This window comes from Ascaphus truei, chromosome 5, assembly GCF_040206685.1.
Source record: "Ascaphus truei isolate aAscTru1 chromosome 5, aAscTru1.hap1, whole genome shotgun sequence".
In the NCBI taxonomy this organism is placed as follows: domain Eukaryota; kingdom Metazoa; phylum Chordata; class Amphibia; order Anura; family Ascaphidae; genus Ascaphus; species Ascaphus truei.
In genome coordinates, this window is record NC_134487.1 from 237338753 (window position 1) to 237396467 (window position 57715).

Sequence of the window (57715 nt, forward strand, 5' to 3'; positions counted from 1 at the left end):
TGTATATACACAAATGGAGCACAACTAAATGGAGGGTATGGGATAAAACTCGGGGGGTGGGGGGAATTTGGAATAAGATGGCAGTGGGCAAGAGAAGAGGAATGTGATAGGATAAGGTGGGCAACCTTTCAGGGCATGTTGCCTGTTCCCACACTCAAAAGTACTTTTAGTCACACCAAATAATCCTCCATTGGGATAAAATGTTGTACGGTACACCAAGTGTGCAGTTAGAAGATAAATGAACCGAGTACTTGACTGTCGGTTAATGTACAGACTTGCATAGGTACCAAACCACAAAGTATCAGAAGTACTGCAGTATAACTGAGCTAGAACATTCACAAATTATTGGCAAGATAAGATTATTTGAATTCCGCAACAAGACTACTGTCGGAGTCAGTTGACATGTATCAATCAAGTTCCACATAAATACACAAAGTGGCTACAATAAGTGTTTCTGGGTCTGTGCTGATTGTCTCAGGAACTGTCAACTGAGGTTGACTATGAATACATTCACTTATCTTGCTAAGCTTTGCTTTGACTACAGTGCTGTGCCAGCCTGGGGTGCTCAGTTAACTGCAGCATCTGGGTTTGCATGTGTTAGCGCATTAGTTATACTGTACTTCTGATACTTAGTAGTCGGTGTCAGTGCAGATTCATTAATTGACACATTCTAATTACACTCATTGGTGTACTGTACAGCCAGTTTCCTCCCAAAAGAGGGAGTATTTGGTGTGACTAAAGGGAAGTACCACAGGCCCTTTGCCCCTTCATGCACATTGCATATGTGGGAATATGCCACAATGTTGCCCCCTTGTCCTATGACATTTCTCTTGTCTGTTATACTTATTTTTCATTTTTTATTTTTTTATTCCCCCCATCCTAGTGTTATCACTTACCCTCCCTTTTCTAGTTCTGGTCATTTATGTAAATGCAGTTTCTATATTCAAGCATGTAAGTGTATAGCATCTGATTTTGCATACAATATACTCTTTTTGGCATTTATTCAGAGTACTGGGAATCCGCCAATCCATTCTTGTGCACCTACTTTGAACCATCCCTATTTCTATTTTTTTTTGGAGTGCTGCCTATACACTAATTTATGTATTCTGTACTGAGTAACTACTTGTAGTGGTGTGATTTAAAAAAAAAAAATCTCCCTTTTCTCCCCCCCAAACCCATAGCAACCATTTGCAAAGTCATGTCGCCCTGTTCTGAAACAGGCTCTGGCACTTATTTTATTTTTTAAATAAATAGCCATGCCCTTTCTCTAGCAGTATCTAGTGACTGGTCACATGATCTTCCCCACAGAGCTTTGCATCTTTGGTCCTTCTTCTGCACTGACAGCCATTTAGTGAACCCTGAGCTGATTCTTCACTGATCAGCAATTTAACTAATTCTCATTGTGTGGATTGTAGTATTGCACATATTTGGGGGGGGGGGGGGGGTGTGTGTGAGATGAACACGGCAGCTTTGCCTGTTTAAGGAAAGGAGTTTTCACCAGCAACCAAGGAAAGGGTTCTTTACAGTAAGGGCAGTTAAAATGTAGAATTTATTACCCATGTAGACTGATGGCAGATACAATAGATTTGTTCAAAAAAGTTGGACATCTTTTTAGAAAGGTATACGGGGATATACCAAATAAGTGTATACATGGGAAGGATCTTGATCCAGGGATTAATTCGATTGCCAACTCTTGGAGTCAGGAAGGAATTTATTTCCCCTTATGAAATATCTTTGGATATCTAGGGTTTTTTGGTTACCTTCCTCTGGATCAGTAAGTATAGATATAGAATAAAGTATCTGTTAACAAAATTTAGCATAGGTTGAACTTGATGGATGGATGTCCGTTTTTTTTTTTTTTTCTTCAACCTCATCTATTCTGTAACTGTTTAAAAGAAGAAAGTTGGACATCCTTTTTTTTTAGAAAGGATTGGTAGGTGGGGATATTCCAAATAAGTAAACATGGGAAGGATGTTGATCCCGAGAGTAATCTGATTGCCAATATTTGGAGTCTGGAAGGAATTTATTTTTCCCCTTATGGGATCATTAGATATTTCACTGGGGTTTGTTTGCCTTCATCAATCAATATGCTGTAAACACAAAGTATCTGTCTAAATTTAGTATAGTATGAACTTGATAGGTGTATGTCTTGTCAAACATTGTCACTTGAAAGGTATTAAAAACATAGCTTTATGATGGTGCATGCTGGGAAGCCCGAGGAGATTGCTGCTTAGCACATGAGCTCCTCAGGATTTAAAGTAAGCATAAAACAACGAAAAAACATTCCAACCTCCCAAACTGCAAGGAACAGCAATCCAACTGATCCAAGATGCCTCCGAAGGTATCGGCAAAGAAAAAAACAAATCTGATCTCTACATTTAAGCATAAAACGGCCACGAAGACGATACGGGCTGCAGAGCAAATCTCAAGCGATGGCTCCGAATCAGACTGAGAAGAAGTCACGAAAAAGGATATTAAAAAAAATGCTCCGCGATCTCAACACCTGGCTCCACAGCCAAGTGAAGGAAATTAAGGAGATCACCTCTAGGCAACAGGACAGATGCCCTAGAAAGGAGGCTAGATGATGCCATTAAGGCCTGCAATAAGAGCGAGAAGAAAACTGATCAACTAAAGACTCAAATGACTGAGATATTGGACCGAACTGAAGATGCAGAAAATGGACAGGAGAAAATGCGCATAAGAGGTGTCCCAGAATCTTTCACAAAACCAGAAGAATTTGTAGCAAAATGGCTAATGGCAATGCTACAACACAGGCAGCCCTCGAACTGAATCGATGCCACAGGGCTCTGCGGCACAGACCAATATCAGGGGAACCCCCCCAGAGATATAATTGAGTATATTATCATGGTAGGATCTCTATATGGACAGGTCTTGACCATCGCAAACATACGCCCCTAACGAAACTAGCTCAAAGTTATTCTCGGATTTCTTTAAAACTCTCAGAAAGGTGGCTAAAGGGTATATGATAATAGCAGGAGATTTCAATTTAGCCCTAAACCCACACCAGGTCGGGAACACCCCAACAGCGCATAAGCGAAGATACCAGGGCCCTTATGTTAGGGATTAAGACAGCCCAATTAGTCGGTAGATGGAGGAAGATGCACCAAGAAAAAGATTATACTTTTTTTTTTTTTCGTCACCCTCATCAATCAATTTTGCACTAGAATAGACAATTTCTTTGTGTCAAGTAGACTAATTCCCAAAATCTCACACTATTGAATTCAGACGCACTCACCTGAATGTAAAGAAACTATGTACTTCTGGAAACAAAACAAATCTATATTACAGATCTCAGAAGTCTGCTCAAGTATAGACTAAGAAATTAAATACTTCTGAGATAATAAAGAAAGTGACCTCCCTGACAACTCCACGGGAGGGTTTTTTTTTTTTTTTTTTTTTTTTAAATATTTTTCCTTTATTGGTGTCGGACAGCAGATTGGTACATGTTACATACATTTATGAGCGACTCAACACAGGAATACAGCTTGATACATGTACAATGTTTGGGGGAGGTTGATGACACACAATAGTCCCTTTTCCAGTTTTCAGTGGTGAAAAAGAGGGGGGATGACGAAGGAGGGGTGGATAGTTGGGAACGACTTTGGACAAAGAGAGGGGAGGGGGGGGGAGGCAAAGATGGGGAGGACTTTGAGGGAAGGGGGGGTCGGTCCTATGGTCCTGTGATTGTGAAGGTCAGGGGGTCTGATCCTGGCCAAGGTTCCCATGTCGAATGGAATTGCGGCATTTTTTGCTTCAGCATTGCCGTTAATCTTTCCATAACCATGATTCCGTTTACCCTAGTGACTACCGTTCTTCTGGATGGGGCTTTGATTTTCTTCCAGGCTGCTGCTATACAGCATCTGGCGGCCGTCAGAATCGCTGCCATGAGCCTGGTTATAGGGGGGGGGAAGGTCATCGACTGGTTTTCCCAGCACATAGGTCAGAGGGTCTAGGGGTACCTCCACCTCCAGGGTCTCGGCCAGCAGGCCCTGGATCCGGGTCCAGAATTTTTGGATCTCCGGACATGTCCACCAAATGTGGGACATGTCCCCCCTTTGACCACATCCCCTCCAGCAATCGTCAGGAGTAGCTGGATAGATCTGGTTCAGTCTACTCGGGGTCAGGTACCAGTGGAATAATATTTTGTAAATATTTTCTTTTGTGATGGAACAAATTGAAGTTTTGGAAGCTGCCTCCCAGATATACTCCCAATCCTCTATGTCTATATTGGTGTTTAGTTCCTGGCTCCACCTTTTCATATATGCGTGGTTAGGGGAGGGTTGGGCCGCCTCTAGTGTTTTATATATCCCAGAGATGAGGCCTCTCTGGTACTCGCCTCTGAGGCAGAGGTTCTCAAATCTGGTGCACGACGGGAATTTTAAGCTAGGGGATAGAGTTCTCAAAAAATGGCGAATCTGTAGGTATTGGAATATAGGAAGATCAGGGGACGTTAGTTTGATTCTCAGTTCTCGGAGGGGCATGACCTCATCGCCTTCCAGCAAGTCCGCAACCACTCTGATGTTTAGGCCTTGAAATTGGCTGAATTGGGGTCGGGAACAACCGGGCGGGAAATCCGGGTTCCCGAATAGAGGGGTCAATTGAGAGGGGGTTGAAGCTAGGCCATATTTCCCTTTGGTTTTCAACCATGTCGACCACGTGCATCTCATTGCTCCAAGGCTGAGTCTCGTGGGCCTCCTTCCCTTGTGGACGTGAGTCCAAAGCAGGGCTGAGAGGGGGGTCGGGGACGCGTGGAATGTCTTTCCAACCAACAATTGGAGGCCGGGGGGTTGTTCCAAACCACCGCCTGTCTCAGTTGTGCTGCCCGATAGTATCGGACCACGTCCGGCGCCCCCAGACCCCCTCTCGTCCTCGACGCCAAGAGTACCGACCGTGGGACCCTGGCTCTCCGTTGTTGCCAGATGAAGCGCAGTATATGGGACTGAATATTCCTTAAATCTGCTAATGGGACGGGGACAGGGAGGGTTTGAAAATAATAGAGCAGGCGGGGGAGGATATTCATTTTGGCGGATATTATCCTGCCAAACCATGATATTTGGTGGGTCTGCCAGGTCTCGAGATCTCTTAAGATCTGACGGAAAAGGGGAGGGTAGTTGGTTTGATATAATGAGCCATATGAGCTCGCTATTTTGACCCCTAAATACTTAATATGGGAACTATTCCATCTATACTTAAATTTCTTTTGTAGGGATGTCCATACGGGGTTCGGCAGTAATATATTGAGAGCCTCTGATTTGTCTGTGTTGACTTTGTAGTCTGAGAGGTGGCCAAATTGGTCTAACAGTTTTTCTAGGTTGGGGAGGGAAGTGAGGGGGTCTGATAGGGTAAGGATGATGTCGTCGGCAAACAGGGATATTTTATACTCCCTGTCTCCGACTAGGATTCCCTTTACGGATGGGTCTGTTCTAATTCTGGCGGCTAGGGGTTCTATAGACAGGGCGAAAAGTAAAGGGGAGAGGGGGCAACCTTGTCTAGTACCGTTGTGGATTTTTATTGGATTGGATCGGCCACCCGGGAGTTTTAATATGGCCGTGGGGTTGGTATAGAGGGCTCGGACTCCTTCTAGGAACGGGCCTGAGAAGCCGAACTGGCGCATTGTCTGGTCAAGGAAAGACCATTTGATCCGGTCAAAGGCCTTCTCCGCGTCGAGGCTGAGTATCAAGGCCTGGGACTTTTTGAGGTGCACGTGGTCTATAATGTCAATAATTTTGCGGGTGTTGTCAGAGGCCTGTCTTCCTGACACAAATCCCACCTGGTCTATATGAATTAGTCTCGGGAGAATAGGGTTCAGTCTGTTTGCTAGAATTTTGCTGAAAAGCTTGAGGTCAGTATTCAGTAGGGAAATGGGGCGGTAGCTGCCACATTGAAGTGGGTCCCTGCCCTCTTTATGTATGATAGCCAAGTTGGCTGCCGACATAGTGCCTGGGATTTGTTCTCCTTGGAGAAATGAGTTAAACATTTCTAGGAGGTAGGGGGACAGGGATTTTGCTAATTTTTTATAGTAACCGTTGGTAAAGCCATCCGGGCCTGGGGTCTTTGCTAATTTGAGTGAGGATATTGCTTTATCTAGCTCTTCTTGGGTTATGCTCTGGTTTAAGAACTCAAGTTCTTCTTGTGAGAGGGAGGGGAGGTTGCATTGGGTTAGATAGTCGGTGGTGCTCTCATCATTGGGGTCTGACTGATTGATGGGGTGGAGGTTGTAGAGGTCGGTATAGAACTCTGCAAATTCCCGGGCAATATCTTTCTCATTATATGAGATTTGACCACTTTTGGTTTTGATTTTTGTTATCTGGGTCTTTGTCTTAATGCCTCTTAGTTTTGAGGCCAAAAGTTTGTCCGCTTTGTTACCCCTATCATAGAACCGCTGTTTGGTCCATTTCAGGGCTCTCTCTACCTCGTCAAGTTGGAGTATTTTTAGGTCGGATCTCGCTTTCTCAAGGGTTCTAAACACCTTTCTCGATTGGGATTGTTTATGCAGTTGCTCTAGCTTTATGATTTTTTCGGTTCTTTCTGGGCTTTCTGTTTTATTTTTTTCCTATAGGAGGCTAGCGATATGAGTTCCCCTCTTATAGTGGCTTTGTGGGCTTCCCAGAGCATTGCTGCTGCCGGGACCGAGCCTTTGTTTAACTGGAAAAAGGTGTGCAGTTTTTGTTTAATTGTCTTGATCACTTGTGGGTCGTTGAGAAGCGAGTCACTGAGTTTCCAGGAATATACTGTTGTTTTGACGAAGGGTAGAGAGAGGGTGAGTATGATAGGGGCATGGTCAGACCAGGTTATTGGGCCTATGTCGGAATGGGAGGATGCCTGGAGTACATTATTGGTGCCCAGAAAGTAATCGATCCGCGAGTAAGACTGATGGGGGGTTGAGTAGAAGGAATAGTCCCTCTGACCCACATGCTGGGTCCGCCAAATGTCTGTCAGCGAATACTCTCTGATAGTGTTCTGGAACTTTTGGGCCTTTTTCTGCAGTTGGCTAGAGTATGGGGTCGCTGTCTGCCCTGATCTATCTTGGTCCGGGTCAAGGACCATATTTGCGTCACCGACGAGGAGGAGGGAGGAAAGCGTCGAGTGGTCAAGGGTACTAAGAAGGTTCTGGAGGAATTGGTTCTGGTTTGCGTTCGGGGCGTAGATGTTGAGAATGGCTATGGGGGAGCCTGACAGTGTGCCTTTGAGGAGTATATATCGTCCCTCTGGGTCTTTGGTTACCTGTGTAAGGGCAAATGGGGTGTTGTTTTTAATCAGAATAGCCACCCCTCTTTTTTTGTTGGGGGAGGATGCAAAGAATGCTTGGGGATATGTATGCTTAAATGTGTTAGGAGGGTCAGCAGTGTTGAAATGGGTTTCTTGGATACATATTATATCTCCTTTGGTTTTTTTAAATTCTTGGAGGGCTAGTTTGCGTTTGCGTGTTGAGTTAAGTCCCTTAACATTCAGGGATATGATCTTTATTGACGCCATTAATGGGGAAGGGGGGGTCTCGGGGTTAAACCCTTGTCCCTGAGGTATTCCCATGTCAGGGTCGGCTTGGGCCTTGTTGTGAGTATGCGGGGGGGGGGTTTCTGTTGTGCCATAGGTAGGTGGTGGGTAGGGGAGGGGGGGGGAAGGGTGGAGTAAGAGGGGAATGGGGGGGGGGGGGCGACACAATAGGGCAAGAAAGAAGGTGGGCTGTCCTGGAGCCCGAAAAAGATTCCTCTTGACATTCTGGTGTCAAGGGGGGGGGGGTACAAAAGACCCCTGGGAGAACTTTCGGGGCGTCACTCACAGATCGGAGCCAGGAAGTCGGGTCCGGCGCCCTCACTAGGTTGCGGGCAGAGAGGGGGGGGGGGGAGGGGGGGGAACTTAACATATACGTAGTCCGCATGAGGTTTACACATTGCTCTCGGGGGAAGTACTTTTCCTAGATTGAATCTCCGCCTAAACTTTATGGTCATTGTCTATACAATCAGTATTGGCACTTATATTCATACATATTGAGACAGGTTGGTCAGACATAGTAGCTTCGCCCTGGGGCTGAGAGGAGAGGGGTGAGGGTAGGTGGGGGGATGAGGGGGGTGAGGGGGGGTAGGGGGTGAGGGGGGGTAGGGGGTGGGGGGGGGGAGAGGGGGGGGTGGGAGGAGAGAGAGGGGGGGGAGGAGGGAGAGAGAGGGGGGAGAGGGGGGAGGGGGGGAGGGGGGAGGGGGAGGTGGGGAGGGAGAGGGGGAGAGGGGGGAGGGGGGGAGGGGGGAGGGGGAGGTGGGGAGGGAGAAGGGGAGGGGGGGGAGGGGGAGGTGGGGAGGGAGAAGGGGGGGTGGGGAGGGAGAAGGGGAGGTGGGGAGGGAGAAGGGGAGGTGGGGAGGGAGAAGGGGGGGTGGGGAGGGGGAGGGGGGGGGGAATTTGTAGGGGGGGGGGAGGGGGAGGTGGGGGGGGAGGGGGAGGTGGGGAGGGAGAAGGGGGGGTGGGGAGGGGGAGGTGGGGAGGGAGAAGGGGAGGTGGGGAGGGAGAAGGGGGGGTGGGGAGGGGGAGGGGGGGGAATTTGTAGGGGGGGGGGAGGGGGTGGAATTTGGAGGGGAGGGGGAGGTGGTGGGGGGGGAGGGGGGAGGGATAGGAGAGGGAGGAGAGGGGGAGAGAGGGGGAGAGAGGGGGAGGGGGGGGGAGAGGGGAGAGAGGGGGAGGGGAGGGGGGGGAACTCGACATATACATCGTCCACCTGTGGTTTACATATTACTCTCGGGGGAGTACTTTTCCCTAGAGTGAATCTTCACCTAAACTTTATGATCATTTTCTATACATTCAGTATTGGCGTATATATTCCTACAGAGTAAAACAGCTTGGTCAGATCTAATATCTTAGCTCTGGGGGGAGAGGGAAGGGATGAGGGTAGGTGGGGGGATGAGGGGGGGGGGAGGGAGGGGTGGGGGTAGGTGGGGGGATGAGGGGGAGGAGGTTGGGAGGGGTGGGGGGGGGAGGGAGAAGGGGGGGGAATAAGAGGGGGGGAGCACAATATTTACATCAGCATAAAATTGAAACATTGCCTTCTGGGGGAGATCTTTTCCCCAGTCATGATATCGCATACCGCTTGTGGGTGTCCTTTATACAGTCAATATTGGAGTATGTCTCAACACGGAGTGAGACAGGTTGGTCAAACACATCCAGCATGGGGAGGGGAGGGGGGAGGGGGGGGAGAGAAGGGGAGGGGGGGGGGAGAGAAGGGGAGGGGGGGGAGAGGAGGGGAGTAGAGGTGGGGGGGGAGGGGAAGGGGGGGAGAGGGGGAGGGGAGGGAGGGGAGAGGGGGTGGGGAGGAAGCTGGGGGGGGGGGGGAAGGGGGAGGAGGGGTGCATTTTATTTACAACATCCTTCATTATTTGGGGGGACACTCCTAAGGGGAGCTCCCTCTTATCTCTGGGCCATGCTTAGAGTATAACATTGTGCCTTAACTAGGCCTGAGCGACTTATACAATGCTAGCATGGTTTTGCTTAGGAAGTAATGGGTTACATTTCTCTTTGCTACCGGGGGGAGTGGAAATTGAGAGAAAAAAAAATAAAAAAAGGGGGGGGGGGGTTGCCAACGTTCGTTCATACAACCTGCTTGTTGTGAGTGGGGGGGGGGGGGGGTCACCCGCAGCAGTCTTTGGGTGCTTGAGTTTGTTCAGAGAGTCCCTGGGTCTCTGGCCTCGGAGCTGGATCTCCTCTGGTTGGGGGTTAGTGGCGGGTTCTCATCTCGCGAGGGCGTGGAGAACGAGAATACGGAGTAGCGCGGATGCTGATCCCCGTCCCTGGAGCTCGGATCCTAGCGGGCGTTGTCCCTTGGTTCCTGCGGCCTCGGGCGGGAACACAGGGGTGAGTAGGTTGGTTACTCTGGTTAACAAGCGGGGGGGGGGGGTGAAGGAGAGGGACCGTAGTGGGGAGGGGGAGAGAGAGGGGAGGGGGAGAGAGGGGGGGGGGTCCGGCAAGAGTCTCTGGAAGGAGAGGTCTGTTAGAGGCGTCCCTGGTTCTCCGGTCCCGGGGGTCGGGCCTCCTCTCGCTGGGGCCCGTGCTGTTATCTTGCTCATAGAGATCGCGAGAGGGCGACCTCTGGTGGACTTGCAGGGAGGCGCAGGTACTGGAGTCTTCCGCCGGTGCCTGGAACTCTGTGGGAGCAGCTGCAAAGAGGTGAGTGGAGGGGGGGGGGATGTACGGGAGAGGGGAGAGTGGGGTGGGGGGGAGGGTGTGGGGGGGGGGGAGGGGAGGGTGTGGGGGGGGGGGGGGGGTGGTTTGCAAGTAGCTGTGTCAGGGCCTGTACGGTCTACGGTGCCTTTCACATCTTGGGGGATTTTGGCGGCAGGCGCCTGCTTCAATCCTCCAGGGCCTCTAGATCTGTGTGGTGTGTCTGTGAGGGAGACTTGCGAGTTCTTGAGTCCCACTAGGCAGCAGGGACATCTTGGTTCACCGGGGCCGTTGACTAGCCAGTCTCTCCGATGCTCGGGGGGTTTCTTGGGGGGCCGTCTCTGGAGCTGCCTCTGTGGGGGGGCGTTTGTTCTTCGGTGGGGGGAGTGGGATCCCTAGAGCTTTTAGGAAGTCCTTTGAGTCCTCAGGTGTGGATACTGTATAATGGCGGCCATTGCGGAGCACCACCAATTTGAAGGGGAACCCCCAGCGGTATTTAACCCCTTGGTCTCTGAGGTAGGTGGTGAGTGGGCGCATCGCGTTTCTCTTGTTGATAGTTAGTTGGGAGAGATCATTAAATAGTTGGATCTGTACGCCGTCCATTGATACTGAACGCAGATCCCTGGCGGCCATCATGATGCGCTCCTTTGCAGAGTATGCGTGCATTCTAAGCACCACATCTCTGTGACGGTTGGGGTCTGCTGACTTTGGGCCTAGGGCTCTGTGAGCTCGGTCAGTGTGTAAATCATGGTCTGATAAGTCGGGGACAAGCTGTAGGAAGAGCCTGCGGAGGTAAGGTTGTAGTTCCTCATGTGTGATGTCCTCAGGGATGTTTTTAAGGCGGATATTCTGCCTTCTTTCCCTGTTTTTAAGATCCTCTAATTTGTTCTGTAAGTCGCGGACCGCATCCCCGCATCTCAGGACTTCCTCGTGGGTCTCAGCTTGCACGTTTGATATTCCCTCCACTTTGCTCTCTAAGTCTTCTGTTCGTTCCGTTAGCGCTCCTATTTCGGCGCGTATGGTCTGGAGGGCTTTTTCGGTGTCTTCTTGGACCCCTCTTCTCATTTTGGTGACGAGAGCGTCAAAAAATTCTTTATTTAGAACGGGGGGGTCCTCATCAGCCGGGCTCTGTCGGCCGCTTGGCGCCTCGTGCTCCGGATCTCCCTCGGCGCCATCTTGCCCATCAGGGCTGATACCAGCCAGGCGCTGTGCCGGGGGGAAAAACTTGGTTACCGGGTACTGATTTTTCTTTTGAGATTTCCCTGTCATCTCAGCAGTGTTAGGGGTTGGTCTGGAGTCTAAATTCGGGGGGTTTGGGGTGGGGGAAAAGCTTATTCTAATAGCTTTATCTGTGAGGGCGCCAGGAGCTCTCTCACTAGCAGACCATCGGCTGTGACGTCACCGGAAGTCTCCCCACGGGAGGGTTTTTAATAAGCTTAACGCATAGGAAAAGAGTTAGTATCAAGAAAACTGCAGAACTACAAAGAAATAACAGAACTCCCACAAAAAAGATGGAATGGAAGCCACGCTAAAACAATTAAAAGATGCCGTGGTAGAGCTTAATAAAAACAACACAAGCGGAACAATCCCTCAATTGGTCAAAAAGAACATTCTATGAAAAATCTAATAAGTCTGACCATGTTAGCGACCAAACTGAGAAATAACCACTCGTCCACAAATATCCAGGCAATTAAGTTAGGATCAGGTGTGATCACCCCAAAACTATGGCACAGGAATTCCAAAGATATTACGCAGATCTATATAACGGCCAAAAAGTACAGCATTGTAAAAAAACCTCCAATGAATTAAACAACTTTTTAACCTTTTCAGTTCTTTCCACATAAAATAAAGGTGAGTGAAAGGAAATCACACGAGCAGGGGTCTTCAACCTTTCAAGGAAGAAGAGCCATTTTATTTAAAAAAAAAAAAAAACCTGTCCAATATTCAGAGAGCCGCAACACATGCATGAATATTACACCCCCACAAACATACATATACAGTACACACAGTAATAGGTATACACTGTATAAGCATTAACTCCTGCACTGTCCCATGCTGGCCTTTCATGCCGGTGCTCGTAATCACAGAGAGGCCCGGTATGGGACAGTGTAGGAGGCAGACCAGCAGCTGGGGAAATGCCTGGCAGCAACAAGAGGTTTGACCACCACCTGCTGGGCCCAGCCTACAGTCACCGGCAGCACAGTGAGGGAGCGAGGCAGCAGCTGGAGAGCGGCAAACTGCAGACGGAGAAGAGCCACATGGAGGTGCTGAAAGAGCCAAAGGTTGCCTACCCCTGCACTAGAGGAACTTCTGTTTGTCATTAAAAATCTTCCGAAGTCCCAGGGCCCGACGGGTTCTCAAACCTCTACTACAAAAAAATTGACAATCTACTAGCCATGCACCTCCTGAGAGTATTCAATTCAATCTTGACAGGATCCTCTTTCCCACCTAACATGTTTAAAGTTTCCATTACTTTAATCCACAAGCAAGGAAAAGATCCTACACATTGCACCAGCTACAGACCAATCTCGCTGATCAACTCAGATCTGAAAATATACTCTAAAATCCTAGTAAACCGAATCAGTAGAATTCTCCCATCACTGGTGCACCCAGACCAAGTGGGATTTATACAAGGTAGGCAAGCCACAGATAATACAAGAAGGATAATAGATTTGATAGACTGGGCTAAAAAAAAAAAAAAGATGCCCACTATGGTACTAGGGCTTGATGCCAAAAAAACATTTGATCGGATAGATTGGTCCTACATGTTTGCAATTTTTGGATCTTTTGGCTTCGTTGAAAAATTTATGACTGCAATTTCGGCCTTTATGTAAATCCTGAGGCAAATGTGATCTGCCAAGGCTTCCCGTCTGATACGTTTAATATCAAAAGCGGCACGAGACAAGGTTGCCCTCTCTCACCCCTACTATTTGCCCTTTGCATGGAACCACTAGCAGCTAACATAAGGCGTAACCCAGATATCTCTGGGATAGAGGTGGACAAAGAAACCCATAAGTTTGCACTGTTTACAGATGATGTGATTCTCACATTGTCCAAACCTCTGATCCCAAATTTGTTCTCTATGCTTTCAACCTTTAAACAAAATATCAGACTTCAAAATTAACAACTCCAAATCCGAAGCACTAAACATTAATCTCCCAAAAGAAGTGGAAAATTTGATAGTGATTAACTTCAACTTTAAATGGCAACCCAAATGTATTAAATATTTGGGAGTAAATATCGCTAATCACTCCAAATCACTTTATCAAGTGAACTACCCTAACCTACTCAAAATCCTTAGAGAGGACATTAGGATATGACCAGGATATAATATCTCCTGGATTGGGAAACTACACTGAATTAAGATGAATTTGCTCTCACGTATTCTATACCCTTTCCAAACGCTGCCAATACCAATAATAAAGAAAGACATCCTCTCTCCAATCACTTTTTGTTTTTTTTAAGCATGTTCTTGTATAGAGCTGCTAGTTTTACGTAGTGCTTTACAGAGACATTTTGCAGGCACAGGTCCTTACGCGCAGGCGCAGGCACTGTGGAGCTTACAATCTATTTTTTGGTGCCTGAAGCATAGGGAGATAAAGTGACTTGCCCAAGGTCACAAGGAGCTGACACCAGGAATTGAACCAGGTTCCCCTGCTTCAAACTCAGTGCTAGTCAGTGTCTTTACTCACTGAGCCACTCCCTCCCTAATTACCAGGTTTATTTGGAATTATAAAAAACCAAGGATAAGCAAAAAGATTATGATAAGACCAAGTATGGCTGGAGGTCTTGCATTGCCATGTTTGCTGTCATATTACAAAGCGGCCCAATTTAGCCAATTCATCCAATGGCACTCAGAACCGGGTCTTAAAAGATGGATTGAAATAGAAAACTCAGTCTGTCATCCAGGGGAACCTAAATCTTCTACTCTGGCTCCCTGGTAAAGCAAGAGAAAAACTGGGTTATATACAACCTACCATGTGTAACTCACTAAAGATCTGGGACGCCACAAAATTTAAATTTGCACTAACATCCAAAAATTCCCTGATGACTCCTATTTTTAACAACCCAGAATTTATCCAAAGGCTAAGAAATAATAATTTCTCAACCTGGACCAAAGCAGGAATCTCAAGATTAAGAGACTTAGGCACAGAAGTATTTAGCTGAAGTCTTAGATGAGGAAACGTGAAACCAGATACTTGGGTTGGTCGCCCTGGAGCGCAATATGCACTGCTCTGAAGGAAAACGCTTACAAAGTACTCGCCAGATGGTATCTCACACCCCAGAAGTTATCCAAATTTATACCAGGTTACTCCCCACTCTGCCCTAAAGGATGTGGAGCCCAAACCAAAATGCTACATACGTGTTGGTCTTGCCCACAAGTAGCCTCCATGTGGAGGAAAATAAGCTGGTTGAGAAGGATACTGGGTCTAGACTTACCATTTGACCCATGGTTATTCCTGCTCAATAGACTGATCCAGGGAATCCCCAGAACTGATCTTGCTCTAATTAGCCATCTTACAACCGCCATTAGATGCGAAATAACCTCGGTGTGGAAACAAGAAGAAGTACCTAAAATTTCTAAAATAAGAAATAGGATCTGGTATGTATTTCAAATGGAAAAACTGACTATTTTATTAAATGATTCAGGTAGAAAATTCCAAAAAACTTGGCAACCCGGGCTAGCCCAATTGGACAGCCAAGGTATAAACCATTCATCAATTATGACATAAGAGAACTACCCACTGACATAGGCTCAATACCGGTAGGAAACAGGTTACACTCTGCTCTAGACGAGAGCCTGCATAGCCTACACATGAACACCCAGTTGTGAAAATACTATCGAATGAGGACAGCACACGACAAAGACTCCCCCAACCCTCCCTATCCACGATGTTATTTGTTTCTTTGAGGAGGTAAGTAGGAATTTAGACCAGGGTAATGCACTTGATGTGGTCTACTTAGATTTTGCAAAGGCTTTTGATACGGTTTCACACAAGAGGTTGGTGTACAAAATAAAGAAAATTGGACTCAGTAATAATATATGCACCTGGATTGAAAACTGGTTAAAGGACAGACAACAGAGGGTTGTCATAAATGGAACTTTTTCAGGTTGGGCTAAAGTCGTGAGTGGAGTACCTCAAGGATCGGTACTGGGACCACTGCTTTTTAACTTGTTTATTAATGACCTTGAGGTTGGGATCGAGAGCAAAGTCTCCATCTTTGCTGATGATACTAAGTTGTGTAACTTAATAGAATCAGAGCAGGATGTAATTTCTCTTCAGAAGGACTTGGAGAGACTGGAAACGTGGGCAGGTAAATGGCAAATGAGGTTTAATACAGATAAATGTAAGGTTATGCATTTGGGATGCAAGAATAAAAAGGCGACTTACAAATTAAATGGAGATATATTGGGGGAATCCTTGATGGAGAAGGATTTAGGAGTGCTTGTAGACAGAGGCTTAGCAATAGTGCCCAATGTCATGCAGTAGCTGCAAAGGCAAACAAGATCTTATCTTGCATCAAACGGGCAATGGATGGAAGGGAAGTAAACATAATTATGCCCCTTTACAAAGCATTAGTAAGACCACACCTTGAATATGGAGTACAATTTTGGGCACCAATCCTAAGAAAAGACATTATGGAACTAGAGAGAGTGCAGAGAAGAGCCACCAAATTAATAAAGGGGATGGACATTCTAACTTATGAGGAGAGGCTAGCTAAATTAGATTTATTTACATTAGAAAAGAGGCGTCTAAGAGGGGATATGATAACTATATACAAATATATTCAGGGACAATACAAGGAGCTTTCAAAAGAACTATTCATCCCACGGGCAGTACAAAGGACTCGGGGCCATCCCTTAAGGTTGGAGGAAAGGAAATTTCACCAGCAAACAAAGGAAAGGGTTCTTTACAGTAAGGGCAGTTAAAATGTGGAATTCATTACCCATGGAGACTGTGATGGCAGATACAATAGATTTGTTCAAAAAAAGGTTGGACATCTTTTTAGATGGGAAAGGTATACAGGGATATACCAAATAAGTATACACGGGAAGGATGTTGATCCAGGGATTAATCCGATTGCCAATTCTTGGAGTCAGGAAGGAATTCATTTTTCCCCTTATGAGATATAATTGGATGATATTTCACTGGGGTTTTTTGTTTGCCTTCCTTTGGATCAATGTACTGTAAGTATGGGAACAGGATAAAGTATCTGCCGTCTAAATTTTGCATATTTTGAACTTGATGGACGCATGTCTTTTTTCAACTTCATCTACTATGTAACTATGTAAGTACTTAAGCATTAGGTGATATCTTTTTTTGTGTGGACTTTTTGTATGTTACAAGGATCAAAGCCATCAAGAGTGTCCTCATTGCAACTGCTGTTCATGTTTTGTGCCACGCCATTAGGCAGCAGAGGTCTTTCATGCATACGTCAAAAATTTAAAGCTGCAGTCTCCTCAAACTATCCTCCCAGTATTGAAACTCGGTATTCCTTCAGAGCTTCTATAACGAACCCTTGGCTCCCAAGATACATGCCAATATTACTTACTGGTTAAAGGGGATTTCAATGGCCATCTAATAGAAAGCCATGACTGGTGTTGCAATTTCTTATTGCCTGAGATTTGGCACCCATTTTGTTCCATGGGCAAAAGACAAACCAAATAACTTTGGCTGCCTGTATCGGGATTGAAGGGGTCCCCAGTGCAAAAAAATGCTGCAGCTCGGCCTCTGGGCCACCAGGTTCCAATACATAGGAAGCAAAAATAGTTTTTGCTTCACCATGAGCTTTTGATATGGTGCTTTATAGTTCAGTGATGTAATTGAAGGATGTGACCACCATATCACCTTCTATTCTAGCCTCATTTGTCAGGCATAGAAAAATGAGGAATCCCCACATTACACCATATGGAGAATCTTTCCACTTTTGATGGAGGGTGAAATATACATAGTTTGCAGTTCAGAAAGTAACTTGATTGACCTGTATGTTATTGATGTGTCTGCTGTTACGGAAATAGCATCACGTTCATCATTTTGTACTCTGCCCTCCCCCCCGCCCCACCTCTCTTCAATCTCCCTAATCACACAGTATTTAGAGATACCCATGAAGTATCCTAGAGGATTAGGAAGGAATATACTGATCTGGGAGGTATGGGGAGGTTAGATGGGTATCAAATATTCCTGGTTATAGCGTTCCAGGGAGGTTCTGTTCAGTCTGATGAGGCTGGCTTAGCTGCTCTTGGCAGCACGGGCTGGGGGTGTATATATAAATATATATAAGGCAGGGGATGCAGAGGTCTGGTCAGTCTTCAGCATCTTTCAGGCTCCACCAGGCAACTGCTTCCGAACTTTACCATGGAAAACAAGAGGGTGTTCTTCAACTTGACTGCAGACGGTATACCCCTTGGCAGGATTGTTATGGAGGTAACGAGCTGTAATCGTTAGTGCGACTTTAGGATGTTAAGGAAAAAGTAATTCAGCATTATGTCCTGCAAAAAAAAAAAAAAAAAAACTAACTTTCAAAAACTTTAGTGCATCATAAATGGAACTGCAGGGTTGTATATTTGTGGTACTGCTAACATTGAAATTAAAATGTAGTACTGTGCAGCAGGATTTTGTATTGATAATGTGGGCTTGTGCTATGATAGGTGTTCTGTGGACCTGGAGTTTGAGATGTCCATTTTTACTTTATTGATGCAGCTCGTTAAGGGAAGTTTGAGGTCACGGTTTATATTCCATAATTAGTACGTTAACGGGAAACATTTAACCCGTTCATTACAAGAGGGGCGTGCAGGACAATAGCGATTTAATGTGTGTTGCACGCTCCTGGTGCTTAAGGGGGGTCAGAGCATTGGGGTTGGTGGGGGGCGGGTTTTCCAAGGGTTTTTTTTTAAAGGAGAATTCAAATGAAGTAAAGAAAAAGGATTTGGTGACACAAGGAAGGAGGGTATACAGGGATATGGTTACCCGGGGATTGATGGTATACAGGGATATGGTTACCCAGGGATTGATGGTACACAGGGATATGGCTACCCAGGGATTGATGGTATGTGGGGAGCTGGTGACATGGAGAGGGAAGGTATATGGGGATCTGTAGAGAGTGTATACAACGATCTTTGTAGAGGAGGGTATCTGTGCTACGTAGGCAGGATATATACAGGTTCTGCTATCCAGAGGCAGGGTTATGTAGAGAGATCTGTTACACACAGGCAGGATATATAGGGGAAATCTGTTATACACAAGGTATCCTGGAGTCTGTGAGATATGCAGGCAGGAGATATATGTGGTGGGTCTGACATGCAGGCAGGGTACTGACTGTCCAACATTGGATACAAGAAATAGGTGCACTTTAGTTCCTCTGTCAATGTGGGGTACAGGAGCATACAAGAGAGTGTGCACCTGTGAACGTACAGTAACGCAGATTTAAATACATGCAAAGATAATTTTACACTTGTATTTCTGAATTTATTTGAATGTACTAATATATACATAAAATAATAGTAGTGATGAATTACCTATAACACACTGATCATTTGACAGATCCGTCATCGATCTTCAAGCTGCTGTAACTAGCTTTAACTAAAAGGGGACAGGCAGTGAAGCGCACTCATACATGGGCAGGAATCGGTGCAGCTGGGTTTAATAGGTACAGGACATATAAAATAGGTACAGTTGGAGGGAATGAGTGGATATAGGGGATTGGTCTGACATACGCAGGCAGGGGGTATAAGGGAGGGTTCTGACAAACAGTCATTGTATACTAAGCTCTTGGAGCAGCTAGTGGTTTATTAAATACAGGGACAGAGGGAATTAATTCCCCAAATCTAACCCTAATCCCCTTGCAGCTATACTGGAGCCACAATAAGCCCCCACACAGCTCCCTGACTCTATCCCCCCCCCCCCTTAACTAACATCCTGCTCTTCCAGGCTGCATCTCACCCCTTCGCTGCCCAAGGGCATTGGTGAGCGGTGCGGACACCTAGGGCAGTGATGGGGTTAAATACTCTTGTCATTGGGGGGGGGGGGGGGGCAGGAGTTGTGTGTGCCTGGAGGAGGAAAGAGATACTCGAATATTGCTGTACAGCGCAACATGTTAATTTACAAAGGAGGATTCCTGTTGTAGATGTGTGCAATGCACATGCTTTGTATATATCGAATGTACAGTTGTGCACTGGAGTGAATTCTGTATGTATAATGCACAAGTGTGTGTTTCATACACAAACAGCACACGTATGTTACACACATATGTGTCTGTGTCTGCTCTGCAGCGGTCTCTCTGCACACTACAGTGTGAGTCTCTCTGCCTGCTCTGGAGCTGCCTCTGCACACTACAGTGTGAGTGTCTCTCTGCCTGCTCTGGAGCGGTCTCCCAGCAGACTGCAGTAATTATCTCTGTCTCCAGATGCTGTTTGGAAGCAGCCAATAGAAGGAGCTGCTGGTGATATCACTTTGCGTGGGAGCTGGGTGTAGAACTGCAGGATGTGAGGAGATACCCTACAAATGATAGCACAGCCAGTGACACGCAGACTGACACAATGTGTCATATACACGCACACCTCACACTAGGGAGACACGCTCACCCCCTCCTAATGCAAACACAGTAGGCACACCTCTCAAAAAGCACTCAGTAACTGGCGAAGTACAATACGCTATTACAGGGGCAATACTGCACTCAAGAAAGGGATTACTGCAATACAATGTTACAGGAGTAATGAAGCACTCATGAGCTTGTTTATTGCAATATGATGTTAGAGAAGCACTAAGTTACACAGGAACTGGTTTATTGTAACAGTATGTTAAAGGTGCAATAAGGCACCCAGGAACTAAAATACATGGCTTTGCCTGGGTTGCAGTACTCTAGACTAGTCATAAAGCCCAGCTTCGCACAGGCCTCCCTCCCACCTTCTCCCTTTCCTTTCTCCTTACCCCCATACATCCCTTCTCTATCTCCCCCCCCCCCACCTTCATCTCTCTCCCTCCCATCACATTTTTGGTTGCCAGGTGGCTTGTCCAAAAATACTAGACAAAATGGTGAAAGGTGCGACGCGCGCGAGAATCGTTGGTGGGGGGAAGAATGTTATTTATAAAGGACTTGACTGTTACGTAATTTTTTCCAAATTTCACTCCAAGTATTCACCAATTTATATTCTGTTTCGTAAAAAATCTGGGGAGGGGTCTTGGCAGGGAGCACCCTTCAGAGGATTTTTTTTTATAGGAAATAGAATATGAAATAGTGCAAATTGGTGCATGCTTGGAGTGAAATTTAGAACAAATGATGTAATGGTCAGATCATTTATAAATAACTGACCTGCAGTCATACAGGCCCATGGCGAGCAATACTGCACCCCTCCTCATCCTCTCACCCTCCCACCCCCTCGTCCTCTCTCATCCCCCCTCCTTCATCCTCTCTCATCCCCTCTCCCTTCATTCTCTCTCTCCCCCCCGTCAACCTCTCTCCTCATCCTCTCTCTCCCCCCTCCCTGCCATTATCACCCCCACAGGACAGCCGGAAAAGACACACAGACACACACCAGCACAAGTACAAATACACACACACACACCAGTACAAGTAGACACACAAAACAGTACAAGTACAAATATATATACATACACACACCAGGCCAAACAGAACAAATAAACAGAGGACACAGCCTCACCTCTCTCTGCTACATGCTTTTCTTCCGCTCTTTGGCCTCGATTCCTGGGTCCAGAGCTAGGTGGCACAACAGTACCCCGCGCTCCTCCTCTGTCTCCGCAGCTCCCGCCTCTGGTCTCCGCCCTCGTACTGACGCGGGTGTCGTGGCGTGCACTGACGGCGCGCGACCAGGTCGCTGGCGTGATTCGCGGGTTATGTGCGGCGCACGCGCATTCTCTGAAAGCTCCACCTCTGTCCCAATCGGCTGTGTAATGGGACGCACCTGCGCGATCCAGCAGCCTATCAAGGAGGGCACTTCTGCTTCCTGGATGCCTCCCATTGGTGGGAGGTCCTTTAAATATGCTGTCTGAACTCTCATTCCTTGCCGAGCATAACTTCTGTTTGTGACGCTGAACCTCACTGCACCTAGCCTGTCTGTCTCTTTCCTTGCTGCCTGACCCTGCCTAATACCTCGGACTTTGCGATACTCTCCTGCACTGACCCTAGCTTTGGATACGACGACTCTGCTCTCTCCTGCACTGACCCTGGCTTTGGATACGACGACTCTGCTCTCTCCAATCCTAACTCCGGCTACGTACCCCAACGATCCGCTACTCTCCACTCCTAGACCCGGCAAGTACCATGTTTATGCTGTCCTCTATAACCCTGACCCGGCTTGCAAGACTATCCTACACTCTAGTGGTTGTGGTCGGCGTTCTATATCAATCCCTACCTCAGCCCTGCGGTCGCGCCTCGTTTGGGGTGAGCTATGCGTTACACTGTCCACCTTATTTTGATACATAAAGTAATACTTATGTAGCGCACCTTCCCCCACCCCCTGGGAGATATGGTGGCTATATGGGGCTCACAGGAGGTCTGAGCCTCCGCTGCTGGGAGCCTGAGGTGTACCTGTTCCGTTGGTTGACAGCGCCTCCACCTGCGCAGGATCCTCACATTGTGGGATAACCCTTTGCAGGACAATAATGAATAATGAATACACAATTGTATAATATAACCAGTTTACTGTACACATATATCTAATGTTAATGTAGAACCACTCAGGCCTCGCAGGGCCGCAACTCCTCACCGTGCCCCAACACTGTGTCCACACTCCAATGATATAGTCCTCACACATAAGGGGCCCTTGGGCACCCAACCAACCCAAATGTGTAGTTCAGCGCTGCCCACTAGAACTGAGGTGTACGTTGGTGCACTTGTTGTGTTGAGGTATCTGCCGGGTGGTTCCACAGCCAGGTACGCTGCAGCTGTAGGATGGGATCCACGGATCCAGAGTGGTGAACCGCGATGCCTCCGCCTCTACGGTGGGTCCTGCGTGGATTGTACCACCTTTGATAGTCTCTGAAGTAACAGGGGTCTGGTCCCAGACCACCTGAGGCCAGGATGCAACCGCTTCCTGGCTTGGTCTCTATCACTGGTACTACAGGGCCAGTGTCCTTATCTACTGGGCCTGTCCCTGCAGCAACCACAAGCTGAAAGGAAAGTCGGGGCCTAGCTGGGGCCTAATTGTGGGTATCTGGCCTAGTACAGGTGCTACAGACACCTGCACACACAACCTACCCCTTCCTTGTCCCAGCTCCGACTGACGTGGTGCAGACTTGCCAAATGTATCTTTTCAGGGAGCAGGGGAATCCGGCCGCGATTGGCTAAGTTTAGCCATTTGATCTCCATCAGAGAGGCTCATGGGACATGTAGTCCCTGTCTATGACCCTTTCCCTATTGGCCCCGCCTGGCACTTCTCCTGCACATGCGTGAAGCTCCTCAATGGCCGCCGCACTCAGGGCATATCTGCGCATGCGCAAAATGGCAGCTCCCTGCACTTGAAGCCTCCACTACCCGATCGCCACTCCGGAACACCGGCACTGCCTCGGGTCTCTCCCCGCACTCACCGATGCGCGTGCACGTGGCGGCTGACACTCATGCACCCCCACAACATTCCCATCACCCACTGCCGCAGCGGAGGTAGGGGGGCAGAGGAGCCATGGGGCAGACCTTGCTACATTCTCCCCCTGGTGAAAAGACCCAACGTCCACGCTTAGGAACAACGTAACACCTAACAATAAAAAAATTATATAATAAAAATGCAGTTTCCCGAGTATAACTTATCACATTGCAATGCTCTACATTAAATTGTATATCTCTGTGAATATCGCAATGACGGACTTAATCTTCCTGCGGGACCACTGCTGAGCCTCACAGTGGGGTGCCCCAATATAATCGTAGGTCATCCGATTGGGAGGATGCCTAATTCTTTGGCTCTGTCTGAGCGGTTCTTTATCTACTCCCTCTGGGGAGCAATAAGCATAGTCCTGAGACTCAGCCTCTCCCATTGAGGGTATAAATGTCTCTGAATTGTCTCTGTGCGGTATGAAGCACGGGCTTCTAGAATCCAGAGGTTGGCTCATTGGAGCCACCCTAGTAGGCGTTGTTCGTCGGGGCCCTTTACCCGTAACTCCCCCAGGAGGTGCTCAGTGATTTTGGGGTCCCCTTTGAGAGGGTCCCTCCATTGGATCCTCTACTGTTTGGTGGACGGTTTCTTCACTGTCCGTATGATTGTTAGTGGTCTCTTTGAGGGTGTTATCGTTGCTTCCCGGTTCTTCCGGCTCACCGTCCAGAGGTGTAGTCGGTAGCTCGTGCTCGTCGTCTTCCACCTGCGGGATAGGGAGATGGTGGTTACAGTGCCAGACACTTACCTGGCCATCCGCGTCTTTTATGCGGTAGATCGAAAGGCCCTGCATCGGCGACTCAACCTCAAATACACCGTTACGCCAACGGTCAGCTAATTTGTGTTTCCCGGGAATTCCAAGGTTGCGGAGAAGCGCAGCATCTCCAGGGCGAATTTCCCCGTGCCTGACCTTGTGGTCATATTGCCTCTTATTATTGGTATTCAGGTGAGCGGACGCTTTCTCAGCTAATTGGTAAGCCTGTTGTAGACCTTCCTGGAGCCTTTGCACGTATCGGAAGTGCGTCGTATTGGGTACCCCATCGGTTGATACCCTCAGACGCACATCCACCGACAGCCTGGCTTCTCGCCCAAACATAAGGAAGTATGGGGAGAATCCTGTGGACTCGTGGTGGGTACAGTTGTACGCATGTACCTGGGTCTCCACATGCTTGCTCCACTCTGTTTTCTGAGAGCCTTTCAGGGTACCGAGCATGTCTAACAGGGTCCTGTTAAATCTCTCCGGCAAGGCGTCTCCCTCTGGGTGGTACAGGGTTGTTTGGGACTTCGTGATGTTGAGGAGCTTAAGTAACTCCCGGATGAGTTTACTCTCAAAGTCCCTGCCTTGATCTGAGTTAAGGCGGTTAGGCAGGCCATAATGTACGAAGTATCGCTCCCACAGTATCTTTGCCACCGTGATGGCCTTCTGGTTTTTGGTGGGGAAGGCTTGAGCATATCGTGTATAATGGTCCGTGATGACCAACACGTTGCCGATGCCTCGGGCATCAGGGTTCAATGCACAGAAAATCCATGCACACCAAATCCATGGGGCACGGGCTCTTCAGATGAGCCTTTGGTGCCGCTCTGGTAGGAAGGGTCTTGCACTGAATACAGGGTGTGCATCGGCGGCAGTGTTGTTGAACTGCCTCTCTCATCCGTGGCCAGAAGAACCGGTCACGCAACAGTCCGAAGGTCTTTTCTACCTCGAGATGGCCATGGTCGTCATGCAGAGCTTTCAGGACCGTATGTTGTAGGTTCCTGGGCAGGACCAGTTGTCGTCTATCCGGGTGGTTGTGGTATTGTACCACCCGATAGAGTAGACCAGTGTCAATCTCGAATTTGTCCGCTTCTCGCATGAGGATGGCGACCATGTCGCTGGGGGCACGTTTCAGAATTGCAGGCTTGTTTTTCTGGACGGCCTGACGTATAATGCCAGCCACGGGGTCCCGTATCTGATATTGTACCATATTCTTCCATGTGATGATTTTGTCCGAAGTGATGTTCATTCCTTCCGGAGCACAGTAAGTGGAGGGGATGGTCTTGGATTGGCATCCCATGGAATCCGCGACCCTCAGTTCGGAGAAGGCCACTTCATTTCCCACGATAGCTGCAGTGTTGCACATAGCTCGCATCCCTGGTCCAGGGATCTCCTTCCAGTGGTCATCGTCCAGAGTGGTCTTTAATCCCAGTCTTCAGGACAAGGCATCAGCCCCGATGTTCAGGGGTCCTTGTTTGTACTTCAAGGTGAACTTATAATTTGATAGAGCCACCAGCCATCTGTGGCCGGTGGCATCCAGTTTGGCGAACGTTAATATGTAGGTTACATAGTTACATAGTAGATGAGGTTGAAAAAAGACAAACGTCTATCAAGTTCAATCTATGCTAAATTTAGACAACAGATACTTTATCCTATATCTATACTTACTTATTGATCCAGAGGAAGGCAAACTAAAAACCCCAGAGTCATATCATCCAATGATATCTCATAAGGGGAAAAATAAATTCCTTCCTGACTCCAAGAATTGGCAATCGTATTAATCCCTGGATCAATATCCTTCCCATGTTTACTTAATTGGTATATCCCTGTATACCTTTCCTATCTAAAAAGATGTCCAACCTTTTTTTGAACAAATCTATTGTATCTGCCATCACAGTCTCCATAGGTAATGAATTCCACATTTTAACTGCCCTTACTGTAAAGAACCCTTTCCTTTGTTGCTGGTGAAATCTCCTTTCCTCCAACCTTAAGCGATGCCCCCGAGTCCTTTGTACTGCCCTTGGGATGAATAGTTCTTTTGAAAGCTCCTTGTATTGTCCCCGAATATATTTGTATATAGTTATCATATCCCCTCTTAGATGCCTCTTTTCTAATGTAAATAAATCTAATTTAGCTAGTCTTTCCTCATAAATTTGATTGTCCATCCCCTATTAATTTGGTGGCTCTTCTCTGCACTCTCTCTAGTTCCATAATGTCTTTTCTTAGGATTGGTGCCCAAAATTGTACTCCATATTCAAGGTGTGGTCTTACTAATGCTTTGTAAAGGGGTATACTTTTGTTTACTTCCCTTGTTGTCCGTTCGTACCTTGAAGACTACACCGTATAGGTAGTCATGGAGCTTGTCCACGATTGCTCACTTGAGAGCGAGAAACTCCAGCTTATGTACCAGATAATTTTGCTCGCTGGGAGTCAGACTGCGGCTGACATTGGCCACTGGTCAGAGGCCGGTTGGATACTTTTAGTGCAGGACTGCACTTAGACCATTGAGACTTGAGTCTACATGAAGAATGTAGGGCTCCCGCATGGATTGTACCACCTTTGATAGTCTCTGAAGTAGCAGGGGTCTGGTCCCAGACCACCTGAGGCCAGGATGCAGCCGCGTCCTATCTTGGTCTCTATCGCTGGTACTATAGGGGCAGTGCCCATATCTATTGGGCCTGTCCCTGCAACAACCACAAGCTGAAAGGGGAGTTGGGGCCTAGTGCAGGTACCACAGACACCTGCACAAACAACCTACCCCTTCCTTGTCCAAGCTCCGACTGGCGTGGTGCAGACGCGCCAAATATATCCTTTCAGAGAGCAGGAAAATCCGACCGCGCCATTGGCTAAGCTTATCCACCAGATCTCCATCACAGAGGCTCATGGGACATGTAGTCCCTGTCTATGAACCTTTCCCTATTGGCCTCCGCTTGGCGCTTCTCCTGCGCATGCGTCAAGCTCCTCAATGGCCGCCAGACGCACCGCCGCAGCGGAGGTAGGGGGGGCAGAGGAGCCCAGAGGGAGACCTGGCCACACTTAAAAGTTTGGTTGTTCTAGATCTGGGGCCACCGGGTGGGGGGGGGGAACTGGGACAACACTCCCAGCTGGTCCCAGGCCTGGCGGCACCTCATGCCGCAGTGACCTGTCCTCTCCCTGCTCCTGTCGGTGCCAGAAGTCGCATTCAACTTCTGGCAGACAGGAGGAGGGAGCTTCGGATCGGCGCAGCACCGCAGGTCCCAAGATAAGAGAGATGGGTGCGCGCTCTCTCTGCTGTTCTCATTGCAGGGATTTCTCCCTGGTGCGCCGGCAGCTCTTACAACAAAAAAAAAAACCTACAATGTGTATGGGGGGGAGGGAGAAAGAGAGATGGGGAAGGGGGGGGGGGAAAGAGAGATGGGGAAGGGGGGGGGGGAGAAAAGAGAGGTGGGTAAGGGGGGGAGGAGAAAAGAGAGTCGAGGAAGGGGGGGGGGAGAAAAGAGAGACGAGGAAGGGGGGGAGAAAAGAGACGAGGAGAGATTGTGGGGGGGGGGGGGGGAGGGGGAGAGACGGTTGGGGTCCCCCAGAATTTTACTATCTAATTCTAGGGTTGCTTAACCAAAAAAAGGTTGAAAACCACTATTCTAGGTCAAAGTTTGGGCGTACATTTTGAGACACACACAAACATTCTGAAATACATAGTATATTATGCTACAGGGGATAAGGCACTCAGGAACTGGTTTATTGCAACATGTTGATACAGGGCAATAAGATACTCAGGACCTGGGTTACTGCAATAAAAGATTATAGTAGTCCTGTAAATGTGTATGTTCCTGCATATAGTGAGAGGAGGGTACATGCAGGTTCTGTGTCTGATCTCCACTCTTATCTCACTCCAGCTCCGGTTTGACGTGGTCCCTAAAACGGCAGGTGTGTCACGGTTTTGGATCGCCCTGAATTCTCTCTTTCCCATGAACAGAATACACACGTGACTCCAGTGGCGTAACTACTGTGCCGCTAAACCCACTGTGTGTGTGGGGAGGGAGGTGTGAGTGTGTGATTGAGAGTGTGTGATTGAGAGTTTGTGTGTGGGGGAAATTGAGTGTGTGTGCGAGTGTGTGGGAATATTAAGTTTGTATGCTTGGTATTACACCCCTGGTGAAACAGTGTGTGTTGTTTGCATGTGGGTGGGTCTGTTGTGATTGAGAGTGTGTATGTGTGTGTTGTGGCTGTGTGTGTTGTGATTGAGTCAGTAGTAGTGTGTTGTGATTGCATTTCTCTGTGTGTTGTGATTGAGGGTGTGTATGGGTGTGAGTGGGTTGAGTGTGTGTGTTGGGGAATCGAGTGTGTCTGTGAGGAATTGAGTGGGTGTTTGGGGGAATTGTGTGCGAGTGTGAGCGTGCTTGAGAGTATGTGCCTGGTGGGGAATTGAGTGAGGAGCTGGGTTGTGTGGGGGAGAGTGAATAAGTGGGCAGGGAGAGGTGGGAGAGAGGTATGAAGAGTAAGACATGGGTGGGGGGAGAGAGGGGTACTGTCAGGGGAGTGAGTGTGAGGATTAGAGGTTGGACATTGAGTATAAGAGGGGGGGCTAAGAGCAAGGTGTGTGAGAGTGGAGGTGCTAGCAAAGCCAGTAACATGGGGACCCTACATTTATTTTGCAGCGTTTGTTATGGGGGCCCTTTCAGGATTTTTGCAGGGGGGACAAAAAAAATGTAGTTACGCCCACTGCATGACTCCCTCTTAATCTCTCTTTTCACCTGACTCCTTATCTCCTTCCTCCCCATCCCTTTATTTTTCTCTTTGTTTCTCACCCCTCCTCTCTCTACTCCCTCTCTCAATTATCTCCCTCCACCCCCCTGCTCTGCAGAGAACTTCCTGAAGCTTTGTACAGGGGAGGTTGGTTATGGGTACAAAGGCTGCAGCTTCCACCGTATCATCCCCAGCTTCATGTGTCAGGTGAGCATGAGGTCACCTCACAGGTGCCAACGCTTTTCTACCCTCCCCACCACTCTCCCTCCCCCTCTTCCCCCTACTTCTCTCCATCTCCAACTTCCTCCCTTCTCACATCTGTTCTCCTCTCCTACCCTCTTTTCACTCTCCCCCCGCAGGGTGGTGACTTCACCAATCACAACGGGACAGGGGGCAAGTCTATCTTCGGCTCTAAGTTTGAGGATGAGAACTTCACCCTAAAGCACAGCTCTCCAGGGGTCCTATCAATGGCTAACGCCGGCCCCAACAGCAACGGTTCCCAGTTCTTCATCTCCACCATCAAGGCAGACTGGTGAGGGGATGTGGGGGACACAGGGAAGAATACAAGGAGCACAAAGGAGGGGGGGGGGTGCAAGGAGGCAAAGGAAAAGGTTAGTTGGAGCACAGGGAGGGATGGGCAGAATATTGGAGGAGCACGGGGGGGGGTGGAGAATATTGGGGGAACACATGGGATGCAGGGAGAGTATAGGGGGAGCATGCAGGGACATGGGGAGACTATAGAAGCACTGGGATAAATGGGGAGAGTATAATGGAGTACATGGGGACGCATGGAAGGTATAGGGCGAGTACTGGAGGGCATGGGGAGAATATAGGAGGAGCAGGAGAGGGAGGCCGTTAGATGAGGGCATGGGGTGGAGCACAGGGACACAGGCAGCACAAAGGGGGACACAGGTAGGTGGGGTAACTATAGTGATATGGCTGTGAGGTTTGAACCCCTTACACTATGAAGGTGCCATAGTATTGAGGTCGAATATGTTCCCCTTCTCCCTATAATTCTTTTTGTCTGCTTTCACTCTCACTGTTTTTATCATTTATTATACTAGCACTCACCCCTCCCTCTCTTTCCTTTATCCTCTCTCCCCACTCCCTCTATAATCTCTCTCCTTTCCCCTGCACCTGTCTCTTCCCTCTATCTCCCCTTTATCTTCCTCCTCTTTCCCCCCTCTTCTTCTCTGTATTCCGCCTTCCCTATCCCCCTCTACTCTTCATGCACTCCTCCACCTCTACCTTTCTCTTCTATTCCCCTTTTCCCTCTCCTTTCTCTCCCCAACTATTTTCTCTCATCCCCTCTACTCTCTACCCCTTGTCTCTCTTCCCCCTCTCCTCTATTTATCTACCTTCACCCACTTTTGTCTCTCGCCCATTTCTTCTTCCTCTCTCCCCTCTCTTCTATTTTCCCCTCCTCTTTCCTTTCTCGTCCCATCTCCCTCCTCTCTCGCACCTTTCCTCTATCTTCCCTTCCCCTTCTCTGGTCTCCCCTCCTCTTTTCTTTCTCCCTCCTCTCCCACCCCCATCTTCTCTCTCCCCGACTCTTCTCCTTTCACTTCCTCCTCTCTCGCCTACCCTCTCTCCACTTCCTTCTCTTTTCTCCTCCTCTCTCACCCTTCTTCTTCTTCCTTTTTTACTCCCCTGTCTCCCCCATCTCTCCTTTCTCCCCCTCCTTTCCTTGTCTCCCCCGTCTCCTCTCTCTCCCCCCCGCCCCCAGGTTAAACGGGAAGCACGTTGTGTTTGGTAATGTGGTCGAGGGGATGGAGGTCGTGAAGAAGATGGAAAGTTACGGATCAAACAGCGGCAAAACCAGCAAGAAAATTGTCATCAGTGACTGTGGGGTCCTGAGTGACATACCCACTGCGTGACTCTGCACACTATGAGACCACGCACACTGAAAGAAATGCCAACCGTGTGGCCCCAGTGACAGGAATGCCCACGCAGATCATCACGTGTTCCCTCCAAGCTTCCTGCAGATCATCGCTTGTCCCCCTCCCAACGGAGCATTGCGTGTCCCCTCCCAGCTCTCCTCAGAGCATCGCGTGCTCCCTCCCAGGTCCCGACAGTTCATTAATTCAGATCTGCAGAAGATTGTTCTATTTAAACCCCTTCCCCGAGATGGAACTCATCTATATATTTTGTGTTGGATATAAGATGTTATAAATAAAAAAATAAATCTCAATCCCTGAGCCTGCTGGGGCATCACTGGGTGGGGCAGATAGACGATCTGTTACCCATCTTCTGCACATTGTCACCTGCAGCAGCCAGTGCCAGACAACAGAGGGCGCTGTAACCACAGGAAACAGATCAGTGCTACCTTCAGTCAGCAACACAGTGAAGAGCCATATCATATTATTACTGTTTATTTTATAATCCCCAACATATTCTGCAGCTTGGTACAATGGAGGAACAGAGGGGTATAAATGACATAAACAGAGCAACATACCAAATTAGAACAAACAAGAGCAAACAAATACAAAATGTATCTAGGTGTGGTAATTGAAAGTCTGTAACTAACCTTTTATTTCTTTCCTCTCTCCTGCCTGATTGAGCCTGCAGTGGGTGTGGTTAGTATAATTGCTAACAGAACACACCTGGTTGGTGTGTGTCCCTCTTTAAAGCTGCAGTTCAAGCTGACGTTTAAAAAATAAATAAATAATAATGTTCCCCCCCATTCAAAATGTGCATCAATACAATCTGCTTACTGACAAGTGATTAGCTAAGCTGCCGATCGATCCATTCTCCTGTAATTGATCGCTGAAGATTCGGCACGGGGTTCTTTAAATCACTGTTAGGGCTGTAGAAGACTACCCAAGATGCAAAGTTCTGTGTGGAAGATCATGTGACCAGGCAGGCACTAGATACAATTAGTGCACTGCTAGAGAGAGAGCAGGACTCAAGTACCAGAGCCTGTCTCAGAAAAGGAAGGGAATGTGACTTTGTAAATGGTTGCTATAGAAACAAAAATGCTTGTTCCATTAGAATACATTAAAATGTCTTTAATTTTTTTTCTAAATGCTACAAGTATTTTTATCATAGTACAGAACTGATTTATTAAAAAAAAACACAGATTTATTAAAAAAACACATGTAGGATATTGCTTGAACTGCAGCTTTAAAACAGAGGTTTGTAACCAGGGTTGCCACCTTCTACCTAAGGCCAACCCGGATAATTTTTTTTAAAACTGTAAATCTTACCTTCAGAGGTGTCTCCTGGCATCCTCCGGACATCTCCCCCAGTATCTCCCATTAATATGACTGTGCGGGGTCAAGTTGGCATGACAACTGGAACGCCTTGTGGCGTCAAGGCATCACAGTGTCATGGCAACGCGCCGACGCATGACGTTGTGAAATCACGTAGCCCCAAGGCAATGGGCATCACGTGATGCTGTTATGTCACGTAGCATTCCCGTTGGCATGGCAATGTGGCGCCATTTGATACCGCACAGCCATATTGGTAGTAGCAGCAGGGGGAGATGCTGGGAGGATTCCAGGAGACACGGCCCGCCGCCACCCGGAGGTATACTAGGTAAACCCAGAGATATGTGGCCAAAACCCGTAGTCTCCGGGTGAAACCCGGAGTGGTGGCATCCCTGCTTGTAACGAATTATGATCTGTGTGACTGGATTACTGTTTAATTTAATGTGCTGTTTGTATTACGTGTGGAGTTAGAATCAGAAGGAGTTGGAACAAGGAAGTGGTGAAACAAGGTGTAGTATAGTGAAGTATAGTTAATTGTTAGTACTTAAAACGCCATAGTTGCAATAATGAGCAGGATTGAGAATGCCACTCAAGTGCATATCTTGCCACATGTATGTGCACGTGGAGCAGTTGTTCCAGGGAGCGTAATGCTGTGAGAAGTGTGAGCTACTGGTCTCTGTAGAGTCTCAGATTGCTGATCCAAAGAGGAAACTTGCAATATTGAAGGACATTGACAATCTTGAAAGGAGTTTAGTGCTCACTGAGCAGGCCCTGGCTGGGACTAGTGGTGCAGATGGTGGTGCTGTGAGTGAGGAACAGATAGGTAGCTGGGTAACAGAAGGGGAAGCAGGGGGAAGAGGAAGAGGCAGGCTAGTTCTGATTTGCCATATTGAGTGAAGATATTGGGAGTGTCAGTGCAGGAATGTTAAGGTTGGGGGAGACTGGTTCCTCCAGCACAGAGGTGACTTGGGATACTCAGAGACCAAGAAAGATTGTGGTACTAGGGGACTCCATTATTAGGAAGGTAGATAGGGCAATCTGTTGCCATGACCACATAAACTGAACAGTTTGTTGTTTCCCGGGTGCTCGAGTTCAGCACATTGCAGATCGGGTAGACAGATTGTTGGGAGTGGCTAGGACTGACCCGGCGGTCTTGTTACAAATTGGTACCTCCAAGGTAGTATTTTGTGAAATACTACCAGTGCCATGCACTACCTGTCACAGTAGCTTGTGACAGGTTGTAATTTACACCAAAACTATATATAAATATATATATACCTGGGTTTGAACTGGGACGAGACTTAGATATGATAAATATAATTTATTCCTTGATAAAGGTGAACACAGCAGATTATACAAATAACAACAAAATATAGACACTTACTTAAAGATTAGGACAGAAGGCCATCAGGACACAGACTTGGCCACTTCTCCCAGATTTCAGTTGACATCACAGCAATACATGCAGGACATCAAGCCTTTGCATGCAGGCATCAAGACAATGAAGAACATAAACAACTTGGGTAAAGGGTGGCTTTGACTTATATACTATGTCAAACTCATCTCGTTAACCCTAGGTGCCGCGACGGCTAGCAAAAAGTCTTTGAAGCTCTTTTGGCTTCCATTGAAGTGTGAATTACCACATTTACAAAAACATCCACTTCCCTTGGTCCCTAGGCCAAGCATAAACAATTAGCAATTTGGTCTTTGATGACCAGGCTTGTAAATTCTAGCCTTTCCTGCTCATCACAACAGGGGTTCCTCAGAACGCAACCAAAATTTCATATTTACTGCAAATCATTGCCTAACTCCCGTTCCGTAATACCTACAAGCAGAGGAGACCTATTAATACATCCCGTCCCACCTGACGCTCGCAGAGAGACCCAACATTACAGTGTAATATGAAAATTAATAGAGATATTAATATCTGGCATTTACTAGCGGTTAAATATACAATGTTTAGACTCAAAAGATCGGCTAACTGCCACGGATACACATATGTAATTCTTAGCCTTTTCAGCCAAGGACATCTCATAATATTCTTATATTTAATAAGGACACCCATTCAGATATCCTGCTTGGGGTAGCCCCACCCTGGCCCCATCAATAAAACCTTTTGAAGCAGTGAGGACATTTGTCATGTTCCCTCCTGCAGGAAACCTTGGTGTGTAAGTGTGAGTTACCACGTTTACAAAAACATCCTCTTCATTGCTTCCTGGGTCTTGCATAGCAATTAGGTAATCACTTTCTTGATTACTATGTATCACACCTAGCCCAGACCTCTCTTTTGATATGCATTTCCAGAGAGGAAGCTTGCATATCAAACGTGAATAGATTCATGAGTCACAGCAGTTGGCCTGTACCTTTTAAAAACTGCAGAAAGTCACTTTATCAAAAATATATGTCCCTCTTTATGACAAAGTTATATTTTTAATATGTGTGTACTTGGGGGGTGACCCGGAGGCTGTACCCCCAAGGCTCAGGGTCCTGGCTTACTCCGTTACCAAATTACCAGTTTTCAGGTAACTGTTTATTCAGCACTGCATATAAGATTAACCCCTTAAATCCCAGTGGGTGGGTTATGCAGACACTGACCCAGCAACAATACATTTTACACAAGGGAATAAGCATTTTCATGTTATAACAAGGGTTAAATCACATTTCTGGACCTCAGCCCAGTTAACCCCTTGTCTCCCTGGCGAGGTTAGAGGGGGGCCCTTGGGGAGTAACCCCGTTAATCCCGGGCCAAACCCTCACTATCGTCACACTACCCTAGGGAGATAGTTGGAGATTAGGGAGGTTTATGCATGGCTAAGAAAGCGGTGTAGGATTCCTTTTTAGAGAGGTGCTATCTTTATGGTATTGATGGATTGCACCTCAATGAAGAGGGATCTTCTGTGCTGGGGGGGGGGGGGGGGAGAACATTAAAAAGGTTGGGGGAGATTTGAAACTAGGATGGACGGGGGAGGGACAAGAAACAGATAATGAACGAAATTGAATAGATAGGAATGGAGAAATAGCAAAGGGTCATAGAGGTAGAATCGGGGCAAGCAAGGAGACACCCATATTAAATAAGATAATAGTACAGACTGAAAAAAAACTTAAATATATGCTTGTTAATGCAAGAAGCCTGACAGGTAAAATGGGGGAGCTTGAATTAATAGCTACAAGAGAGCAATATGATAGTATAGGCATTACTGAAACATGGTGGGATGAAACTCATAAGTGGGAAGTTAATTTAGAGGGTTATTGCCCTTTTTCGGATGCATCAAGCAAGTAGAAGAGGAGGTGGAGTATGTTTATATGTTAAACCTATTATAAGGAAAGATGTTTATAATGGGAATGATGAAAATGTAGAGACTTTGTGGATAGAAATAAGCAGGGAAAGTAAAATTACAAAGAAAATGTTTGTAGGGATATACTATAAACCACAAAATATCTGTGAGATTGAGGAAACAAAATACTTTTGCAAATTGAGAAGGCATCAAAACTGGATTTTTTAATCAAACAATGTAGAAGTAATAACAAATATTCAAGTCTGGGAACATTTGAGAAACAGTGATCATAATATGGTCCCATTTTAAATACATTATCATAAACCATATTACTTGTATTCAACAAAGACTTTACACTTTAGAAAGTCAGATTTTAATAAATTGAGGACTACACTTAGGGTGACCAGATTTTCAAAATGAAAAACCAGGACACATTAAAAAATTATTTATAAAACAAATTACATCACATGGCGCACCCCGTTGCCATGACAACAAGACACTGACGTCAGGCGTGACATGTTGCCAGCACAATGTCGCATCACGTGATGCCTCGGCGCCATAATGCGTCTTGTTGTCATGTCAACATGATGCCGTGTGACGTCACGGAGCGGCTCGTTGTTATGGCAATGTGCATTACATGACGTCGCGTGGCCATGTTAATGGAATTTGGAGGGGAGGATACAGCCAAAGGCAAGATAAATAAATAATAAATAGATCTAAAAAAATGTTATCTCCACACAGAGCCACTGACCCACACCCACTGACCCACACACGAAGCCACTGACCCACACACCCACACACACAGAGCCACTGACCCACACACACAGAGCCACTGACACACATACACACACACACACACCCACACACACGGAGCCACTGACCCACACACACAGAGCCACTGACCCACACACACAGAGCCACTGACCCACACACACAGAGCCACTGACCCACACACACAGAGCCACGGAGCCACACACACAGAGCCACGGCGCCACACACACAGAGCCACGGAGCCACACACACAGAGCCACTGACCCACACACACACAGAGCCACTGACCCACACACACAGAGCCACTGACCCACACACACAGAGCCACTGACCCACACACCCATGGGGCCACTGACCCACACACCCACGGGGGCCACTGACCCACACCCACAGGGCCACTGACCCACACACCCACGGGGCCACTGACCCACACCCACGGGGCCACTGACCCACACCCACCCACGGGGCCACTGACCCACACCCACCCACGGGGCCACTGACCCACACCCACCCACGGGGCCACTGACCCACACACACAGAGCCACTGACCCACACACACAGAGCCACTGACCCACACACACAGAGCCACTGACCCACACACCCACAGAGCCACTGACCCACACACCCACGGGGCCACTGACCCACACACCCACGGGGCCACTGACCCACACACACAGAGCCACTGACCCACACACACAGAGCCACTGACCCACACACCCACGGGGCCACTGACCCACACACCCATGGGGGCCACTGACCCACACACCCACGGGGGCCACTGACCCACACACACACAGAGCTATTGACCCACACACACAGAGCCACTGACTCACACACACAGAGCCACTGACCCACACACACAGAGCCACTGACCCACACACCCACGGGGCCACTGACCCACACACCCACAAGGCCACTGACCCACACACCCACGGGCCACTGACTCACACACAGAGCCACTGACCCACACACACAGAGCCACTGACCCACACACACAGAGCCACTGACCCACACACACAGAGCCACTGACCCACACACCCACGGGGCCACTGACCCACACACCCACTGGGGCCACTGACCCACACACACACAGAGCTATTGACCCACACACACAGAGCCACTGACCCACACACACAGAGCCACTGACCCACACACACAGAGCCACTGACCCACACACACAGAGCCACTGACCCACACACCCACGGGGCCACTGACCCACACACCCACGGGACCACTGACCCACACACCCACAGGGCCACTGACCCACACACCCACGGGGCCACAGACCCACACACCCACGGGGCCACAGACCCACACACACACAGAGCCACTGACCCACACACACACACAGAGCCACTGAAGGTTACATGGCTGAGTGCTTTCGGTGTACTGCAGTCTCCATATATATGTTGCTAGGTGGGACTGCGTGGCATAAGGCTGAGCGAGCGCAGGGTGCAGATTTGGGGTCAGGAAAGGAAAAGAAAGAAAAAGGGGGGGGGGGAGATGCAAGGGGGGTAGGATACTGCTCACTGCCTCTCCCGCCTCCCTCTCTATGGAATGGGAAAAGTTTTGACACGGGGCAATAACAATTTATGTAGATGCAGATAACACACACACACACACACACACACACACACACACACACACACACACACACACACACACACACACACACACACACACAGAACCACTGACCCACACAGAGCCACAGAGCCACACACACACAGAGCCACTGACCCCCCCCCCCACACACACACAGAGCCACTGACCCACACACACAGAGCCACTGACCCTCCCCCCCACACACACACACAGAGCCACTGACCCCCCCACACACACACAGAGCCACTGACCCCCCCACACACACACAGAGCCACTGACCCACACACACACAGAGCCACTGACCCACACACACACGGGGCCACTGACCCACACACCCACGAGGCCACTGACCCACACATCCACAAGGCCACTAACACCCACACGCACGGGGCCACTGATCCACACACCCACGGGGCCACTGACCCACACACCCACGGGGCCACTGACCCACACACCCACGGGGGCCACTGACCCACACACCCACGGGGGCCACTGACCCACACACCCACGGGGCCACTGACCCACACACACAGAGCCACTGACCCACACACACAGAGCCACTGACCCACACACCCACGGGGCCACTGACCCACACACCCATGGGGGCCACTGACCCACACACCCACGGGGGCCACTGACCCACACACACACAGAGCTATTGACCCACACACACAGAGCCACTGACTCACACACACAGAGCCACTGACCCACACACACAGAGCCACTGACCCACACACCCACGGGGCCACTGACCCACACACCCACAAGGCCACTGACCCACACACCCACGGGGCCACTGACTCACACACAGAGCCACTGACCCACACACACAGAGCCACTGACCCACACACACAGAGCCACTGACCCACACACACAGAGCCACTGACCCACACACCCACGGGGCCACTGACCCACACACCCACTGGGGCCACTGACCCACACACACACAGAGCTATTGACCCACACACACAGAGCCACTGACCCACACACACAGAGCCACTGACCCACACACACAGAGCCACTGACCCACACACACAGAGCCACTGACCCACACACCCACGGGGCCACTGACCCACACACCCACGGGACCACTGACCCACACACCCACAGGGCCACTGACCCACACACCCACGGGGCCACAGACCCACACACCCACGGGGCCACAGACCCACACACACACAGAGCCACTGACCCACACACACACACAGAGCCACTGAAGGTTACATGGCTGAGTGCTTTCGGTGTACTGCAGTCTCCATATATATGTTGCTAGGTGGGACTGCGTGGCATAAGGCTGAGCGAGCGCAGGGTGCAGATTTGGGGTCAGGAAAGGAAAAGAAAGAAAAAGGGGGGGGGGGAGATGCAAGGGGGGTAGGATACTGCTCACTGCCTCTCCCGCCTCCCTCTCTATGGAATGGGAAAAGTTTTGACACGGGGAAATAACAATTTATGTAGATGCAGATAACACACACACACACACACACACACACACACACACACACACACACACACACACACACACACACACACACACACACACACACACACACACAGAACCACTGACCCACACAGAGCCACAGAGCCACACACACACAGAGCCACTGACCCCCCCCCCCACACACACACAGAGCCACTGACCCACACACACAGAGCCACTGACCCTCCCCCCCCACACACACACACAGAGCCACTGACCCCCCCACACACACACAGAGCCACTGACCCCCCCACACACACACAGAGCCACTGACCCACACACACACAGAGCCACTGACCCACACACACACGGGGCCACTGACCCACACACCCACGAGGCCACTGACCCACACATCCACAAGGCCACTAACACCCACACGCACGGGGCCACTGATCCACACACCCACGGGGCCACTGACCCACACACCCACGGGGCCACTGACCCACACACCCACGGGGGCCACTGACCCACACACCCACGGGGGCCACTGACCCACACACCCACGGGGCCACTGACCCACACACACAGAGCTATTGACCCACACACACAGAGCCACTGACCCACACACCCATGGGGCCACTGACCCACACACCCACGGGGCCACTGACCCACACACCCACAAGGCCACTGACCCACACACCCACGGGGCCACTGACTCACACACAGAGCCACTGACCCACACACACAGAGCCACTGACCCACACACACAGAGCCACTGACCCACACACACAGAGCCACTGACCCACACATCCACGGGGCCACTGACCCACACACCCACGGGGGCCACTGACCCACACACCCACAGGGGCTACTAACCCACACACCCACGGGGCCACAGACCCACACACCCACGGGGCCACAGACCCACACACCCACGGGGTCACTGACCCACACACCCACGGGGCCACTGACCCACACACCCACGGGACCACTGACCCACCCACCCACGGGGCCACAGACCCACACACCCACGGGGCCACTGACCCACACACCCACGGGGCCACTGACCCACACACCCACGGGGGCCACTGACCCATACACCCACGGGGGCCACTGATCCACACACCCACGGGGGCCACTGACCCACACACCCACGGGGGCCACTGACCCACACACACACAGAGCTATTGACCCACACACACAGAGCCACTGACCCACACACACAGAGCCACTGACCCACACACACAGAGCCACTGACCCACACACACAGAGCCACTGACCCACACACCCACGGGGCCACTGACCCACACACCCACGGGGCCACTGACCCACACACCCACGAGGCCACTGACCCACACACCCACGGGGCCACTGACCCACACACCCACTGACCCACACACCCACGGGGCCACAGACCCACACACCCACGGGGCCACAGACCCACACACCCACGGGGCCACAGACCCACACACACACAGAGCCACTGACCCACACACACAGAGCCACTGACCCTCCCCCCCCCCCACACACACACACAGAGCCACTGACCCCCCCACACACACACAGAGCCACTGACCCCCCCACACACACACAGAGCCACTGACCCACACACACACAGAGCCACTGACCCACACACACACGGGGCCACTGACCCACACACCCACGAGGCCACTGACCCACACATCCACAAGGCCACTAACACCCACACGCACGGGGCCACTGATCCACACACCCACGGGGCCACTGACCCACACACCCACGGGGCCACTGACCCACACACCCACGGGGGCCACTGACCCACACACCCACGGGGGCCACTGACCCACACACCCACGGGGCCACTGACCCACACACACACAGAGCTATTGACCCACACACACAGAGCCACTGACCCACACACACAGAGCCACTGACCCACACACACAGAGCCACTGACCCACACACACAGAGCCACTGACCCACACACACAGAGCCACTGACCCACACACCCACGGGGCCACTGACCCACACACCCACGGGGCCACTGACCCACACACCCACGGGGGCCACTGACCCACACACACACAGAGCTATTGACCCACACACACAGAGCCACTGACCCACACACAGAGCCACTGACCCACACACACAGAGCCACTGACCCACACACACAGAGCCACTGACCCACACACACAGAGCCACTGACCCACACACCCACGGGGCCACTGACCCACACACCCACGGGACCACTGACCCACACACCCACGGGGCCACAGACCCACACACCCACGGGGCCACTGACCCACACACCCACGGGGCCACTGACCCACACACCCACGGGGGCCACTGACCCACACACACACAGAGCTATTGACCCACACACACAGAGCCACTGACCCACACACAGAGCCACTGACCCACACACACAGAGCCACTGACCCACACACACAGAGCCACTGACCCACACACACAGAGCCACTGACCCACACACACACACAGAGCCACTGACACACACACACACACACACAGAGCCACTGACCCCCCCCCCCCACACACACAGAGCCACTGACCCCCCCACACACACACAGAGCCACTGACCCCCCCCACACACACAGAGCCACTGACCCACACACACACAGAGCCACTGACCCACACACACAGAGCCACTGACCCACACACCCACGGGGCCACTGACCCACACACCCACGAGGCCACTGACCCACACATCCACAAGGCCACTAACACCCACACGCACGGGGCCACTGATCCACACACCCACGGGGCCACTGACCCACACACCCACGGGGCCACTGACCCACACACCCACGGGGGCCACTGACCCACACACCCACGGGGTCACTGACCCACACACCCACGGGGCCACTGACCCACACACCCACGGGGCCACTGACCCACACACCCACGAGGCCACTGACCCACACATCCACGGGGCCACTGACCCACACACCCACGGGGCCACTGACCCACACACCCACGGGGCCACTGACCCACACACCCACGGGGGCCACTGATCCACACATCCACGGGGGCCACTGATCCACACACCCACTGGGGCCACTGACCCACACACCCACGGGGGCCACTGACCCACACACCCACGGGGCCACTGACCCACACACCCACGGGGCCACTGACCCACACACCCACGGGGGCCACTGATCCACACACCCACGGGGGCCACTGATCCACACACCCACGGGGGCCACTGACCCACACACCCACGGGGGCCACTGACCCACACACCCACGGGGCCACGGACCCACACACCCACGGGACCACTGACCCACACACCCACGGGGCCACTGACCCACACACCCACGGGGCCACTGACCCACACACCCACGGGGCCACAGACCCACACACACACAGAGCCACTGACCCACACACACACACAGAGCGACTGACACACACACACACACACACACACACACACACACACACACACAGAGCCACTGACCCACACAGAGCCACAGAGCCACACACACACAGAGCCACTGACCCCCCCCCCCACACACACACAGAGCCACTGACCCACACACACAGAGCCACTGACCCCCCCCCCCACACACACACAAAGCCACTGACCCACACACACAGAGCCACTGACCACCCCCCCACACACACACACACAGAGCCACTGACCCACCCCCCCACACACACAGAGCCACTGACCCCCCCAAACACACACAGAGCCACTGACACACACACACACACACACACACACACACACAGAGAGCCACTGACCCACACACACAGAGCCACTGACCCACACACACACACACACACAGAGCCACTGACCCCCACACACACACACAGAGCCACTGACCCCCCCCCCACACACACACACAGAGCCACAGAGCCACTGACCCCCCCCCCCCCCCCCCACACACACACACACACAGAGCCAGTGACACACAGACACACAGACACACAGACACACACTCTCTCTCTCTCTCTCTGTGTCCTACCTTTCACTCTGGAGCATGGGGGGGGGAAGCCATCTTGACTGGCAGCATGACCTCACTTCCGGCTCTCACTGCTGAGGCTCCGCTGACACTAACCCCGCCCCCACCTTCTGCTGTCAGACCGGCCTCCACTCTCCACCTGCTCTCCTCTCTGTCTACATTCTGTGCTCTCTGCTGCCCCCATGCTCTGATGGCCAAATCCGGAACAGCCACCAAAAACCGGGACATTTAAAAAAATGTGGGGCAGCCGGGACAGCAATTAAAAAAACCGGGAAAGCCATTAAAAAACCGGGAAAGCCATTAAAAAACCGGGACTGTCCCAGCTAAAACGTTACACCTGGTCACCCTAACTACACTACAAAGATTAAATTGGGATTATGTTTTTGCAGGGGAAAAAATGGGCAGTCTTTAAAACATTGTTAGAAAAACACACTTATCAGTCTACACCCTTGGGTAATAAATATAAAAGAAACAAGTCTAAACCAATGTGGCTAAATAAACAGGTAGGGGAGGAAATGGAAAAGAAGAGGCAGGCATTTACATTCTAAGGGGCCTATTCACTAAACTTCGATAAGTTCAGGGCATTGCAGAGCGGGTTTGCTGTTTCTTACCACACTATAAGAAATGTGTGTCAAAATAGTATTCACTAAGAAAAATCACAATTTTTTTATAGTACGGTAAACAAATGCTACATCGCACTACTTTGTGTGTGTTTTTTCCCCCCCCCCAATACTTATTGCACTACTTGTTTTTGCTTAAACTGCAGCATGGAAGAGCAGCACGTAGAGAGCTGCATCTCTCTGCACAGCTCTTACAGGCGATCACACAGTTTTAATGTTAATTTTAATAACATAGTATTGAAGCAGGGTGTCTCCGAAGCTGAACCACATTAATTTCAGCCTCGGGGACCCTCTGCTTCCCGAGTTACAGGCCCCGGCATGGAGTCCCAGTATCGCCTGTGTGTTTAAATGTCCCAGTCACGTAACGTGGGAGATTTAAGAGGAGAACAGAACCCCAATGGAGAGCACTCAAACACTCTAACATCACAGGTACAACAGGGGAGACTGGTGTGTCAATGTACGTGAGAAGTGGAAGTAAATTAAAACACTAGGTAACCACTATTAGCACCAGCCTTACATACATCCCTACAGTGGTTTTTCCATATTTACCTCTACATGTAGGTACTGTAGGAGATATATATAGCTGCTACATCCACCCAGCTTTATACTGGGACCACCATCTCTCCTAGGAGGGCAGCACATTTGGCATGTTTTATGCCTTGTATCCGGCTGCATTTTAATATTTTGCTGCCTTTTTGGCTCATTTCTGAGTCTCATATTTTTGGACTCTCTAGCGTTCTATTTTATTTAAGTATTACTCCCAATAAAGTTTTTTAATTTAATTCCACTCCATGTACATTGACACACCAGTCTCCACTGTTTTACCTGTGATCTTAGAGTGTTTGAGTGCTCTCAATTGGGGTTCTGTTCTCCTCTTGTTTTCTCGTTATACCACCCCAGGTTGTAGCACCTTCACCACCCCACCTAGCAGTAGCGAGGGTTTCCCTCCCCTTCCCCTAGTCCCCTTTCCCCTCCCCTTAGTTCGAGATTTAAACAATGCAGGGAGATACCGGCACCTAATACCGAGGCCTGTAACTGGGGAAGCAGGGGGTCCCCGGGGCTGAAATGAATGCGGTTCAGCTCAGGAGACCCCCTGCTTCAACACTCTGTTATTAAAATTAACATTATAATAGCTTCATTACCGTAGCGACTAGCCGTTAAGGCAATGAAGGGGTTAAGCCACAGTACCTGGTTTACTGGAGGTTGAGGGGGTGGGTGAATGTGGATACTTGTCCCAGGGTTGGTGGTTAGACCTACCAGGATGGATGTGGGAGGAGTTAACACCTTCATTACCATTGCGGTGGTAACCGCTATGTTAATGAAGGGGTTAACCCGTCCCGCTACCCACCCGGTAGGCCTAACCACCCACCCTGGACCAAGTATCCCCATTCACCCACCCCCTCTACCCCCAATAAACATTAAAATACAAAACCCTAATTCCCCTAGCCCCCCGCCATCCACCCCAAACCTTCCCCTCCCCCCCCCAACACATACAGTACAATAATGGGCAAAATTCCTATTATCAGGATAATAGCACATTTGCCCATTAAAAATAAAACAGTACCCAGCCAGCATCAAGTAAATAAAATTTGGACTTACCCCTGGCAGGATGAAGGCCGTCCTCATCTTCCTCCGTGTCCTCTGAGTCTTCTGTGGGCAGGACACAGCTGTGTCCTCCGTGGGCAGGATACATTACAACAAAAAAACTAACTACTGGTCACTAACCCCTTCATCACCTTCGTGGGTACTACATGCTATAGTAATTAATAGGTTAACCCCCCTCCCCTGCTACCCACCCGGCAGGCCTAACCACCCTTCCTGGGCCACCTACCCCACAACCCCTCTACCCATTGAATGTCACTGTGGTAAACCCTGCCTATGGGCATGGATTGCCACAATGGCACAATGGCAATGAATGGGCAAGCTAAAAATAAAGAGCCACAAAATAAAACACAACACATTTATTAAATAAAAACAAGCATTTGACAATAAAGCCATTGTTTCTGACTGTGGGCAACCTAAAAAAAAAACCACATAAAAATACAAAACATTACAATTAAATAAAAACAAAAAGGTAATATATTCTTCCGTCCCTTGAAGATGGCGTCACTTCAGGAAAAAAAATGGAAGCCATCACATGGTATATCTACCAATCGGATTGGTGGGTATACCATGTGGTGCCTTTCCTTTTTTGGTGTGGTGTGATGTCATCAAAAAGGGAGGAGGCATGATACGTGATTGGCTATTTTCCCTCCCTTTTTGATGATGTCACATCACTCCAAAAAAGGAAAGCCATCACATGGTATATCTACCAATCCATTGGTGGGTATAACATGTGATGGCTTCCATTTTGTTTTTGCTGAAGTGACATCTTAAAAGGAGGTAAGAATATGCTACCAAATTAGCTGGCCTTTTAAGATGACGTCACATCCTTAAAAAAAATGGAAGCTGTCACATGGTACACCAACCTATTGGATTGGGGGTGTACCATTTGACACTCAAAGAGCTCTAAAGAGCCACCCTTTAGATTGCGAGAAAAGAATGCGAGTTTTTTTGTATGATATGCATATCAGATTTTAGTGAATAGCAGTTGTTGGCAAAAAATGCAAATTTGGGAATTTTTTCAGCCACAGCACTACTTGTTATAGCCAGAGTGTTATAGCTCGGTAAAAAGCCGTTTTAGAGAGATATTGCCATGTTATCGAAGCTTTGTGAATAGCTGCACATGCAATATCGCTCTAAAAAGGCACTTAACGTGCATTAATGCACTTATCGAAGTTTAGTGAATAAGCCCCTTAAAGTCAGAAGGGACAGAGGCATCATATGAGAATTATATGGAATGTAACAAAAGTTGGAAAAGGGCAATCAAATTAGCAAAATGGATAATGAAAAAAGTATTGCATAATATAGAAAGTAATATCAACCCTAAAAAGTTATTTACGTACCTTAATAACAAAAAAAATAGTAAAGAAAATATAGGACCCTTTCAGTGTGAGATGGGCAGGCAGATTATTGGAGATAAGGAAAAAGCAGAGGTATTAAACCCATTGTTTGCCTCTGTATTTACCAGGGAAGAATCAATTGCAAGAGTTGTGCCACAGGAGGAATACATAACCTAAAAATTGGTTAACTGAGGAAGAAGTTCATAGGCTGCTTGATAAAATTAAAGTAAAAAAGGCACCTGGCCCCGATGGCATACATCCAAGAGTTCTTAAGGAGTTAAGTTCAGTAATAACCAAACCATTACATTTAATATTCAAGGACTCCATTTCCACAGGCTCAGTACCACAAGATTGGCGTAAAGCAGACGTGGTGCCTATATTTAAAAAGAGCGCTAGATCACAACCGGGGAATTACAGACCTGTAAACCTATGGTGCTCCTCCCAAGGGAGAAAAGATCGATGCACCGCCGGAAGAACTTGTGCAGAGGCTGAGAGATGTGACTGTAAAAAACTTTTTTGCGGCATGGCAGTGGAGCTCTGGCGGATCCTCTGACGCGTTTCAGCCACGGGGGCCTTTGTCAAAGAGTGATCCGCCAGTGACAAAAGAGTCCTGATACATTGAGCCAAATCAGCACACCTGTAGAACAACGAAGCACAGGTGCATTGAGTGACTCATCTAGCACAGGAAACACACACATAACAGTACAAATCAACACATAATGTTAAAACCGGTCTCAAACATATACAGAATTAAGTACATTAAACGTGTATATCAAAAATGTCAATGAGATCAACAGATAAACAATAAACATAATAAAAAGTATCTAGAGCTACCAAACCAATGTTGGACATAATATAATTAATGAAACATATGAAATATATACAGTTAGAAACTGATCCAATCTCCATTCATTTTCTTGACGTGACACTCCATGTTGACCCAGATAAGACAATTCAAACAGACATTTATAAAAAACCTCACTCCAGAAACTCCTTCTTGCATGCTAGGAGCTGCCATCCTAAATCTCTACTTCGTGGGATCCCCAAAGCACAATTTTTGCGATATAGGAGGATATGTTCTAATAATGATTCTTTTCTTCAACATTCTAAAGAATTGTCCTCTAGATTCTCAGCTAGAGGCTATTCCCAAGATGATATCCAAGAAGCATTCCTCAATGCTCGCTCCATGGACAGGACTGACCTTGTTAAATATAAAAAACGAAAAGTGAATGTTTTCAAGGACAGCCCTTTGTTCATTACTAAATTCAACAAACAGGCATATCATATTCGCAAAATTGTATCCAAACATTGGGACATATTAAAATTAGATTCAGATCTAAATCAAGTCACTAAATAGGGTCCAAGATTTGCCTTTAAGAAGGCGGACACTTTGGCTTCCTCATTGTCTAGGAGTCTTTTTCAATCACATCATCATAAACCTCCATCCACTATACCTAAAGGATTCTTCAAATGTGGCTTTTGCAGATGTTGCCGTTTTGCAAAGCCAACAAAAAGTATACACACCAACTCTCCTAAGGGTAGATATAAAATCAGATCATTTATCAATTGCAACACCAGCTTTGTTGTATATGTCATCTCTTGTGGTTGCCATAAAAAATATGTTGGTAGAACTATTAGATCTTTTCACCTTAGAATTTCAGAGCATGTCAGACTCATCATCAAAAAAGACACCACACATCCAGTCTCTAGACACTTTACGGAGTGTCCACAAGGAAGCATTGACAACTTTCACTACTTTGGCTTAGAGCACATACCTATTCATATCAGAGGTGGTGATAGACAAAATTCCCTTAACAAACAAGAGATGTACTGGATCTTCTCATTAGATACTCTCTGTCCTAAGGGACTCAATATAGAATGGGAATTGAAACACTTTCTGTATGATTGATACTTCTCCATATTATTGAGATACCATTATATATCACATTACATTACACGTTCTATTACACATTATTGTTATTTTTATTAATAGTATTAGATTTTTTCCAACACTTTCTCCCCACAATTCGTTCTATATGCATATATTTATTCAATTGTAGTGATTTGATTACCCAAGTTTATTTATTCACGTTTTGTACATCTCATCCAGATATGTATATGTTTCATTAATTATTTTATGTCCAGCATTGGTTTGGTAGCTCTAGATACTTTTTATTATGTTTATTGTTTATTTGTTGGTCTCATTGACATTTTTGATACACGTTTAATGTACTTAATTCTGTATATGTTTGAGACCGGTTTTAACATTATGTGTTGATTTGTACTGTTATGTGTGTGTTTCCTGTGCTAGATGAGTCACTCAATGCACCTGTGCTTCGTTGTTCTACATGTGTGCTGATTTGGCTCACTATATCAGGACTCTTTTGTCACTGGCGGATCACTCTTTGACAAAGGCCCCCGTGGCTGAAACTCGTCAGAGGATCCGCCAGAGCTCCACTGCCATGCCGCAATAAAGTTTTTTTACAGTCACATCTCTCAGCCTCTGCACAAGTTCTTCCGGCGGTGCATCGATCTTTTCTCCCTTGGGAGGAGCACAATAGCTACGCTAGACGCCATCGGTAGCACGCCAGGTTGAAGGACGACAGCCGGACACAGACTACACCCAGTTCCCATCACCCATTGTGACGGAGCAGTCGCAGCTGGATCGTGGTGAGGAAGATCAGATGAGTTTTCAGACTCTGTGGGGATACCGCCGGGCCCTCCTGTTAACCGTGAGTTCTATGACCTGATGCACAATTGCATGCAAGCTTATTATCTAAAAGACATTTGCTTTCTCACGCTTGACGTATGTGGAGGCTAGCCCATAACTCGGTTACCCCCCCCCCTCTTCATGACATACTATGTGATGCTGTTCAGCTTCCCAATATATCTCTAAGCGCCGGATTTGTGAATGTCCAGGTTCACTATACAACTATGCAGACCTGTAAACCTGACATCAATTGTGGGGAAGTTACTGGAAAACAAATTTATTAGTAATAGTCAGCGTTAATTTATGAAGGATAGGTCGTACCAAACAAACCTTATTAGTTTCTTTGAGGAGGTAAGTAGGAATTTAGACCAGTGTAATGCAGTTGATGTGGTCTACTTAGATTTTGAAAAGGCTTTTGATACGGTTCCACACAAGAAGTTAGTGTACAAAATAAAGCAAATTGGACTCTGTAAAAATATTTGCACCTGGATTGAAAAACTGATTGAAGGATAGACAACAGAGTTGTCATAAATGGAACTTTTTCAGGTTTTGTTTTATGATGGCAAATTGTTAGTCAAAAGTAGTTAATACATCAATCCCCCTGCGATGCCCCATTGACCATGTGATATACAGCAACAAATTACTCAACCACACTTTATTTCATGGTGGTAAAATTATTATTCAACATTAATCCCCGCACAAATCAGTCACTCTTCTGCAGTGACTCACTGCTTGTTTGCATTAGCAACAGAAACTCAATCCACCCCCTCGCACATGGCGACTGCAGGGGCGGGTGAAGAGCCGGAGGATCGTAGCACGCCTTACCGTATGGCTGGGGGAGGGGAGGACACATGGCTAAGGAACCGCTATAGTAATTAAGGGGTTAACCCACCCTCCCCCCCACTCACCGGGAGGCCTAAACACCCTCCCCCCTACCCACCCGAGAGGCCTAACCACCCTCACCCACTACCCACTCGGGAGGCCTAACCACAAGAAAAACAATACACAGAACAGCCCCACAATAAACATTACTGTATTTAATAAACAATACATAACCCACCCCCTGTGCCCCCCCCATAAAACATGATTTATTATTTGACATACAGGGTTAATACCACAGACCTACGGGAGTCTCCGGTGGTCCCGACGGGTTTCCGCAGGCCCCACAGTGTACCAGTACTACAGGGTCTGGAGGCCTCCAAGTGGTCCCCGCCAGGCGCCGTGGGCCTCCAGATGGTCCCCGCGGGTCACCGTGGGCCCCAAATGTGGTCCATGGGTGGGCCCGCGGGTGTCTGGGGGTCCCCGGGTCAGCCCCACAGGTGTCTGAGGCCCTCGGGTGGTTTCCACAGGGGTCTGGGGGTCTTCCTCAGGGAAGACGCTGTTACGCCGGTGCTGCCCGCAGACCAGACCCGTCCCTTATACTGAGGTGCCAGGCCGGGTGGTGTTAGCTTTAGCAATACTTGCCGGTTCCGGAAAAGAAGAGCAGTAGTCGTTGCCGTTAGCCAAGGTCAGTGATTGGAGAATTCCGGAAGGTCGGTGTCCAAGCAGGGGTCGAGAGCCAGAGGTTGACGTCCGCCAAGCCAAGTCGTGACCTGAGTGAATGAAGAGAGAAAGTGCCAGAGTAGACATCCGCAAGTGGAGACTATGTCGAGCGATGTGGGAATCCCAGGACAGGCATTATATACAGGCATACCCCGCATTAACGTACGCAATGGGACCGGAACATGTATGTAAAGCGAAAATGTACTTAAAGTGAAGCAGTACCTTTTCCCACTTATCGATGCATGTACTGTGCTGCAATCGTTATATATACATGCATAACTGATGTAAATAACGCATTTGTAAGAGGCTCTATAGTCTCCCTGCTTGCGCACAGCTTCGGTACAGGTAGGGAGCCGGTATTGCTGTTCAGGACGTGCTGACAGGCGCATGCGTGAGCTGCCGTTTGCCTATTGGGCGATATGTACTTACTCGCGAGTGTACTTAAAGTGAGTGTACTTAAAGCGGGGTATGCCTGTAGTGCGGCTGGTGAATAGGAAGAGGGGGCAGACCTGGAGGAGTGTATGGAGCTGTCCTGGATAGGCTGCCTAAAGAAGAATGCAGGTGAGCAGTCTTAGAGCCTGATTGTAGGCTGTGTGTGAGTTGGGGGCGGGGCCTCACTGCAGGAGCAGTGAAATAAATTAACAAGATCCGGTGCGCGCTCTGTAACGAGGGAGGGCGCACGCCCATGCACAGCAGCAGCCGCCATAGCTCCAGCCGCCTGCGGATCAGCGACTGCCCGTCGGGGACGAGGAGGGAGTCCCCCAACCACGGAGACCGGACGGGACCGGCGAGGGGGGCGCCCGTAGTAGCAGCCGCGACATGAGGTGAGGCGAGGTCACGCCGCGGCCGTCGTGACCCCCGAATCCTCACAGACGCAAGTCGAAACGCGTAGGAGTGGGAAGCCAGAGACAGGACACCTCCTCCCTTATCTTGGGACTCACGTAGATATGACTGACCTTGTGCAAATCTTCTTTCATTATTTGGTTACCAGACTTTTTTCTCTCCATACTTTATGGTTGCATACTGTTGTTTGCTAGTGTTTTAGAGAGAGTGACTCAATCACATCAGTCAGAGTAACTTAGTGTTTGGTGTTTACCCAGCAGTCATATTCCAGCACACTCATTACAGCATTACGAGTGATTACATGCTTATACTATAGCATGCTTTACTGGTTTTGACTCTGAGAATCACCTGTTTGGACACAGAGACTGACTTTGTTCTCTAGGCATGGTATGATTTTTTCTACCTTATTGTCCATATATTTCTGAAATGTCTGTATGTTTGTCTGCAGTGCCCTGTGTCCCTAGGGCCAATTGCATTGCACCTTTGGCCTGTCACTCCACCTCAACACTGTCCCACCCCTCACCACAATGTCCCACCCCTCACTGACTCTCATTGGCCTTCGGCCAACACCACTGCCACACTGTCCCACCCCTCACCCCACTGTCCCACCCCTCACTGACAACACTGCTCTGGGGCGACCTCTCAATCCACAAAACCCCTCACCGCCTGTAGCGCAACACTGCCTCTTACAAACACCCCCCTCCACCACCACCCCCCCCCCCAACCTCATGCACCCCCCTCCACCACCACCCCCCCCAACCTCATGCACCCCCCTCCACCACCACCCCCCCCCAACCTACGAACGCACGCCACAGCTCTCCCGCTACTGCAGCCCATCACCAAACCCCCCTCACCCAAACATACAACGCACGATGCTCCATCACCCCCCCCCTCACACGAACAGCAAACGCACGCTGCTGAATATACAACGCACAATGCCCCATCACACCCCCCCCTCACCCGAACATCCCCGGAGCACACCCAAAACTACCCCACCCCCCTCACCCATACATCCACAGCACGATGCTGCTCCGGAGCACCTCAACCCCCCCCCCCTCACCCCCAACACAAAACTCACGCTGCCGACCATCCAACGCACGATGCTGCTCCGGAGCCCCTCACCCCCCCCCCCACGCTCACCCCCCCCCACACTCACCCCCCCCTTCCACGCTCACCCCCCCCCCACACTCACCCCCCACCCCCACACTTACCCCCCCCACCCCACACTCACCCCCCATCCACACTCCCCCCCCCCCCACACTCACCCCCCCCTCCACACTCACCCCCCCCCACACTCACCAGGACATCCACTGCACGATGCTGCTCCGGAGCCCCACACCCCCCCCCCACACACACTCACCCGAACATCCACCGCACGATGCTGCTCCGGAGCCCCTCACCCCCCCCCCCCCCCACACTCACCCGAACATCCACCGAACGATGCTGCTCCGGAGCCCCTCACCCCCCCCCCCCACACACACACTCACCCGAACATCCACCGCACGATGCTGCTTCGGAGCCCCTCACCCCCCCCCCATCACGTGCGCCGCCCTTCACCGGCTCCGGATAGGAAGCGCGGCCCTCCCTACCCCAGCCGCTCCCCTTACCTCCCCGGCGCTACCTCCCGCTCAGGTAAGTCACTGCGCGTCCCGCCTCAGCTTATAACAGTAACAGCCTCGTGCCTCAGGCCCACCCGCGCAGCCTCGCGCCTCAGGCCCACACAGGGCGCTTCCTGCCGCCGCCTGCACGCGCCTCACTCAGCCGGACGGGGGACCAAGCGGGCGCCGGGGGGGGGGCGCGAGTCACGGGGAACGGGGGGGGGCGAGCCAAGAGTCACACGGAATGGGGGAGGGGGGAGTCACGGGGAAGGGGGGGAGTAACGGGGGAGGGGGGGAGTCACGGGGGGGGGGGGGGAGTCACGGAGAACGGGGGGGGGGAGTCAAGGAGAAGGGGGGGGGGGGGCACCAGCCGAACCAGCAGGGGGGACGGACGCACGGAGGGGGGGGACATGCACATACATTAATTATGACAATACATATGCCCACTGCTCTCCACCCCATCCCACACTCCCCTTCCCCCCCACACCCCTTCCCCCCCCCCATACCCCTTCCCCCCCCCCCCACACCCCCTTCCCCCCCCCCACACCCCTTCCCCCCCGCTCCCCTTCCCCCCCGCTCCCCTTTCTCCCCCCCGCTCCCCCTTTCTCCCCCCCCGCTCCCCTTTCTCCCCCCCCCTGCTCCCCTTTCTCCCCCCCCCGCTCCCCTTTCTCCCCCCCCCGCTCCCCTTTCTCCCCCCCGCTCCCCTTTCTCCCCCCCCGCTCCCCTTTCTACCCCCCCGCTCCCCTTTCTACCCCCCGCTCCCCTTTCTCCCCCCCGCTCCCCTTTCTACCCCCCCCGCTCCCCTTTCTCCCCCCCCGCTCCCCTTTCTCCCCCCCGCTCCCCTTTCTCCCCCCCCTGCTCCCCTTTCTCCCCCCACCGCTCCCCTTTCTCCCCCCCCGCTCCCCTTTCTCCCCCCCGCTCCCCTTTCTCCCCCCCCCGCTCCCCTTTCTCCCCCCCTTTCTCCCCCCCCGCTCCCCTTTCCCCCCCCCGCTCCCCTTTCCCCCCCCCGCTCCCCCTTCCCCCCCCGCTCCCAGTTTCTCCCCCCCCGCTCCCCTTTCTCCCCCCCCCCCCCCCGCTTCCCTTTCTCCCCCCCCCCCCGCTTCCCTTTCTCCCCCTCCCGCTCCCCTTTCTCCCCCCCCTTTCTCCCCCCCCCGCTCCCTTTCTCCCCCCCCGCTCCCCTTTCTCCCCCCCCGCTCCCCTTTCTCCCCCCCGCTCCCCTTTCTCCCCGCCCTGCTCCCCTTTCTCCCCCCCCGCTCCCCTTTCTCCCCCCCGCTCCCCTTTCTCCCCCCCGCTCCCCTTTCTCCCCCCCCGCCGCTCCCCTTTCTCCCCCCCCGCTCCCCTTTCTCCTCCCGCTCCCCTTTCTCCACCCCCCGCTCCCCTTTCTCCCCCCCCCCTTTCTCCCCCCCCCGCTCCCCTTTCTCCCCCCCCCCGCTCCACTTTCTCCCCCCCCCGCTCCACTTTCTCCCCCCCCGCTCCCCTTTCTCCCCCCCCGCTCCCCTTTCTACCCCCCCGCTCCCCTTTCTCCCCACCCGCTCCCTTTCTCCCCCCCGCCGCTCCCCTTTCTCCCCCCCCCACTCCCCTTTCTCCCCCCCCTTTCTCCCCCCCGCTCCCCTTTCTCCCCCCCCCACTCCCCTTTCTCCCCCCCCTTTCTCCCCCCCCGCTCCCCTTTCTCCCCCCGCTCCCCTTTCTCCCCCCCTGCCGCTCCCCTTTCTCCACCCCCGTCGCTCCCCATTCTCCCCCCCGCCGCTCCCCTTTCTCCCCCCCGCTCCCCTTTCTCCCCTCCGCTCCCCCTTTCCTCCCCCCCCGCTCCCCTTTCTCCCCCCCCTGCTCCCCTTTCTCCCCCCCCGCTCCCCTTCTCCCCCCGCTCCCTTTCTCCGCTCCCTTTCTCCCCGCTCCCCTTTCTCCCCCCCGCTCCCCTTTCTCCCCCCCGCTCCCCTTTCTCCCCCCCCACTCCCCTTTCTCCCCCCCCCACTCCCCTTTCTCCCCCCCCTTTCTCCCCCCCCGCTCCCCTTTCTCCCCCCCCGCTCCCCTTTCTCCCCCCCGCTCCCATTTTTCCCCCCCCGCTCCCCTTTCTCCCCCCCCGCTCCCCTTTCTCCCCCCCCCGCTCCCCTTTCTCCCCCCCCACTCCCCTTTCTCCCCCCCTTTCTCCCCCCCCGCTCCCCTTTCTCCCCCCCCCCGCTCCCCTTTCTCCCCCCCCGCTCCCCTTTCTCCCCCCCTGCTCCCCTTTCTCCCCCCCGCTCCCCCTTTCTCCCCCCCCGCTCCCCTTTCTCCCGCTCCCCTTTCTCCCCCCCCGCTCCCCTTTCTCCCCCCCGCTCCCCTATCTCCCCCCCGCTCCCTTTTCTCCCCCCCCCCGCTCCCCTTTCTCCCCCCCCGCTCCCCTTTCTCCCCCCCCCGCTCCCCTTTCTCCCCCCCCGCTCCCCTTTCTCCCCCCCCCGCTCCCCTTTCTCCCCCCCCCGCTCCCCTTTCTCCCCCCCCCGCTCCCCTTTCTCCCCCCGCTCCCCTTTCCCTCCCCCCGCTCCCCTTTCCCCCCCCCGCTCCCCTTTCCCCCCCCCCCCGCTCCCCTCTCCCCCCCCCCGCTCCCCTTTCTCCCCCCCCCGCTCCCCTTTCTCCCCCCCCGCTCCCCTTTCTCCCCCCCCCACTCCCCTTTCTCCTCCCCCGCTCCCCTTTCTCCCCCCCCGCTCCCCTTTCTCCCCCCCGCTCCCCTTTCTCCCCGCTCCCCTTTCTCCCCCCCGCTCCCCTTTCTCCTGCTCCCCTTTCTCCCCCCCCCCCGCCCTCCCCCCTCCCCTTTCTCCCCCCCCGCCGCTCCCCTTTCTCCCCCCCCCCCCCGCTCCCCTTTCTCCCCCCCCACTCCTCTTTCTCCCCCCCCCTTTCTCCCCCTCCCCCCCGCTCCCCTTTCTCCCCCCCGCTCCCCTTTCTCTCCCCCCCACTCCCCTTTCTCCCCCCCACTCACTGCCTCTTTCTCCTCCCCCCCTTTCTCCCCCTCCCCCCCGCTCCCCTTTCTCCCCCCCCGCTCCCCTTTCTCCCCCCCGCTCCCCTTTCTCCCCCCCGCTCCCCTTTCTCCCCCCGCTCCCCTTTCTCCCCCCCCTTTCTCCCCCCCCGCTCCCCTTTCTCCCCCCCCGCTCCCCTTTCTCCCCCCCGCTCCCCTTTCTCCCCCCCTGCCGCTCCCCTTTCTCCACCCCCGTCGCTCCCCTTTCTCCCCCCCCGCCGCTCCCCTTTCTCCCCCCCCCCGCTCCCCTTTCTCCCCCCCCGCTCCCTTTCTCCCCCCCCGCTCCCTTTCTCCCCCCCCCTCCCCTTTCTCCCCCCCCGCTCCCCTTTCTCCCCCCCCCCGCTCCCCTTCTCCCCCCCCTCTCCCCTTTCTCCCCCCCCCTCCCCTTTCTCCCCCCCCCTCCCCTTTCTCCCCCCCCGCTCCCCTTTCTCCCCCCCCCGCTCCCCTTTCTCCCCCCCCGCTCCCCTTTCTCCCCCCCCGCTCCCCTTTCTCCCCCTACCCCGCTCCCCTTTCTCCCCCTACCCGCTCCCCTTTCTCCCCCCCCCGCTTCCCTTTCTCCCCCCACCGCTCCCCTTTCTCCCCCCCCCGCTCCCCTTTCTCCCCCCCCCGCTCCCCTTTCTCCCCCCCCGCTCCCCTTTCTCCCCCCCCCGCTCCCCTTTCTCCCCCCCCCCGCTCCCCTTTCTCCCCCGCCCGCTCCCCTTTCTCCCCCCCGCCGCTCCCCTTTCTCCCCCCCCGCCGCTCCCCTTTCTCCCCCCCCCGCCGCTCCCCTTTCTCCCCCCCCCGCCGCTCCCCTTTCTCCACCCCCCCGCCGCTCCCCTTTCTCTCCCCCCCCCGCCGCTCCCCTTTCTCCCCCCCCCGCTCCCCTTTCTCCCCCCCCGCTCCCCTTTCTCCCCCCACCGCTCAACTTTCTCCCCCCCCCTCCCCTTTCTCCCCCCTCCCCTTTCTCCCCCCCGCTCTCCCTTTCTCCCCCCCCGCTCCCCTTTCTCCCCCCCGTTCCCCTTTCTCCCCCCCGCTCCCCTTTCTCCCCCCCGCTCCCCTTTCTCCCCCCCCGCGTCCCCTTTCTCCCCCCCCGCTCCCCTGTTCTCCCCCCCCGCTCCCCTTTCTCCCCCCCCCGCTCCCCTTTCTCCCCCCCCGCTCCCTTTCTCCCCCCCCCCGCTCCCCTTTCTCCCCCCCCCGCTCCCCTTTCTCCCCCCCCCGCTCCCTTTCTCCCCCCCCCCGCTCCCCTTTCTCCCCCCCCCCGCTCCCCTTTCTCCCCCCCCCCGCTCCCCTTTCTCCCCCCCCCCCGCTCCCCTTTCTCCCCCCCCCCCGCTCCCCTTTCTCCCCCCCCCGCTCCCCTTTCTCCCCCGCCGCTCCCTTTCTCCCCCGCCGCTCCCTTTCTCCCCCCCGCCGCTCCCCTTTCTCACCCCCGCCGCTCCCCTTTCTCCCCCCCCCCGCTCCCCTTGCTCCCCCCCCCCGCTCCCCTTGCTCCCCCCCGCTCCCCTTTCTCCACCCCCTCCCCTTTCTCCCCCCCCCGCTCCCCTTTCTTCCCCCCCCGCTCCCCTTCTCCCCCCCCGCTCCCCTTTCTCCCCCTCCGCTCCCCTTCTCCCCCCCCCGCTCCCCTTTCTCCCCCCCCCGTCTCCCCTTTCTCCCACCCGCTCCCCTTTCTCCCCCCCGCCCGCTCCCCCTTTCTCCCCCCCCCTCTCCCCTTTCTCCCCCCCTCCTTTCTCCCCCCGCTCCCCTTTCTCCCCCCCCACTCCCCTTTCTCCCCCCCCTTTCTCCCCCCCGCTCCCCTTTCTCCCACTCCCCTTTCTCCCCCCCCGCTCCCCTTTCTCCCCCCCGCTCCCCTTTCTCCCCCCCCCCACTCCCCTTTCTCCCCCCCCCTTTCTCCCCCCCCTTTCTCCCCCCCCGCTCCCCTTTCTCCCCCCCTGCTCCCCTTTCTCCCCCCCGCTCCCCTTTCTCCCCCCCGCTCCCCATTTCTCCCGCTCCCCCTTTCTCCCCCCCCGCTCCCCTTCTCC

The 57715-nt window shown here is 51.3% G+C and overlaps 1 protein-coding gene across 1 annotated transcript; it reads left to right on the forward strand.

Annotated features, from left to right (window-relative positions):
• The first annotated feature begins 17399 nt into the window (after nt 1–17399).
• LOC142495797 (peptidyl-prolyl cis-trans isomerase-like) lies at nt 17400–30432 on the forward strand. Its single transcript, XM_075601769.1, has 5 exons — nt 17400–17588; nt 27392–27422; nt 28360–28448; nt 28601–28773; nt 29968–30432. The coding sequence occupies exons 1-5, from the start codon at nt 17520–17522 to the stop codon at nt 30116–30118; spliced, it is 513 nt and encodes a 170-aa protein (XP_075457884.1). The 5' UTR covers nt 17400–17519; the 3' UTR covers nt 30119–30432.
• The last annotated feature ends 27283 nt before the right edge of the window (nt 30433–57715 follow it).

Coding starts and splice junctions, on each gene's coding strand:
- LOC142495797 (XM_075601769.1), top strand. CDS start 17,520: ATGGAAAACAAGAGGGTGTTCTTCAACTTGACTGCAGACGGTATACCC. Junction 17,589..27,391: donor TTGGCAGGATTGTTATGGAG/GTAACGAGCTGT, acceptor ATCTCACTCCAG/CTCCGGTTTGACGTGGTCCC. Junction 27,423..28,359: donor CGTGGTCCCTAAAACGGCAG/GTGTGTCACGGT, acceptor CCTGCTCTGCAG/AGAACTTCCTGAAGCTTTGT.